This window comes from Eucalyptus grandis, chromosome 9 (assembly GCF_016545825.1).
Source record: "Eucalyptus grandis isolate ANBG69807.140 chromosome 9, ASM1654582v1, whole genome shotgun sequence".
NCBI lineage: Eukaryota > Viridiplantae > Streptophyta > Magnoliopsida > Myrtales > Myrtaceae > Eucalyptus > Eucalyptus grandis.
Window position 1 is genome coordinate 16,451,226 of NC_052620.1, and position 71,579 is coordinate 16,522,804.

The following is a 71,579-nucleotide window of genomic DNA, read 5'->3' on the forward strand; positions in this document are numbered from 1 at the left end:
TCCATTTTGCTCCGATTTTGGTACTTAAATATACATTTCGTAGGTTATGGCACTTAAGTATTCCTTTTTGCCAAGTTATGGCACTCCAGTGGGTCCATATGTCGGAGATTAGGTTTCAATCTTTCTTTTGGTTCTTTTGTTTAGCGTCTCCAACAAAGGGAAAGGACTTCATTGTATGTTTGCACTTTGCCATGAGTAAAGTGAAAGAAAAACTCAAAAAAAATTATATATATATATAGGTTGATATATATATATATATATCTTCATTGGTATTTCCCTGTGATTGGTATTTCCACTGTGATGTGACTGTGAGGATCTCTGTCTGTATTGTCTTGAGATTTGGAAGATCCACATTGCGATCCTTCCGCTTCGGAAAGCATTGTTATGAGGATGTTGCAATATTCATCCTTGCTCTGGACTGCAACTAGTGCTACACTTGTAATGAATTTTTCTTATAGAAAAAATGTATTTGATGGGACTGTGATTATTTGGTTTTTCTGACTATTTAGCCATGTCTAATCACAGCTTCGGATCTTTGGTCATAAAATTTGAATCTATTCCACCATTTTTTTTTGTATTTTAGGACAAGTACCGGTACATTCGGTTTATTGGATGTATTATATTCAAATTTCCATGCTGTTACCCAAGAAATTCTAAATATTATAAATAAATGCATAAGGTATGGAAACCTTATATCATGAGGTGTTGGTACGAAGTATTTACTAAAAACCTTGTATCCTTGTTTGACCGTGGGGTGTAGTATTAGACCAAAGAGATCCCACAAGGAATCTATATATATACACCAATTCGATTTGGACAGAAAAGTGAGTGAATGATTTCACATTTAAAATTAGAAATCGGATCGTTACTTATTAATTTTAATAAATCAGAACTGGAAGCCAGATTGATCTCTAATGAAACCGTCGGTTTTGGACTCTGGTTTCGAGCGATACAGGCAATTCCCGGTTGTTTTGCACACGTTAAGAGGACGATGGTAGTTGCCTGTGACCGAGTCTTGTTGTGTTTACGGTGGTGGTCGCACTGGGGTGGCGATAGTTGTTGGCTTGTCAAGTTTGATGGAGGCGGCTGAGTGTGATGGCAATGGTTAGCGAGTACGGATGGCAGGTGGAGGGTGCTACTTTTTCTAGAATTTTGTTTTTTTTTTTTTTGGGGGGCCGCGGGAGAGAAGGGGGTTGCGTGTAAATATTATAATTATTGATTACTTATTTCTTGACATGAAATAATCATTTCAAGTAAATTAAAAGTCAATACAGATAATAAATGGCGAGTTACCGTGTGAAGCGTCCGTGTCAGCTAACACCTTCAGCGATTTTAATGTAACGATATATATTAAACAGAATTCCAAAAGTTCAGGGTTTAAAAAAGAATAGTAATAAGAGACAGTGGAAAACTAGGTTCAAAGACCAATGGTCTCAACACCCCAAAATCAATTCCACATAATTTCCAGATCTACATCATCTCATGATAAACTCAATATGTACATATACCTAGTTTTTAATGCCAACTGGTACAATAAAAATCCTTTTACTTTCGCCCTTTCCTAACCACAACTGATCATCTATCTCGTCCCACGCAAGCTGAGGACGATTGGTCATTTCCAAAAGGTCTCCAGTCATTTAAAAAAAAAATTCAATAACTTGCTTTGAATTTTCTATGAAAAGCAACTGATTTCTACGCATTCACCTTAGTAGCATTCATATCTTTTTTATTTCCCAACCGTCTCGTTGAAAAAATAGTCAGCATTAATTCGAGAACTTAACGTTAGCCCCCACGATAATGCAATAAGTGAGGTGGATTGAGTGCTTGTGTCAAGATGAATGACAAACTGCTAAATGCTAAATCACAAGACACCACGAAGCCTTACGCTCGACAATGGGATCGAGTGCTTGCTTTAGAAAGGCTTGTAGTTGCAATGTGAATCCTCCTCAGTCAAGACTTAAAATTGTTAAAACCTTAAGCATTCAGCGTTTTGTTTCCGTTCAATCTTTTTTCTTTAAACAGGGCCAATCTTGTGAAACACCCTATAAAACCTATGAAGTGGTTAAGTTCATACATTTGATTTATGTGGATGATACCGACCAAGAGAAGCCTGCAAGCATTTAGTGAGATTTAAACAAGTGAACTATAATTCCAAAACTAGATATCTTCTAGTACCCTAACTAAATATGCCAGTCCTACGCCTTAATTCTTATTATTAAACTAGTAATAATCCAAATCATGATGTCATTTTCTTGTTTCTGAATGGGCCCTTTTACAATTCTTTTAGGCTTATGCTCTACTCTAAGTAAAAGAAATCTGATAAATTTTTATTTGCATATATAGGACAAATGACAATGAAGAACTCAAATCACGTATTGATCAAAGTTATGAACATGCCTAAAATATTCCGGCCGAAAGTGAGTGAAGAAAAATGAGAACTTGAAATAATAAAATAATAAAAAGCAGCAAAAAGTTAAAACATCTTAGCTTTAAGAGATGAAAAATGTATTAATTGTTTATCATGATTAAGTGAGAGTAATGCCACTTGCTATGAGTAGAGTAGTGCCTGGATCTGAATTCAGACTGAGACGTCCATCTCTCTCTGCCTTTTTATCTTTCGACAACGTCAGGTCAACCATTGTGAAACCAAGGTAGTGACTGACAGCGCAAACCGTTGAAATCTCAAGTGCCTCATGCAGATCCGGTCAACCTTGTTCAACACTGGTGTTTCCACATTTCACCATTGTGAATCCAAGGTAGTGCTTGACAGTACGAACTGGTGAAATCTCAAGGGCCTCATACAGACCCGGTCCAACCTGTTTCCACATTTCCAACTCCTTTTTTGTCTACTCTCTCTCTTTCTCTCTCTCTCTGAGAGTAGACTGAGCTACACAATCCGTCCAATATCTTTCTTCTTTTTGGGGTCAATTTGCCATAAAGTCTCATATAGAAATGCAGGCGTAGAGGAATGCTTCCCACAGAATCTGATGAAGAGATATGCTCATACTTGAAGTCATTTGACATTGGCAAAAATAAATATTTATCCATAGAATTAGAGATAGCAACAGTAGAGAAAAAAAAGTTTATAAGTTATTTGCTTGAATGACTTATAAATTAGTCATTGAACAGAGGACCGTATGGTGCGATTCACTCATATTCATCAGTGTCCGTGATAGACTCTCCACAGTGTTTATGTTATTCTTTCAATATGACATACAACTAATTACTTAGCGTGGTAAGTTCATATATATCAAAATAAAAAGTTGAAAGGACTAGCAGTTTCGCATTCTTATTAGTAAGTATGACACCAATTCTTTGGTGATCTTATTACTTATAGTCAGAAAACAATGGAATACCAAACCACAGCCACAGATATAAAATTTATTAGTGTATCCATCTTACTGATAACAAATTACACCCATCGTCTAGTCTCAAATGAAATTAAATTATTCTAGAGACATTTTTTTTTTTAAATTAAAGACAAGTTAGTTCACCTTAAATGAATAAGCTTCGGTCTTACAGATTATTTTAGTAGATGAGTGGCATACGAGTTGAAAGTTTAATAGGTGGCCCAAATGTGGCATGCCTATGTTGATAGTTCCCCAATATTTATCGCATTCATAAAGAAATATTTGGTTTGAGTAATAAACATTTTTATTGTTAAAGTCTTAAGTAATAAAAAAGTGTCAAGTTAAAACAAAAATTGATCGTGTATTGATAATAAAAAATATCCTGACTGGTTGCCATAACCTAAAAAAAAAAAAAAAAAAATCCTCGAGATCTTTATCATTCGTGTGTGTGTATATAGCTTGCCAATTGTTTGAGAAATATCCAACAAAGATTCCAATATATATATGGTCGTAGATAAAATAAAATAAAAACCCCTACATCTAGTATGCAACCCTAGTGGTACAGTGGTCACTTGAAACCATCACGACATATAGAAAGTAGGGGTGAGCATGGTTTGGGTGGGCAGTTCCCACCTTGGAATTGGGAATCGCCCACTAAAGACTGATTCCGAAAAATTGGAACTGAAACTCGCTTGTTGATTCCATGGATCCACCAAGGAACCGAATTTCCATTCCGGTTCGATTCCCAAGTGGGTCCACGGAATTTGTCACGCCCCGATCCCTAAGTGCATGTCCATCCCTTAGTGGTCGATTAAATTGTGACGTCCCAGGACACGTCGCCGACCCATTCATTTTAATGCGTATGTGGAAGTACATAAATAAATCCCCAAATAACACAAAGATGGGATAAAAAAGCAGGACCAAAATTTTGAAAACCACAACACACCTTTAGACAAAGCTGGCTAGTTTATTTACAGTACTAGTTTAGACACAAAAGATCTACAAAAGTTCGGTCCTCAAAACAAAGCTACCTGACGATCAGCTAGTTGGACTCATTTGCCGATCTATTAACCAAAATATCACACATATGAATTTACACACATCCAGTTAGAAATTTCTTACGCCTAAGCACTTTTATGACCTTATGCTTACTTGTACATCCACGAACATTTATAAAAGTTCATAAACTTTTGTTAAAAGAGATACCACTTCTTATGTTCGTATAGGTGAATTTCTTAACTTATTATCATAGCATTGCCCTGCTAAAGCCTGAACTTCATTAAGAATGCTTTCTTACACTTACCTCCTAACTCTCCTTGCATACTAACCTTGTGCCCCAATGCTTGATTACTGTCAAGATATAATAACTTCTTCTACCCACTAAACTTTGACAAAATTCATTAGAAATTGTAAAATTGGGTTTCCATTGTGCTTGACAATTATCAATTTGTCTAAGATCTTTTTGCAATATTGCTAGCTAAACCTCTCAAGAGCCCCATAATGAATGGATCAATCAACTTATTATTTGTCCAAACATTAATTACTAAAACAATTACATCAGTCCTTAATTGTCTAACATTCTCATGTTGCAAGTCAATGCCTGGATTTTTTACCGTATATTGTACTATATGCCTTAACATTGTTACCTCACATAGCAATGTAAAGATATGTTTGCTATTGGTTGAGGTCATAATTCTTTATCCAATAGCAAATTCCGTAGCTATTCAACCTCTTTACTAGCTGTTGATTATGCTATAAATTCATATTCCATCATTGAATGATACATGTTTGCTTCTTTGATGCCCAAAAGACTATACCACCTAAGCTGTCCATACCCATCCTTTGGAGTCGGCTCTTCCATAAAGAGCATAAGGCTATATTTGGTCTAGTTAATGTATAACATAAATCATACTTCCAATTGCACTAACATATTCTAATTGCACTAAATTTTGCCAAGTGTTTTCCATCAATTTAATTGATGCATTATGCAGTACGTTTGACTTTAATTCCCAAATGGATATTTTTAAATAAGTTTCTCCACAAATTGGCCTTAACAAAGCATGGATAATTCTTCCTTGACACCTCCTTTCATCATTAATCGCTTCTTTTCAAAATGATGTATCTCTAGATATCATTGCCTCACTGAACATTCTTGGATCTTCATCCACGAAAGTTACAAAATTAGAACCAAAATCTTCCGTTTTCTACGCTTTTTGACTTCTTGGCTCACTTGAAGAATCAAACAAATTTTTTTTACTTAATGAAGGATTACTTGTGTTAATTGTTGTTTGTGAATATGTCGAGATATCACTTGAATCTTTAAGAAATTCGAGTTCAAGATATTTAATATATTTTGATTCCACAACATTATTAGATTCAACATCTAATAATTGATAAGCTTTAGAATTTTCAAAACATCCAACAAAATATTTTTTACTAATTTAGTACACTTTAAAGTATTGGATATTTTGTACCCTTCCTTTCCATAATTTAATGGAGATATCTTAAACTTCTTTGAACAAAGTTGTTATGAACATGACATGCAGTAAGAAGTCTTTTCTTTACAAATTGATTGCAATTGTTTTTTGTAAGATCATGGAATTAACCACATCTACCTAAATTTGATCTTTCTTTTTATCAATCCATTTTGTTGTAGTATATACGGTGCATTTGCTTGATGCACAATACCATTTAATTCGTAAATATCAAAATGCACTAGTTTAAGTACCTTAGTAGATCTTTCCACATTTGAGAACGATTTCTTAGTCATATTTGCTTGTAAGTATATTCTTCAGTCTTTCTTATTCAGATTATCATATAATATCATACCGTTTTTATTCACAAATCTCAATTTATTATAGCCAACATGAGATAATATGTGATGTCATAAGGAAGATGACTTAAGCATAAAAATTGAAACAAAAGTTTCATTAATACTTATCTGTCAAGACCATGAGTACTTGATGCAACCATTGTCTCCATTTTCATGAAAATATTCCTTAACATTCTTGGGAATTTTTGTTGGTACATGAAGATAAGACGGCAGTTTATATTTTTTTTTGATATTTTGATGCATGATGAAGATAACTATTTATAAGGTATTATTTGCCCCCAAGTATTATTACTGTCGGATGTAAAACAAATATACCTCTACGACATACATTAAAGTCACAGAGAAATGAGTTCAAGAATTACTTAATTTCCCTTTTGGAATTTTACCTTGAATGAATTGCCAAACTTGTGTGTAAAAAGAGAGAATGTTATGAAGAGGAGAAAATTGTTTTTTGAAAAGTTGTGATGAACAATATATGATTTGGTCCTAGTTATAGACAATCAATTAATACATCTTTTGAGAGTAAGTACCTTATTCTCATTTTATATAATTAATCGTCACTTCTATTCATGTCAAAAATCACTTCTTTTCATATCAATGTATATTATGAAATGGCAAATGAGATAACATTTAGCTTAAGAGTCATTTTGACTGGATTCATGCGCTTCTAGATGTTCATGGGTATCAGCCAAGGGGGGGAGAAGATCAATGTGCTTATTTCTTCATAATGTCATTCTCGAAAAATATTGGTGTTGAATTTAGAGAACACATGAATAGTGGGCGACGACATGTTTTCTGTGTTTTTCCTCTCTCTCTTTTTTCCTCAATTAAGAGAGAATATTAAATATGAACGACCATTAGGTGAAATGAATGTTGGTTTGGGGCATTTATAAATGCGATAGACACTGGTATATAAAAAGTTCCTTTCTATCTGACGGCTTTAGCAAAATATGGACGCAGAAAAAGTAGCTTAGTGAGTGCATTTTTGTCATTGTATACCGATGACTGGTACTAATGAAATAAAAATAAAGAAAATAAGGCTCTTCATAATTTATTTATTTATTATTCGACCCAAAAAATACTTTTAGTTTTTTTATAATCAAAGATGGGTTGGGCAACCAACTTATCTATTCTTCTAAGCATTATGACAAAAGTTTCACACTCGCTCTAAAATGATCAGTTTGAATAATAGTTCCTCAATCCACTCATAGAAATCTCAAAGTTTCTCAACATGAACTTCGTACTTTGGATTAATAGCAAAATAAAATAAGTAAATAATCATCGGTTGCTGGTGCTCGTCTTTGTATCTTTTCCTTTTGTCCTCTTTCTCCTTTTTAGCCTCAGAGGGAAGGTGGATTCGCATTCCTCTTAGGAGAAATTACACGCAAGTGCAGTAAAGTAATGGTCATCAGGTGCCACGTTGATACACCAGAATTTCTCCATGAACGCAAGAGAAAGAACAAAGCAAAGAACTCAATTTCTGGGAAGGTTACTTTACATGATTCCATAAGGGAAAATTGCACCAAAATTCCTAAACCATTTTGTAGGTAGCACAGTCGAGTTCTATACGTTTTAAAAATATATATATAATTGAATCTGAAATGTTTTAAAAACACGGAGATTCAAGTTCTAATTTCGTTGTGGTAGCATCTGGTAGACACAATTTCGGACTATTTGGATTTCACACAAAGTTAAGCATTATTCTTTTATGACTGGGACATGGTCATGGAGATCGGCGGCCTTAATTTTTATAAAGCAACTTGCAGCCACATGAATTGGTTAAGTCCGAACACTTGGCTAGTGAAGTGGTTCTTTCCCTACGTAATTTGTACGTAGTTGACAGAATTTAAATAGGTTATGTCCAGATCTTGAGTTGGAAATCTCGCAATATCCCAATCAACTACACCAACCCGAGGGTTTCATTAAGCATTATTTTAACCCAATAATAAAACATGTGAGTTATGTCTATCCCAGACTGTAAATTGGCTATCAACTGAAATTAAAACTTAAATTTTATTCCTAGTCTAGCGCACATCCAATCTAAACTAATAGCGTAGAACTTGATCCTAGACCTCAATTCGACCCATAAAAATGTCAATTATTCATTTAAACTGAAATTCATTAGAATAATAGGACCCATGCGGCAAACTTCAAGCAGTAAAAGGTAGTTTTCAAAAGACTAGCTAAATTCTAATCCTCATCCGATCAACAAAAAAATGATGAAATGCGAAATCGAAAATTCAATAGCGTTCTTTCCATGGTCGTAGGCATCTAATGTTGATCGACCAAAACTTTGATTGAATCTAGAGGATTAGATTTGATTGTTGGTTATTTAGACTTGGCATTTAAGCCAGCCAATCCAGCAGAGGGGTTTACACCCACCCCTTTTTATCCCAAATGTGGGAAACTATTATACCTATCTACCAACGGTGGCTAAGGTCAAAACTTTGACATGGTGTCTATCTTCACCATCGAAATCCCCTAATTCTCAGGTTAATATTTGTCTTCCCAATAGGGAGGGAATATGGGGGTGACGTTGCGAGTTCTTTTATCCAAGAGCAGATCTCTTGCCTATTTCTTTTTCTTGGGTCTTTTAAGGACCTAGTCAGGTTTAGTAGGCATCTAATGTTGATTGACCAAAACTACCCGGTCAGGTCCAATAGGCATCTAATGTTGATTGACCAAAACTTTGATTGAATCTAGAGGATTAGATTTGAGATTTAACAATGAGATTCAGGGTTTTATTTTAAATCCCTTTTTGCTTGATTAGAGCCCTATGGTTTTGGTCTAAATTGTACTTATATGGCGCAAATAGGATAACACCCCCTCGAATTCATTACTTAATTGCACATATTCACATAAATCCTTCAAAAATTTTGATGTAATTTACTAAATCGATATGTATTCTCAAGTTCTTTTTTGGAAAAGAATATAAAAAAAAAATGACTAAAATACGATGCTTGTTTTCATGTCATATCAAAATTAAAAAAGAAAAAAAAAAGAAGGGAAGTTAAGGATACAAGGCTTTGTTTATTTCGTGAAAATGAATGATATAGAAAATATTTTTTTTTTATAAATAATTACTTGTATCAAATAATTAGTTCTCATTATCGACAATAATTCATATCTAAATATTTTTTTGGATGAGGACTAATACTTTTCTATCTATTTTATTTTTATCTATGATATAAGTGATAATTTTGAGGAAAATATTTTTCATATCATTAATTTTCTGTTAAACAAACGTAGTATATATTCATAGTAACAAAAACTTGGGGCCTAGAGTGCAACAAATTTAGGTCAACAAGATGGGAGGAATGTGCAATTTCTGCTTAATAGGGGACCGAAAAGACTAAAGTGAACACGACATCCACAAGCGGAGCAGAAACTAGAAAAGCTGATCTGACGTACTCCACAAAGAATCCCACTCCAAATAAATAATACTCAGCAGCCAGACAATTCATAGAACAACGCGACGCGAGCTAAGTGTTCTTCATTTCTCATATCCAATTGGCTCTTTATTTCTTCCTTCTTTTTTACATCATATTGAAATATTTTAGCCCTTTCGATCCGACATATGTTTTGCTCTCCTATATTATTCCTTAACCTTAAGTGACCTTTTTTATTGAATTTTTGGGTGGGTCTCTGATTGAAATTTTTTTAATTAGGGTTACTCGGAAAGTTTTGTTCTCGTAAAAATTTGACTACCAAAAAATATTTTCCCCCTTTTTTCAGAATTTGAATCATTTAAGAAAATGAGTCAATAAACCAAATGAAAATCTTTTTTAAGTGTTGATTTAGTCCGGACTTACGTTACCGTCACTTAGAGCCCGATCCCTAACGGTCGGACCCAGGTCTCTCTGAGGACGAGTTCTCAGAGAACCATGAAACCAACATCCGGACCCAGGTCTGAAAATGTTCAATTTGAGTGAAACAAACAGAACATGAGAACGAATTTCGGGAGGGTGGAGGGGGGCATACTTGCTCGGACTTCTCTGGTGCGGTTGCGGACAGTGAGATACCGGCCATTTTAGAGAGCCCCAAAGGGTATCGAGCCAAGCTAGTTGGGTCCAAAACGTCAAAGCACCATTCCAACTTTAATCTGCCTCTCTCTTTTAGCTCCAGTTTGTCAAAGAAGAGACATAACAATATCACCGGATGTTCTACACTATTTATGATCACCATGGCTTGCATCTGAGCATGTCTTTCTGCAGCTTCAAAACCAGCATATGTTTGACTTTTATCCTTATATAACTGAATCAATCGACAACAAAAATTAAATCGAAGCTCCCCCGCTCCCACATGTCTTGTATCTCGAACGCCTGAGTTTATCGCTCAGCTACGGAATGAGTAACATGTGAGAGATAATTTGATCATTTCGAGTGAGATTGATTCTTAAAGAATTCCCATATTCCATGAGCAATTATTCCGTTGCCAATTAGCTTATTCCGAAAAGGCGACACAGAAGAAAGAGGAAGTGAAAAACTGATATCAGTTCAAGAAAAGCTATGTGAGAGATGGACAGCATCATGATCAACAACAGGCAACTAGGTTTTGCTGTTAAACAGTGACAAAAAATTCTTTAGCTAGGTGAACTTTCTCAGGTCGCATCCGATTGATGTATGTGTTACTGCGGCCCAAAGTACATCAATTCCCTGAAAGGCTCGGAACAATCTTTCTGAATCTCTGGTCGGCAAGGCTCATACTTGGAGACCGTCGATGGATCAACTAAAGAGCTCATGTCATTCCAACTGTAGCTGCTCTCTGGAGTGCTGCTCGCTTGACTGCTACAGTTGCCGCAGAAAACTTCCAACAGCACATCTGAGCTCTGTTGGTTGCTATAGACCGCTTCATCTTCGCCAACGTCATTTGCGAAATATTGAAGCTCGTTCCATGCATTCGGAACAGCCTCTTGGGTGGTACTGATGAAGTTGGGATTTGATAACTGAGAGGTGTCGCAGCACATAGAGTTCACAGACTGGAAAGAACCAAGTCCGTTGCTCAAGGGTTCTGTGAGCATGTCAAACTTTAGTGAAGGAGAAGGAGGAATGTGAATAGGGTTTTGGAAATTGCCCAAAGTGCTAAAGACCGATCTCAGGTGGTCTTCAGAGAATCGTGCTCCAACACAAGTAAGCAGATCGCTTTGTGATCCGTGTTGAGGGATGTTGGGAATTTCATGGAGAGCCGATGGAGTAGCGAAGTCTGGTAGCTGGGGCCAGTACTGGTTGTAATTGATGGTCCCGTTTCCGGCACCATTCACCATTGAACTTTCCTTATGATCTCTCTTTGTAGCTTCTTCCTTCAAACCATTCGTGATCCGTCCAGTGCTGCGCTCCTTTGGCTGCCGGCCGAAGAGCTTCTTCTTGAGCCTCGTGTTCCAATAGTTCTTAATGTCGTTATCTGTCCTCCCTGGTAATTGCGCAGCAATGATGGACCACCTACATGAGCATCGAGCGAGAGAGAAAGTAAGCACTCGATTTGAATAGGCAAAATTTGATGGCTAGAGCGACAACGAGTCTGATTATCTCGGGATATTTTTGACAAAGAATTAGAGGAAGAAGCTAATTAAATCACCTGCTTCCAATGGCGATATAGAGACTACAAATTATGTTCTCTTCTTCCTCAGAGAAGGCGCCGTGCTTGAGGTTTGGCCGGAGATAATTGAGCCAACGAAGCCGACAGCTCTTACCACACCTCTTGAGGCCTATATTAACAAAACAAGCATCTTGAAGAATAAAAATCATTTTCTAAACTCAGCTAGGCGACCCTCGACTTGGTTCATCAAGAACAAAGTTGGAAAGGAAAAAAAAAGAGAAGAACCCGCTCTGCCTCGAAGCGTGGGACATACCGATCTTCTGTGGCAAGGCAATCCAGTTGCCGCCGGTGCCATGCTGCTCGATATAAGCCTTGAGTCTGGCATCTTCCTCGGGAGACCAAGGGCCTTTCTTGACATTGGCTTTGTCACAGCAAGGAGCTCTGCCCATGTTTTTCCTGCGTCTCGAAATTGTTATGGTGATTTCTTGAAGTGTGATTCGACCTCTCTCTTTTTTTCTTGAAGGGTAGATGTCAATCGGGGGGATAATGATAATGTTAATATATATGCACGCGAGAGAGAAGGGAGGGGAGAGACAATAATGGCTGGAGAAGGAAAGACATGGAGTTGGGCAACGAGATTTCAAAAAAGTAGGGATTAGAAAAGTAAAAAGAGGAAGCTTTATGAATATAATAATGGGGGGTATTTTGAAAATTGCCCCGAACAGGTCCCGGGGTCTTTCCTCTTGTCTTGTTATCCCAAGGATCGGGTTATACGCACTATCGCCATCCCGCATTGACTCTATCCCTCTCTCTCTCTCTCTCTCTCTCTCTCTCTCTATCTATCTAATTTAGGGTTCACTTGGATTTAGTATGAATAAATTTCACCAAACCATGCATGGTTAGCGGGATATTATTTGACAAAATCTAAAGTGACATATATAGACGTGAATTTAACGTACATAAATTTTACAACATAATTAACAAAATAACATAGCAATTTTTTCATGTTACTAGTTGGCATGATTATAAAACACCAATACAACACGTGAACACGAATTGTCACCATACAACATATAAACACGGATTGTCAGTTTCAGCTGATTGATAGAAATAAGTCGAATTTGTCTTATTTTTCTTTTATATATTTTGGTGACACAAGTGTAGAAACCCAGTTAATTAAAAGCTTACGAAACAACATATGAGTTATCACGAAACAAGTAAATCTAAACTTTAACATGTGTAAATGGCCTTAACTCAATAACAGTTTGAATGAGTTTGCGGGATTTGAACAGTGACCTCCAGCTCATAAAGCTAACAATCTTGTGTGGTCCAATCGATTGCATCAACATGGGGTTTAAATAACTCAAATTTGAGTGTGAGAAGCCACGGAGGAAAAAAAGAAAAAAAGAGTTCAAGGCGATGGCGCTTGATGATGTTGAACTAGAAGCCTATAAGGCATCTTCGCATCGGTCATCAGATGTTCATACAAATTGTGTGTCCAACATATTTGGGTAGTTTCTTCATAGTAAATTAGAGTTCAGCAATCAAACACTTACCCAAAATTTGGGCATCGTTTTGTGAGTCGTGTGACAATATGTGCTTGGGACCTAGGTCTGTCAAGATGACATTACGATGTCCTTCTCTTTTTCTTTTTTCATTCTTTTTTTTTCTTTTTGGTGTAGTTTCTTAGTAGATTTGTTGTCTGCTTTCGTGAATTAGGCTTGATCGGGCGAGTTAACATATATGCATCGCCTGTGCTCTTTGTGCTAGTAATCTGATTGCTCTTCGAAATATGGATTTTGCTTCAATGCAAATTGTGCAAATTCAATGCATAAGTGAATCCTAGTTTCTTTCGGGAAAAAAAAAATCCCAATCTCTCACTTGACCGGTATGAATAAAGTTAGGATAAGAATTAACTACTACTCGTTAAGCATAAGTTTTCTCATTTTCCCTGGTGTTATGATTATGCCTTCAACCCAACCCCCCTCCCTAGCGGTCCCGGTTTCCCTCTCTCCCTCTCAAACACACATGAGGATAGACCCGCATCTACAAGAAAAACAGTCTTTGGGAGCTCCACCACAAAGCGTCACAGCACCTACTCTCTTTCGTCGCCGTGCTGTCATTGCCCCCATCGTCATCGTCATCGTCGGCTAGCGTCAAAGACCACCACCCCGAGCCAGGGAGCCTCTCACCATCTCTCTCAATCGGTCGCAAGTCAAGGATCCGGGCTCGAACGTCCGGTCCGACCTCAGCCAAGATTCGGCATTGCCAAAATTAGCTGGCCAGATGTAGTGTCACATAAGTCCGGCGACGTCATTCGTGGTGGTCAATGTCAGGATATTTCCATTGAAACCCTAGCCCAAATAACTGACTAAAAGTTACATAGACCAGGTTCCCTTCCTAAAGAAATCGTCTTGCGTATTGGATGACGCTCTTCGTTTGGCGCACATAATGAATCAAGAAGAAGTTAAAAGAGTACTACCAAGCAAAGAATATAAGTTGGTTGAATGGTTCTTGGCTTACGCGCATAGTTGGAATGGCTCTTCATGTACCAACGCAAGCGGACTTCCCTCAAGATATCAAACGCAGCTTCCCCGGCACTTCCTTCCTTAATTTCGCAAATTGTACCGGCATGCTGTCATTAAGTAATAAAAGGCGCTTTCCACATCATCATTAGGGGTTGTTCTGAACTTCTCTAGTTTTTGCACTTGTTACATACGTGAATTTAGATGGTGAGAGGGAAATGTCCATCCTCAATTTAGGACCAGTCGCGTGTACTTATCTTGAGAAGCATATGCGACTTTAAATTTACATAAGAAAAGCTGTGGCGGAACTTTATTCGTTTTTCTTTATAGCGATCTTCCTTATCATATTTACTTATCTTGAGATCACAACATATTGCCTGACTGTATCTTAATCACATATATTTATATGCTCTTATAATTTTAGGGATTATATTGAGTTATAGCCTGGAAAATTACCAATTTAGTATTCAACCTATTATAGGGGTTCAATTTCGTCAATATAGTTCTAGACCTTTATTGCGAAATTTTATGTAGTGCCAACTTTAAGAGTTGATCGGGTTTGTTATATATGGAGCATGCAATGATATTCGTGCGGTACTTCAATTAAAAAGTTGTCATACAAACGATGCCTCCTCTTCAAGGATCTAACACTTGTCTTCTAGTTGATTTAATTAATTGCAAAGATGAATTTGCATCATGCATGTATCTGAACATATACCCCAAATTTGGGGGAAAACATAAATTCAAGATTCTACTTAATCTCGGTTTATTTTACAGATAACAACTTCCAAGAAAACATTTTCCGAATTTTTTGGTGTTTGTTTTATGGAAAATGAAACTAATTGTGAAAAACATTTTGCACCAAGGAGAAAAGGTCTTCTCAAATGGAGGAAAATGTTTTCCATTTTTCAAATTGGGGAAAACATTTTCTTTACTCACTCTCTCTTATCTCATACCCACTAGCCCCTCTTCTTTTCTTTTTTTTTTTTTTTTTGGTAAAGCCCCTCTTCTTCTTTTTCTTTTTTAAAAATTAAAATTTTTAATTATTTCTCTTTTTTTTTTTCTCTTTTTTTCCCCTTTTTCCACCTCCTTCTTTGGCCGGTCGTTAACCACCGCTATAGTCGGTAGCCGGCCACAAGCGAGCCTCTAACTCATTGACCTTGGGCAAGCTCGAGGTCCGTCAATGCTACCCTCATGCGCTCGCTGCTCAATAGAACAACAAACTAGCAATGAGCGCAAGCCTCAAGCTCGCCAATTTAGTTGATCTGGCAAGGCCTAAGGCTAGCAAGCTCGAGGCTTGCTCTCACACTCGCCGATCTTTGGTAAGTTTGAGCTTGCCTTTAATTAGTCGCCTTTTGTCATTATGGCCGGCGACCGGCCAAAGAATAAGAAGATAAAAAGAAATAAGAGAAAAAGAAAAAAGATTAAAAATCGATTTTTTGAAAATAAAAAATATTTAAAAAATATAATGATAAAATAATTATTGAAAAGAAAGTGCATAGAGAAAAATATTTTTCTTATCGAATAGCAAAAAATGTGTTCCACTTCATTTTTAGGTTTTAGCCAAACACTAGAAAATGATTACATTTTCCTAGAATGGCTTTTTGAAAACATTTTCTAGAAATGCTACATTTTCCGCGAAATGAATGGAGCCTTAATTTTGTTAATGAATAACTATAACACCGAGTCATTGATGAACACAACCTCAGAAGTTTTTTTTCTAATGGATAAAGGGATAGGAGGAGTCATATAAAAGATGTTTTATCATTCGTCACTAGTAACTATAAATTAAAAAAAAAATCAAAAAAATCACAAATCTATTATATAAATATGAATTCAATCTCTTTACCAAAAAAAAAAAAATATGAATTCAATCTACTTTAAAAAAAAAAAATTACAAATTTAGTCTTAAACATTTTTAACGTTTTGTGAATGTATTCATTCCAACCAATTTTAACCAATAATTACTAATGCGAACACCAGTCATCTTAGGTGGCATAATTAATGCTATTATGGATTTGCAAGTTTTTAAGCATTTTTTTTTTAATTTTTCTTCCTTTTTTTCTTTTTTATACTTTTTTCTTACGTCCCTCCACTGATCAACAACCTCCTCCATCAGCTATAAGAGAGGGTGTGGACAAGGGCCACAACGCCCTTGCTAAGCATGGCGAGGGCTCGTGGCCCCTCATCAGATTGCCACGCTTAGATCTAGCATGGGGGTTATAACCCTCATCCAAATCTGATAGAGGCATCTTGGCCCTCCTCTATGGCTGGTAACCTCCACCAGCCATCACCATGGCCGCAGACTTGTGATGGGAAATAAGAAAAATGAAAAATGAAAGAAAAGGAAAGGAAAACAATTCATAATTTTTTTTATTAATTGCAAAGTATTAGCATTGATCGTGCCATTTAGGACAGTTGCATCCTTCTTACGTCCCTCCACTGATCGACAACCTCCTCCATCGGCTACAAGAGAGGGCTTGGACAAGGGCCACAACACCCTTGCTAAGCATGGCGAGGGCTCGTGGCCCCTCATCAGATTGCCATGCCTAGATCTAGCATGGGGGTTATAACCCTCATCCAGATCTGACAAAGGCATCTTGGCCCTCATTTGTGGTTGGTAACCTCCACCAGCCATCACCATGGCCGCAGACTTGTGATGGGAAATAAGAAAAATGAAAAATGAAAGAAAATGAAAGGAAAAAAGTTCATAAATTTTTTTATTAATTGCAAAGTGTTAGCATTGATCGTGCCATTTGGGACAATTGCATCCATGTCTGCAAGTTCCTACCAAATTGACCGGAATAACTACATTGGCAAATTGTCAAAATATTTAAAACTAAAATAGTCAAATTGAAAAGTTTATGACTAAATTAATATCATTATAATATATTTGGGACCTTTTTGATAATTATCCCAAATAAGTGATGTAAAATACCATTCCTAAGTAGGATTGGCAATGTAACATATTTGTTATAATATTTAATGCTCGTGAGTTTAGGAAAATTCCAAATAAGGGCCTAAAGTATCTTCATTTTTTTTTTTTAAATAAAAGCCTGAAGCGGATCTTGTTTCAAACAAACTCTTGAAGTGACTATGTCTATTTTAGATAAGGATTTGACTTTCCGATTAGTCAAGGGCATTTTAGTCATTTATCTTCTTCTTCTTTTTTTTTCCTTTTTGGCTTCTTTTTTTCTTTTCTTTTTTTTTTTCCTTTTTTCTGGTTTTTCTTTCTTTATCGCCGCTGGCTGGCCATTAGCAATGCCAAAAAAGGCTAGGCAAGGGTTTCCCTCGCCCACCTAGCGAGGGCCACCTTCATTAACCGCTAGTAAGGTCAGCCAAGGCTGCCAACCCTCGCTAACCACAAGTAAGGCCACCCTCGCCAGATCTGGCGAGGTTTGCCTTGCCTAGGGCCTACAAGGGCTCGATAACCTCGTCATCCGCTGGCAAGGGATGGCCTCACCTAGGTGAGAATTGCCTCTCCCTGGGGGAGGCCACAAGAGAGGTCAGGCCTCATCAACCTAGGCGAGGGCTGGCAAGCCCTAGCTAGGCCAACCCTTACTAGCATCCACTAGCCCCTTGCTATATATATATAAAAGGTGAAAAAAAGGAAAGAATAAAAATTATAATTGGATGAAAATACCCTTGACTAGTCGGAATATTTAGCTAGTCGGCAACCAGCAACGTCAAACCTTTACTTGAAACAAGCATAGGCTCTTTAAGCTCTTATTTGAAGTAATCATGACCACTCCATGTCCTTATTTGATATAATATCCACTTTAGACTCTTATATGAGAAAATAATAGCATTTTGGGCCCTTATTTAAAAATTTTCCTGTGAGATTTATCCTTAGTTAAATGGTTGTAGTGTTGAATTCATTTTTGCAATTCAGTTCGTGATCGGTGCCCCCGTTAGGCAAAATAGACACATTTGTGATGGGAGGACTATCATGATTCGACAAGATTTGATCATTACTCTAAAAGGCAATACACCGAACGTCATCAAGAAAAATTGTCACAACATTTAAATATTTTGGGGGAGCTCTTTTAGTTGCTAAAGATCTATTTTCTTAGTGAGTAAATTGGCAAACAAAAGCAAGTCTCGTATTGACTTCGGGTAAAAAATATTTTTGTAACATTGAAGGAGCTGTGAAATCCGAATAGACATAGGAAGGATTCAATAAAGATTGTTAATTGGGACATTGGGTTCTAGAAAGATTAACAGACTTCAAACCCAATGTGTAATAGGAGTTGACCCCACCTTATACTTTGAAAAACTCAATTCCACCTGGAGATTGAGTGAAACCTGAGCACTTGGTCCAATGGGTGAAAAAGAAGAAGCTAAAATCAAGCTAAAAGTCTAGAAGAAAGGTAAGAAATAAACAATAAAAATCTAGTAGCTAGAAAGTGCTTTCTATCATTTGGGACGATGAATCCGTCTTCGATTTTTGTTAGGTCACCAAACAAGAGACCCTAATATGGTTTTGCAAAGAGACGTAAACTACTAATACAATTTTATTTTTTTGTCAAAACTACTTGAATTTAGTGTCACGTCAAATAGCTTAGGTTGACTTTGGCAATTCTACTGGACCCAATCCCTTTAGATGAGACAACCAGAGATCAATCTTTTATTAGGAGTGCCCTGAACTGTTGTGGTCTAGTAGATCTATTGTAAAGTCTACAAGATAGGGATGGTTAATAAGCTGGATGGTACCATGTAGCATTCAATGTTAGGGAAATTGCAAAGGATGTCTTGTCTTGAGTCACGAGGATGCAGTCTAATGATGGCTTATTGCGTGTCTAAAGGGCACTGGTTAATTAATTCATTCGGGAACTTTAGACTTCTAGATCTGGATGCTCTTGGACTTCTAGGCTTCAACATTTTTAGAAGGTTTTCCTAGTATAATAAATTCTGGACTACTGAGAGAGTAATAGCATGTTTTGAGTTATAAATTCTTAAAAGAATAGATTTCATAATAATTTTAAATTATTTGTTATTTATTGTTATAATCGAAAATAAATTATTACTATGAAAAACAATCATACAAGCATTTTTCTCTCATTAAAATTCAGCATTTTTGGAGTCTAAATTTTTGTGAATTAAATCATTGTGAGCTCCACAACTCACTCCTCTTTGACTCAGCTGTCTTCATGCGCCGGCCAACATTCAAGCCTACTAGAGTCGCTCCTCCTCTCACGCCCTCTCTGTTTCATCCCGCTTCTAGAGCTGTCTTCGCACGGCGCTGATCCTTCCACGAGGGTGAGAATTCTCAGATCCACGAGGGTGAGAATTCTCAGAACTAGACCCCGTCAACACCGACGTGTCTAACGGTCAATGCGACTCGTCTCGTCCACCAATTAGTAATGCTAAAAGTTGATCCCGGATTCTACCCTATGCGCAATACTTAAAAAGAGAAGGGTTGAAATCACATCCTCGCACTGTAGCGGAACGATTATTAAACAATTAATCGACAGGAGCCGGACGTAATTGATGGCTTTCTGGGGGGAGGTGAAGGAAGATGATCTAACACGACAATTATGGAACAAGGACATCCTATGGGGTCCCAAACCAAGATCAAGGACATGATAATGATTCGATATATAATTGTTTCAAGTTCCATCCTTGATTTTTCCTTTATTATATATCGCTGTTGTTGTAATTGTTATTATTATAATCGCAATGATTATTATTATTTTATTAGAGTTGGAATTCCGTGGACAAACGGTTGCCCACTATCACATCAATGGCGTCAACAATTTAGACCTTATTGCCTGTCCCTTGCGATTACTGCTCTCTTTACAGCTGCATCGTTTTCTCTCGGCAGCCTCGTTGGGAGCCCCGTCTACATGGCAAATCACTCGCGAAATAAAAACAACCTATATTATTAAAAAATTAATTTAGACCTCCCGATTAATTAATGATTTCCCTATAGCTTGTACCTCTAAAGTCAATTAAATATTATTAATGGATTAAAGTCGCATATGTTGCACTTCGCGCACTAAGAATAATGAGTTATTAAGGTTAATTTTATTTCACGAAAAAAATGAATGATTTGAAAAATATTTTTCTAAAAATGATTGTTTATATCGCTTAAAATAATTAGCTAATGAAAAATATTTTCATTATCGACAATAATTTATATCTAAATATTTTTGTGGATAATGAAAATATTATTCATTTATTCATTTCTATAAGTGATACTGCCAATTATTTTTAAGAAAATATTTTCTAAATTATATTTTACGCAAAATAAATGCACCTTAATTGACAAGTTTTGATAATTGCGTAATTCCTATAAAAGAAAATAAATATAATATATTTCAACTAAAATCGCCAAAATTAAATACAGGGAGACTTAAAAATGCCTCCCCAATGGTATAGGTGTGCATGTAGAATTTGAATAGTTGGATAAAAGATAAATAAATAAAATAAAATAAGCGTCCGAAAGGAACTTTGAAAGGGTAAATGAGGGGAAAAAGGAAGACTTGTGGAGGAAGAGATGGAAGTCAAAGCCGGCCGGAGCAATAAACTCGAATAAAAGAATAAATTAGGTTAAAACTTCTTTGATTTAGTCAAATGCGATCTGCCCAACGGGTCTTGCATACTACGTGTGAATGCGAATGCAATCACATACAGAACTAGATCTGGCGGATGCCCATGCACCCAGAACAACCAAGAACTTTTCTCATAAATACTCGTTCTTACCTGTGGCCGCCCTCTATAATCTATTTATTACATTAAGCTTCTGGATCGGACAATGTGATATAGTGCCAAAGTCAAATTCTGCCCGGTTCATTTTTCCTATGTGACCCCCTTGTACGTGTCGCTCGAGTCAGCATAATCTAATAAGATTTTTGGAATCCTTGGGTTTAAAATTTTATAATCCTCCAGGTTTCGTCACTCATTTATATATGACCTAATAAAATAAGCTCAAATAATCCCAATGTAGAAATTATGGACCCACCACCGTGTATGAAGGTTTAATCTATTTCCATATTTAAATCCTTTGTTAATGACGGCCTCAAGCCCAGGATATTAACTGAGCAAGTGGGATTCTTCACCAGAGTATTGTCACGGCAGGACAGCATCCCCATAATTGAACTAGATTAAGATAGCTTTTTGGAAAGTTATCTCACCTTGCTTTAAGGTTTTGGGGTTTGAAAGCTGCAAGTATTAATGCCTCCACCAGATAGCCAATAAATACTTTGTTGGCTATAGCAGAAATTACACAGCTTTAGCCAATAAATACTTTGTTCTACGCAGCACTTAATTTTCATACAACTCCGCCAAGCCCAAATTGGCCAAGCCTCGAACGGAGTACTCAAATATGACCGTTTTGAGAATGGATTTTACTTATGAATCAAGGCACAAGCTTTCTCCTGTCAAATCGGGAGACTTTAGTATTACACCTTCCAAGTTAAAAATAGGACCGTTGGAGTATCCACTCCAGAAATTTAGTATATTGAGAAACCAACCTGTGGCTTACATAGTTCTTAATTAAGGTTTTCTATCTCACTAATAAAAATGTGATTACCGTCAATAGGGAAAAACATAAAACATCAAATTAAAATCGACCCGAGGAACCCAAAAAAGTAGTCGAGTTGGTCAACACTCACTGCCAACTTGAGTTCTTGAGGAAAGGCCTTCTGTCCTTTAAATTATTTTATTGCTGTGAAATTTTTGTGGCTCAATTGATTCATATACTTTTTATATACATGTGATCTCCTTTTACCTATTAATTTAAGTTTACGGGTTTGTCATTCTAACATGGTTTCAAAACTAGAATTACTCTTTTTGCATTTGCGTCCATCCCCGTTATTCAAATCCCCGCGTCATTGTTAATGTAGTTTTTGAGTTAGGCATTCTAATAAAATAAAAATAAATCCGACATCTTGAGCTTATCCCTCAAGCTGTAGCCATCATAATTACGCAAAGTCCCCCTTGCAGTAATTTTTAAAAATCATGAGAAAACCCTAGCTGGAAAATATCATTTACTATGGAGGGCGGATCCACGGCAGATTATAATGAGTTCTTTTTCTCTTCTTCTTTCGGAGAAATTTTATCAGAAATCAAGGCGAAGTTGTCTTAATGGACTTCACATTAACGACAAAACTAGCCAGTAAAGTCAAAACTATAGAATAAAGTTGTGACGAAGAATTTGAAAACAAAGGTCAATTGTGAAGTTTCCATCTTAAATTTCTATTTGAAGCTATCACGTAACTTACACTTCGTTTATTTTGCAAAAATGAATTATTTGGAAAATATCTTCCTAAAAATGATTGTTTATTTTTTGTCCATTCATCATTCACGAATATTTATTGTTGTTGATAATAAAAAATAATTTTGATTAACTAATTATTCTAAACAATACAAATGATCATTTTTGGGAAAATGAATTTCAAAATTATTCATTTTTCACTGAACAAATAAAGTATATATATATATATATATATATATATATATATATATATATATATATATATATATATATATATATATAAGTTTTTGCAAATCTCCTAATTTTTAGTGAACCAACTTTACATAAGCAATATATGGACTTAATTCAATGCATAAAAGTTGATTCAGGTATCACTTAACCGCTAAAAATGTTTTCAGTGTCGTTTTCTTTTTTTCCCCTGTTTCATACTTTAAACTATTAGCTAGGGGATGTGCAAAAGAGTACTTGCAAAATCGGTATGACCAACCGACCAAAAAAAAAAAATAATCGGTATGACCATATAGATTTCGAGACGAGTATTAAAGGTCGCAAATTATGATCACGGGATCTAAAATTTCGGCATCGGTGAGTGCAAAGTGGGTTCCGTGTTTGTGTTCATACTCACTTTGTACTCTGTGCAGGATACCCACTAGAAAGAAATGTGACACCTCTATAAAGGAACATGATACCTTGCATATGATTCAAGAGTATAATAGTTCTTAAACATTTATAATTTTCTCTTTTTTTGATTACTTTTTCTATTTAAATGTGTGAAATGGAGGAAGCTGATTTAATTTTCTATTTACTTTTTATAATTTTTATTAAATCAACTTAAAAATCTTGATAAGCTGATTTAATTTTTTTTATTGAAGAAAAGTTTTTAAAGTACCTAGTATTATAGGGTTATCTAGAACTTGTCAACACGTTTTCGATATCTAAGGTGGTCCTAAGAATATGAAGGAGTATATTTCAAGTTCCAGAAACTAAGAACCAATATGACCAGATGAGTTTCGGGGCAAGACAAATACTCTACTTACCTGGAAAGACCTACGTAGCTGCCATCGGCAACCACTCTCTCCTTTTATATTTTTTGGAAAAAGGGATATGCCATGGGAAAGTGAAGTGTAAAAGTCTTCTAGGGGAAAAGATGTAAATGGTCTTTCATATGCGGGCCACCAGCATGTCCGATCATCTCTCTTCCTTTATCTCGTTTGTCTTATTTGGCTGTAGCTAGTGCGTAGCTTGACCTTTGCAAAGCAACCTTTTTTTGGTCTTGCTCAAGTACAATCTCTAGGTAGCTATCTTCCAGAGGCAATCTTCAAAAATCTTTCTCTCTCTCTCTCTCTCCCTCCCTCCGCATAATGATGTTTAAAAAAATCGTACTTATTCAAAGAAAAGGGGTTGAAAGGTGATTTACATATATATAGGTGTTCATATCAGTCCATATATAGCTTCTTACTCTCATTTCTTGTTACATACCTAATTATTAATAAGTGAAAGCTCTTTTCAGTAAAAATATATATGTTCAACAATTTTAGCATGTCCAGAAAATGGATCCAAGATGCTTATCAATCATATTTCCTAACACTCTTATATATCCATAATTTTGGTCACACATGTGATACAAACTACAAGAATAAAGACAAAGATGAATTGTTTGAAAAATATTTCCTAAAGTTATTTATTTGTATCTTTCAGTAAAATTAGCTGATAAAAAATAACAACAATTCACGCCTGAATATTTCTTTTGATGACAAAACTATTTTTTATTCATTCATTTTCGTTAGTAATACAAGTGATCGTTCTCAAATGAATATTTTTTAGGATCGTTTGATATGAACTTGTTCGTTCGCAACTCGTCAAAAAGATAGTGTAACTTGTTAATGGAATTAGCTTTTCTATTTGATTTGTAATGTATGAGAAAAGAGTGATTAGGGGCAATTCATTTAATGGGGAAAAGGGTTCGTCATGATGACCAAATGATGAAGTTGCAAAAAGATGAACATGATTGCGGAATGTGTTGCCCAAAGGTCAAAAAGACAAGAGGACAACTGGTGTGATCTTTTACAGGTGATTTTCAGCGCTCATACCCTTCATGTCAAACACGTCGCCTGGTTTCCAGAGTGATTGACTCTTCAGAGACTACAATTCCACTTTTGGTGCGATATTATTTCCTACTTTTTAAATGCTCCCGAAATTGACCGCTGCATAATTAAACATAATTAATTAAGAAAAGAAAGGTGGCAAAATCAAAATTAACTATTGCTAATCCTCCTTTGTGAAAAAGTAGTGAGAACGAGAAAGTTGAAAAGTTCATAAAGTTTTTATAAAGAAGGTTTCTAAAAGCTACGACTTTGTGGGAAGTGGAAACGAGAAAGCAATTATGAAAAGTCGTGGCTTCCAAAAAAATTATTATTAATTCCATCTCATAAAAAAAAAAAAAAAAACTTAAAATAGGTACATCGTGACATATTTACTCAAAATTATTTTGTGTCTCGCAAAAAATCTCAAATTTATGCCCTCACCTAAATTTATCCCATATTAAAATGCATATGTGTTAATTAATTTTTTCACGTTAGATCTATTTTATAGTCATCGCATATGTGTTTGCATGTACCAATTTCATGAGATGTTGGATGAAATAATTTAGGTTATGAATACTAGTTTTGGTTTTTTCATGTGAGATGAAAATTAATTTTGGGTAAACATGTTATGTAATACCGTTTGAGAATTTTTTATGAAATGAAAATTGGTTTGGGTTAAATGTATCATGTAGAATCAGTGTAAGATTTTTTTAATGGTATTAATATTAAAAATTATCCAATAACTTCAATTATTAGCTTTTACTTTGCTTTCCATTGATGAATTTTTTTTGGAAATTTATAATTCGGATAAAGTTCATTTTGTCTCGTAAAATTTACGCAGCTTAACACCTAAAGTTCATATGGTGTCTTACTGTCTCTCCATCATGTACTTTCACAACTTGAAGTTCACGCAAAGTTCGGGTCATCAGTAAATGGTGCGTTAGAGTTAAGTCAATCCAAACGCATATTTTATACAGTCTGTTGAATGATTTGATGCATTTACCCAGAATTTGATCTGCTTTTCTGCCATAAGACAATAAAACTTCAGCTGTAGTTTCACTGTCATTTTGTCTCATGTGTTTGCAGCATAGAAATGGTTCTGATTGTTAAGAACGCAAACTGAGAAAAAGCAAAATTGGAGGGGCCAATTGTAAAGCAATTGACTTTGGATTTTACCCGTGATCCTATGTTTGAATTTAGATATTTTTTGTTTCAATCTAGTTTCTTTATATAAGTTGTATTACTTTGGCAACATAGCGACGGTTCCCATATTAACATGAATATTTTTTTAAAAATTTGTTACCTTTTACTCATCTATTAATCGTGGGAATTTTCCAAGTTGAACTTTATGCTACCAGACCTTAGAATTCCAAATTCATATTATTCTTACCATAAATGATTCGCTCAACTTGCATTTCCTTTTTCCAGAGATTATTACATAAATTCAACATCATTTGCTGGAGAATTTGATTTAAAATTTTGTAACATCAAACTATTGTGGAGCAGAGTAAGTCAAGTGGGAAAATTCACATGCCTGCTAGTAAGAGTGAGCATGGTCTGGATTGGGTTAGTTCACCTCCTAACCTTAGGACTAATCCGCATAGTATTTATTGATCTTCAATTTCTGGGACCAAGAACCGATCATCTTGAGCCTAGGACCAAGAACCAAACTGACCCAATGGATTCGGTTCGATTCATGGGTTAACCCGGGATTAATCGATAATTTTTTTATTTCATTTTTTGTACTCTCTGCAAAAGCAAACCTATGATTGTAAATTACATATCCATCAATAATGCGACATTGTATTTAACAAATTTAAAATAAGGCACTAATAGAAATTTTACACATAATAAATGCAAGGAACCCTAAAAGGGATTAAGACTGCTCATAGAGATATATGACAAGATGGGAAGTTGAGTGGCGAGCAAGGAAGTTGAGCAGGATGAGTGTCAAGTAGCGAGCGGGCAAGTTTTTTCCTTTAATTTTGACAAATTGAAGACTAAGAGAACAAAGAAGACAGAAGAGGATGAGGAGGACATCTTGAGGATCCATTTAATGTTGTTTATGACATTTTAGATGCCGTGAGAAGCCATTTAATGCCATTGATGCCATTTGAATATATAAAAAAAAAAATTATAAATAATATATTAGATATATAATATACATAATACATTTTAGATATATTATATATAATATATACAGTCAACCCATGGTTGATCTAGATTGGACTGATCCTAAATTCTCAAGATCGAAAACTAACCTGCACATTGCTAGTCTAGGAATCCCAAGACCAAAGACTGACCGAGCCCCCCTGGGAAGCGAATCAAGACCAGCAGGTTTGGGCTGGTCTAGGGTTGGTCGAGGGTCCGCTAGAGCTAGAAATGGAGTACATAATGTCTCATGCGGGACATGGACCGGGGATGGGCCATTTCTAATGATAATGGGGCGGGGATGAGGAATGCAACTCTCGCACCCCACCCCGCCTCATTTCTTCATCACGGGGCCGGGCACCATATCCATGCAGGCCCCTTGCCCCGCACGCCGAGGTGGAAAAATTAGCCCCATCCCCACCTCAAAATCCATTAATTGCAAGTCCTATCCATCTTTAGATAGGTAATTTATAATTCATCCGATCGAGCGCAGGGTCGTCCGCCTAGTTCGAGTGGTGGGTATACACACTTTCAACTTATAATTAGAGTTGCGACCAGTAAATAAGATTAAGACGGTCATATTCCATATTCAACACGACCCCCTATCACTATGACCATTAGACATAACGCATTCTTGAGATAAGAAAACTAGGAACCACACGGCGCAGAACAGAAAACCGAATATAGCACCATGGAGTACACTACAAGGACAGAGCAGACATGAATACCTAACCGGTCCGCCCTACAAGCCAGTTGAAGCAAATTTCCAACAATAGACATCCTCACACCTTTATCGAGTTTTAACCATCCGCAACTAGAATAACTAATGTTTTTTTTTGCCATTATGAGACAGCCCCATAAGAGCTATGACTGGCTCTTCTGTGTATCTTATGGCCATTGCACTCAACACGGCTCATTCATAAACAGCATTGGACTCAACACTTGCCCAGATATGAAGGAGCTCACCAGGAAAGGGGTTTCAGATAGCCGGGTTCTTCACGTCGTCATTAGTTAGGGATAACAAACACCATTCCCATGAAATAGATCCGGTTAATAATTCTACAAATACAAACTATAGATCATTTAGTAAGACGGAAAGTAACAGACAACCTTAAACATTGATGCTATGCCTAATCTGAAGCACGAAAAGTCCAACATCTCTCTCTCATCTGAGGGACTGTTCACTTGTAGGGAAAGCTAGAAAGAGAAAACCAACAGCTCCAAGACTAGACATGGTCTCTCACAACACAACCGTCTCAGAACAATTGTGCCCATTCAATCAAAAACCTATCTACATCAATCACCCACCAGAGAAAATGAACTTCATAGCTTTACTGAAAAGGACTGAAAGTCACGGATACCAAAAGACTAGAAAAGATCAAACTAGTGATATAATTGCATCACTTAGCCTATCTCAGCTCAACAGTCCAATTCATCTTGTCATCAATGAGACCCATCTGCAGTCTGGTGAGTACAGAATAAAGCTGTTGTGCGATGACTCCGAAACCCCCCTCAACATAAGTCACCCTGCCAAAACGTTACATCTCAGAATTATATTCATACTTCTTATTATGAGAACACACCTATCAACAAGTCAATGTTTCAAAAAAAGGCATCTCTCGTTTAGCACAACGTTTGATGTCACTTTGATTCAAAACAAGTGTGTGTGTCCAAAATGCAAACTTAACAGCTTAGAGGGATGCAATGGCTGTTCTTTTCTATGCAATCAAGGTCCGATCATTTCAACCCTAGTTATTGCACTGTTCAGTGAATAGGCTCTGAGTGGGACCAAGTCATGTCATGTTAAGGATCAATGGTGGATTTACCTTTTACCACGGTAAGTGATACTTCCTACTGGTGATACAACCACAGCTGTCCCAGTGCAGAAAACTTCATCAGCATCAAGCAACTCCTCCACGGCTACAAGCCGCTCCTCAACCTGCATTTTAAAAAGCAAGCGTCAGAAAATAGTGACTTAATATACATCTCTGCAAAATGCCCTAACTGCAGAATGCAGAAACAGCATATCCACCTGTTAACACCCTCTTGACAATAGTTAAACTAAGGTGAAGCAGCTCCATTTTACATAAAAGCACCTGCTCTATTATTCATGTTGCTAAAGGCAACAAAAAGTATTCTAATTGATACCACATGAACTAACGAGCATTACAACAAGGAAAAGTAGCACATTGCAATTCTTGAGAAACAAGAACGCACAACACAACTACTGAGAATTCAAGAATGAGTTACTTTCGACCAACCTACAACTATATATAACCATCAAAAGAAAAAGTGTCAACATTTTAGCACACGGAACGGAAGGACTGCTCAAGTCATAAGCTTGACTACAAGTGTGTTTATTCTAAAGAGAAGGAAGCCTATAATGGGCAGTTTCATAGATTTTTTATGAATTGCCCACAGGCTATCAGGAACTATGCAGGAAAGGCACAAAAACCTGATGAAAATCAAGTGGAATTGAGTCAAGGACTTTGATTATGGAAGTTCATATATTTTTCTCAGCACAATGGCTCTTGAACCCCATCATATTCATTAAACAAATTAGCAATTGTAGTATGAGGCTACACCATAAATAAATGATAAGAAGAAATCTTTCTTAGGGGGGAAAAAGGCATCAACACTCTGAAATGAGTAAACTTTACTTCATGAGAGCTTTCATTTTTCCACTTTTGGCATCTACATTAACCCAGTATGACTAGCCCCCTCATTTTTATCATCCATAAATCTATACCATTTCTAGCCCCTTGTTTTCTATTCTCAATCATTCTATCAGATAAGAAAAGACATAAAATGTGGATCACAAGGGGGGAAAACTAGCACTGGTTGGTCATATACTACATGTGCACAAGCATAGTATCATGCAATGACTGAAGCGATGATACCTAACAATATGCATCGACTGCTTGCTATCAAAGATGGAAAAATGTACCTGGAAACCTTCACTGCGAGCAACATCAATTATGCTCTTCCTCGTAATACCTGGTAGGATTGTCCCTTTTATTGCCGGCGTACTTATAACATTACCCTACAATTGCATCCCAATCACATTATTAGCCAAAATTATCCTTTATGCACAGAATGATGGGATGCAGGTGAAGATAGTTGCAGAACAATTACCACTCATCAGGATAACATACTGTAACAATAAAAGCCACAAATTCAAAAGCATTTAATTTAGATTTCTGAAGACATTGGTTTATGAATACCAATACAACACAACAGTAAAAAAAAAAAACATAAGAATATAATGACTGGCAGTACTCTCAAATTTCACTTTTGCCATCAGAAAGTGAAAACACTCTGTTTACAGCCAAGATTGCTGCAAAGAGGGACACTAAGGTCTAAATAGCTCCAGTCTAACCAAAATAGCAATTACTTTATTTACATAATTTAAAAGAATTGAGGCTTCTTCACACTCTCATATGATGCAGAAAAATTGGTCCCCATCTATCGAGTCAAATCACAACTGGAAACTTCTTTCCCTGAAAAAATTTGGTGCAATCGCACACTTATACTTTTGAAGATGACTTTATCCTCTCACTAAATCTGCATCAACTCTAAAAATTCCAAACAATTTGATCACACAACACTTCCAATAAATCAAAGTTGCTACAAAAGTCCACTGAAATGTAACAGAAGAACTGACAATAACCACCCCCAACTTTCAACACTAATTGCACTACTTTTCATATTAAAGGTAATTGCATCATCAGGTTCAACCAGTCCAACCAGGCCAGAAATTTATATCCAAGTCAACATTTGAATAATAAAGAGAACAGATTGATTGCAGTCCCATGAAAAAAGTGCCTTCACTGCTCTGCTTCATAATACAGAAATAAGGGTTTATCAGCAAGACTCTCAAGTAACACCATGAATAAGAAACGATTCTCAATAAAAAAGGCTTAAGGACATTAAACATCCAAACCAAGATTGCCACATGCTAGTCAAAAGAACAGAAAACATAGGACTTCTCCAAAAAGGTGAGTCTTGGTTGCCACCAAGTGACAAAAGTCAATGGCAAACTAAGTGTCATTTTAAGTGCAACACAAAGATTAGATATCCATAAAAAAAAGTCAATGGCAAACTAATTTGTGTCATGTCATACCATAGCATATTTTTCAAAGCCCTATTCAGAATCAAAACTTGGCCATTCCATAGGATGCGTTGATTTCAAAGCCCTATTCAGAAAAAGCCATTTTATGATATCCCAAAAAACTTTATGATAAAGAAAAATGCTTCCAGGAAAATTATTAGTTTTTATTTGTTTGGTGGTATGCTGAAAAGCACATAAAACTCTATTTTGAAATAGAAACTGAAGAAGGTACTGAGAAATTGTGGTGAGAGACTAGTTATGCTTGGAAAAAAGGTTTCCTCTATTCACTGGGAATCCGTCTTCCTAACTTTAGGTATGGATGTTTTTTATAACCGTAAATGTTTTTCCATTAAATAACCAATTTCAATGAACCAAACATGTGAAATTCAGAAAACTAATTCAAGGAAAGCTCTTTCAGTGAAACAAACACACCTTAGTTTGTTTACCCAGTATTCCATGTAAAAAAACAAGATACTTCTAGGTCAACAAGCACCCACCTGTTATGGTGGCAAAATCATGGAGCTAAAGCAGTCAAAAAGTCTTTAGAGTTTGTTTCATGGAGAACCAATGAGAATTATATAGATTTTTAACTGGCAAATGTTCCATCAATACAAATACCTTCACAACAAAAATGTTGCAAGAAGAAACCTCCTCTAAATACTTTTTGTGCACACAATCAAGGTAGAGAACATCTGAAAAGCCTTTGGCTTTGGCAGCAGATTGTGCCTTCAGAACCTACAAGACAATCAGAAAGAAGACATCATCATTCAAGTTCACATACTAATACATAAATCTACCGACAAACACTCATGCCTCGCTATACTGACAAGAAAGGCCCAAGAGACATTTAAGAATGGCTGCCCCTAAATGATAACAGACAACAAGGAAAATAAAAAGGAAAATGAGAGAGCATTCTCAATTATACTACGGAGAGACAAAATGGATGTAAGAGACAATGAAGTAGATCTCAACAGATACGAACACAGAAGAAGATGAAACTGAAGTAAGAATTGACCACAATAGGGTTAAGAATATTGTTTCAATATTTAGTTTGTTACTTATTTTCTGCTCTCTAATTAAACTATAGAGATACAAAATGGATATGAGAGACAATGAAGTAGATCTCAACAGATGCGAACACAGAAGAAGATGAAAATGATGTAAGAGTTGACCCCAACGGGGTTAAGAATATTGTCTCAATATTCAGTTCGTATTTAATTTTCTTAAAACATGTATCATAGATACAAACAGATATTCTCTCTAGGAAACATAGTTTGTGCAATAAAATTATAAGAGATGTTTTTCATTTGGTATTCCCAATTTACTTGTTTTCATTTGGAAGCTGTTTTGAAAGTGCTGGCAAACATATTTTGTAGGCTGTTTTCGCTCTCAAGTGGAAATTGAAAATAGAAGATTCATGAACCAAAGAAGGCCTTAGACTCTCACTGTCCAAGAAGGATAAATAAGCCATCAATCACATATTTCACATTGGTTTTGTTTAAGCTTCAAGTTTAGAAAATTTAGTGAGAGAGAAGAAATAACTTTCACAAGTGGAAGCTCCCCTCTAGATGCTCTCAAAATTGAAACTATTAGAAGGACAACAAGACAGCATCTTAATTTTATTGTTTAATTAAGTGAAAAATAAGTGAGAATTTTTTACTTCCATGCAATCATTTACTGTAGCAAGTAATCACCATGAAGAAGTAAACACTATAGAATGAAGAAAACTTGAAGACGAGATATAAGTGCAGATACACACATCTACTACCTATCTAGAGGCTATTAACAAAAACAAGCAATCTGAAATCAAGGAAAAAGACTTGCTTGCTTACCGCAGCATAGTTTCCAATAGTCTTGACACCTCCAGTACCACCAGGGGTAGCTCGATGCAGTTCATGCTCCACCACCAAATGTATTGGTGCTACACCTTCCTGTCATTCATATTGGAAGGCATTGGTTCAAACTAAACATAAGGGAAAGATAGAAAAAGCTGCCAAATCAAAAGATAAAATACTATCTGGCAAAAGAAACTCCTAATAGATTCAATTATAATACTACCAAATGATGAGAAAAATAGAAGCCCTTTGAGACCTCTTCATGTCAGAGATTCAAGTCTACCATGATTGATCTCCTAGTTATGTTCAAGTTTATCATGACAACAAGTACAGTACAAGCAACTTGTTCCAAATATAGAGACAGTTTACAATAGTACAAGAAAGAGACAAAACATAACGATTGACTTGTTTAAACGACTGAAGTGAAAGCTAATAAACTTGATTTTAGACAAAAGAATATGACAGACCTTGAAGTAGTTTCCCACAGGTGAAACATAGATTAGAAAGGTGTATTCAGGAGAAGGGGCAAGACCAAGAACAGCTCCACTCCCCATGAGCAATGGCCTTATGTATAAGGAACCTTTACCGTTTGGCGGTATCTGAAAGAAAAAAATTTACGGGCTTAAAGCAAATAGCAGAGAGAGAGAGAGAGAGAGAGAGAAGATGCATATGCAAAGTGGATTTCTTACCCAACGTTTATTTGCTAATACAGTGGCCTTTACAGCCTCAACAAATTGTTCAACAGTGGGTGCCGGCATGCACATACGCTCTGCTCCCATTCTCATACGCAGTGCATTTTCTTCTGGGCGAAACAAAAGGATATTACCATCATGTTTCCGGTAAGCTTTCAGACCTTCGAATAAACCCTGTGTTGGAAGAAAACACATAGGCCCACCAAATTAAAGGTACAAACACAAAGATATAATAGACACTAAAGAATAAAACAGCCTTAAGAGCATGAATATGGCATCTTCTTCATTTCCACAATCGAAAAACAAAAGGGTAGCAAACCATACATAAATCCTGAAATTTTAACTTATTATGTCACCAAGCAAAATCTAGCCAGTAAGTGCAATGCATTTATGGATAAAAGAAAATTAAATTTTGGCAGAGTCTGGACCAAACTTAATATCTGACCTGGCCATAATTTAAAACTCCTGCGGAAGGGCTCAATTCAATGTTCCCAAAACGCCGTAATTCACCTTTAGAGAAGTTTCCATCTCGACCACATTTCATGGTGTACATGTAATCAGTGGAGAGCAATCCAAATCCAAGGTTCTCCCAGTCTATGTCTGCTAATTCGTTTACCTCACTGCTGTGTTCAAAGAAACATGTCAGCAACATATGCAGGTTTCCCCCTCTAATTGGGCAACTCAATCAAGCTGTTCCTTAGGTATCTAACCACTGCCTCAAGATTTCCACCATTTTTACAAGTCCAAATTCGGTTTACTGATCCTGTAATAAACATTGGAAGCATATTTTGCAACCAACATAGAGCACTGGGGCCAACCACAGGTGACAAATCACGCTTTAATGAAACAATGAGCAAGCCCTTTGGTGCCATTATCATTGCCACCTATCTATTACCCCTTCCCAAAATTCCATGACTTCACTACCCTTGCCCTGAAAACCTTATAAACAGCTAAGTAGATTCTCCCAGAATTTCACGCTCAAAACACCACAATGATGAAAGCCATTTTCTAAAGACTCTCACAAGGAGAGAGAAAGAAACCCAACATCAACTGCGACAAACAGGCGAGAGAGAGCCACCTGTAAGTGTCAGATAATGTGGCACTGCACGTCAATGGAGAGGCCGGTTGTTGCAGAACACCGCGAAAGGTGAGTGGGTTCTTCTGCAGCTGCAGAAAGAAACCCATAAAAAGACCCATCATTTCCAATTGGACACATAATGAGAGGGATCAAGGCATTCTTTTTCCCCTCAGCTATTGTACCAGTAACAATGAAAACAGAACTGACCCTGAGAGATGCGGCAGAGGGGTGTCTCTTCTCAGGGAAAAACGAAGAGGGCTTGAGAGCATGGCCATGGCGGGAGGGGGCAATCAGGTAATTCGGCTGGGGAGCTGCCAGCGCTGGAGTACTCTCCATTTGAGCTTCTGCGCGACTTCTGGTTCAGAGAGACAAAGAGCAGAAGGGGGAATATAGAGTTGAGGTCTTTGTGGCTGCTCGGTTTCCAGATCCTATTTAACCTAGACGATGGCAGCGTAGGACTTGACATAAATTCTAGACCCGCCTAATTTAATTGGAAAAAAAAAAAAAAAAGGATTCTCCGGAAAAGTCCAAGTCAAAATATAGCACCTAATATAGTAAATACGATTTTTCTTAAGAAGTGTTTGACGAGATTTAATTACCAAATTAAATTAGAAAAAGGATTTTGTTAATGACTGGCTAATTAATATTTGAAAAAAAAGTTCTTTCTTAATATTGTACTTAACACATTACACAAATTTAACTTGATAAACCCACCAAAAATTTTCGTGTTTAAGTGGAGGACTCACTTTGCCGGACCCACCAGACAAATCCCACATAAAGTTTTTTGTCTTTTTGTGGCTTTTGAAACCAACAAAATAATATTAAAAAAATTAGAGTGGAGTGGACATGCAATTTGCTCGTGCAAATCAAGTAAGAGAAGCTGTGAGGACTGTCGACGAACGCAAAGACATTTCCAAGGGTATCTCTAGATTCTCTCTTTACTTAAATTAGACGTGGAAAGCTCGTTATTTGCTTTTCAAATAAAAAGAACCTTTTTATTTTAAAAAGGGAAATTAAGAAAGTATTTGCGTATCGGAACAACCAAAATCAACCTAGAGGATTTGAAAAAGAAATTTACTTTTCTTTTTCCGTTTTGCTATTAAGAGGTGTTCGGATCGATTTTCATGCATCTTGATTAGTCTAACTCCCTAGGCAATCTTAGTAGGGTACTCTTCCCACATCGATTTAGTGCTTTCGAATTTTTGATCACGAAGTGTTTTGAACAAAATTTGAATTCAAAATTATAAGGAGAAGAGTAAATGACAATTATCTAAAATAGGTCATTTTAATAATTACCTAGATTGATCTTTCCATAAGCTATATAATAAAATAGACTTCTTATTGCTACGTTTGGAGATTACCCATATGTCACGATTTGAGTCGATTGGCCTCAGTCATGGGCCCATGTGGCGCTAGGCCAGCCAATGCACCAGGCCAACTTTCATCTTCAACAATCGTTCACGCGGCTTGTATCGTAAAGTGCCTCATTGTGACTAACCATTCCAAAACTCTGAACAAATTGGACATCTCATTATCCCAAGTAGGATATGCATCTGAATCCAACGTAATAACTAGTTTTGGCCTAAAATGGCCACCATCAGATAAGAGACATCAATTCTCAACTAGTTTGTGCACACTGACCAATCTTATCAGCAAAACTCCCTAAATATTGAAGTAGACTTCAATTGTACTAAAGTTACCAATAAAGAAATACAAACAAGCATCTTTTCTTTTGACAATAAATATTATCAACAATCTAATTTCAAGGACACCTATTTATAAAATTAACTGAGCCATTTCAAGTGACATACAAAGCAATAAAAATAAAACGAGATAAAAGTAGGTTTGGATTTGTTACGGAACATATCAAAGATAACTTAGGGCATGTTTGGCAAATTTTATTTATGTTCCTCGGAACAATTATTTTTGTTCTTTTGTTTAGGGGAACGAAAAAAGAATATAAACTTGTTTGGTAAAATTTTTGTTCCCGAGAATAAAAAATCTATTTTTTTGTTCTTGGGAATAGATTTGGAACAAAAAAAGAAAGACTAGAAAAAGTAGTTTCTTGTTTTTGGGAACAATTTCTATAATCTATTTTTTTTCTCCTCTCTTTTTCTCTTTTCTTCTTCTCTTTCATTTCTTCTTCTTCTTTCCTTTGGCTTGTCGGCGGCCATCCTCGTGAACGGCAACCGGCAAAAAAAAAAAGAAAAAAAGAAAAAATAATTAAAAGAATTAACAAATTAAAAGAAATAAAAAAACTAAGAATCCTACCAAACATATTTTTATCCTAGGAATATAAATTTTGGAAAGTTATCAAACGTGTTCTTTTGCTCAGAAATTATTCCCGATAATAAAATAAAAAAATCATTTCTCATCAAAAATTATTTTCCGAACAAAATCGTTACCAAATACACCATTAATCTCTTACAAGACCATTCAATCTATGAAAAGGAAATCAATGTCCTAATAAGAGACATAGAAAAACAAATCGGGTACTTGAAAGAAGATATATTATATTAGGCTACGTTTAGTAGTCAAGATAAACCATGTATTTGATACTTACTTGAAATAAGATAAAGATGAATATGATTGATAATAAGATGTGTTTTTTTCACTCATTTTTTGACTTAGACGTTGACCATACGACTCCTTTTGTCACCCACCACTTCAATTATAATTCTATAGAAGTGGTCCACATTTTTGTTTCGTCAAATGTGATGAAACTCTTTTTATTTTATGTCTTCTTTTTTCTTTCCTTGCGGTCCCCTTCTTTCTATTCTCTCTTCTCTTGCAAAATCCACATTCAACATAATTCTTTCGCAATTCAAGCAATTTTCGCGACCCACGATGTTATATTGCTTCCTAAGTCTTTCTTGCAGGCAAGTCTCTTTTTTCCTTGCCTATGAGGTGTATGTCTCTCGTCTCTTGCAATGACATTGTCATCTCTTTAATTTCTTTCTTTAAAGTGATCCTCTTCTTTCCACTCATAGTCGCGCGGCATTGAAAAGGTCAATATTTAGGCCATCCCAGCCGTCCTACCCACCTTTGCTCGCATAGGTATCAGGTTAACAACTTAACTGTCGGCCTCCCTAACAAGCCCTATTTCATTACCGCATGCAACCCCTCCTTGTACTGTGAAAGGTAATATTGAAAAGCACCGTCTCTTTCTCCTCTCATTTCTAGATTTTTCTCCGTATAACTATTCAAAAAGTCCAACGTTGATCGATTTAATCATAAAACTTTTAGTTATACCAATTTAATTTTAAATCTTTTAAAAACTTCTCAATTTAATTTGTTTGCCAATTTTGACCGAAAAATGTTGACATGGACTCGATTGGCTATTGAGCATTTTACGTGGCATGATTAGTGTTGACGTGAATAGTTTTTACGTATTTTCATAATTTTTTATGAATTCTTTTTTTTTTCCTGATTACTGGCCACAAGCGAAGGCCGGCAAAAAAAACAAAGGAAAAAAGGGAAAATTTAGAAAAGCATTATAAAAAAGGCAAGAATTATTCGCATTAGTGCCGACCACACCGTGTAAGATAGCCGATGGCTAGCTGGAATCCATGTAAATTATTTCTAATCAAAATTCACAAAAATTACTAAATTGACAAATCATCAAAAGATTTAGGACTAAATTAATATAATTGAAACTGAGACAATAAGTTTGGACTTCTTGGCTGATTTTTCTCTCATCTTTCCTGATTTGGCCTTTTGCCAGATTATTTCAATCCATTTTTTGTTTGGATTTTTAATAGCAAGTTGCAATGCAGTGATTAATATAGGAGATATTTGTAGTGGTATAATGTGGAATGCTTTAAAGTCAACTGAAGCATTGACATTATCTCCCTACATATAGGAGCAAGCGATCCATATGTGAGTGTAGATAAATAAAAGGCGTCTCCTCCATGTGTAGTGTAGGCATAAAAGTCAAGTAATAAAACATTTCTAGAACATCAGACGACTCGTGTGCTTTTAGATAATACGAAGATGAATTTGAATGAGTAGATTAGTTTGATTATGGTTTTCAATGCGGTGTCTGAGTGTTGGAATGAGAATTTGGCCTTTAACAAATTAATTTCTCGGAGCACCGCTGCTATAATGCTGCATTTGTTCTTTCATATGGGCCGTACCTTTAGGCCATAAACTGCAGTTGTGTGTAGAGTTGAACTTAATGTTAGTTTTTTAACAATCATCTCGCAATCACATATATTATGTTATTCTGAGTAGGCGTGGAGAGTTTGCTCTTATAGTACTAATCAAAGAGTACTTATTTCACTTGGGCATCCGCTTGATTCTCAACGGGTAATATTCAAGAGGACTCAAATTGCTAAAATGTATTTATTGAGGATGAAAATGCAAATAGATGGGGCAATCCATCGGGCTAACAAGTTCATTTGAAACTTTACCCAATAATTTTCTAACTCGTGATCTTTTAAGTAGTGTCCAAAGTCATCTTCTTGCTCAAGGTTATAACATTTCCATTAAAATGTCAAAAGAGAGACAAATAAGTTCTTCTTTATCACACTAGGAGCACGTCAAAAAAGAAAAACATACAGTTATATCATCCCATTTTAAGTCGACCTAGCATGTTGAAATTAATTTAGACTTTAATGTCAAACACATTATACACATAAGAGTACGCTCTCAAACATATTTTCTCGTGTCAAATAACTCATTTATATATAAATGGCATTTGGATTCCCAAACTATGACACCATTAATACTATCTCGTTTGTCAATTAATTTGACTCTATCATGACAATATAATAGTTTTATTACATTATAACATACAATGAACTTCCCGATTCAGAAAAAAATGACAAGATATTTTGGATACTTCACCTCTAATTTTAGTATCAAAGCGAATTAAATAGTAACTACTCCGTTCACTAAATCACATAATAAATACCTATTCTCATATGTTGTAGTTCTACTAGAGCCTTCACGACAAATACATCATAACTTTCATGGCATCATTGCCACTAAACGTGACATTAGTTTCGGCTGGGGAGCTGCCAGCTATTATACCAGTAACAATGAAAACAGAACTGACCGTGAGAGATGCGGCAGAGGGGTGTCTCTTCTCAGGGGAAAACGAAGAGGGCTTGAAAGCATGGCCATGGCGAGAGGGGCCAATCAGGTAATTCGGCTGGGGAGCTGCCAGCGCTGGAGTACTCTCCATTTGAGCTTCTGCGCGACTTCTGGTTCAGAGAGACAGAGAGCAGAAGGGAGAATATAGAGTTGAGGTCTTTGTGGCTACTCTGTTTCCGGGTCCTATTTAACCTAGACGATGGCAGCGTATGACTTGACATAAATTCTAGACCTGCCTAATTTAATGGAGAAAAAGGAAAAAAGATTCGCCGGAAAAGTCCAAGTCAAAATCTAGCACCTAATATAATAAATACGACTTTTTTATAAGAAGTGTTTGCTGAGATTTAATTACCAAATTAAATTAGAAAAATGATTTTGTTAATGACTGGCTAATTAATATTTGAAAAAACCATTTTCTTTCTTAATATTGTACCTAACACATTATACAAATTTAACTTGTTAAACAAACCAATAATTTTGGTGCTTGCGTGGCGGACTCAGTTTGCCGGACCCACTAGACAAATCCCACGTGGAGCTTTTTGTCTTTTTGTGGCTTTTGAAACCAACAAAATAATATTAAAAAAATTAAAGTGGAGTAGACATGCAATTTGCTTGTGCATATCAAGTAAGAGAAGCTGTGAGGACTTACGACGAACGCAAAGACATTTCCAAGGGTATCTCTAGATTCTCTCTTTACTTAAATTAGACGTGGATTGCTCGTTATTTTCTTTTCAATTAGAAAGAACCTTTTTATTTGAAAAAGGGAAATTAAGAAAGTATTCGCATCGGAACAACCAAAATCAACCTAGAGGATTTGAAAAAGAAATTTACTTTTCTCTTTTTGTTTTGCTATTAAGAGGTGTTCGGATCGGTATTCACGCATCTTGATTAGTCTAACTCCCTAGGCAATCTTGGTAGGGTACTCTTCCCACTTCAATCTAGTGCTTTCAAATTTCTGATCACGAAGTGTTTTGAACAAAATTTGAATTCAAAACTATAAGGAGAAGAGTAAAGTGACATTCATGTGGCCTATATCGTAAAGTGCCTCATTGTGATTGATCATTCCAAAACTTTGAACAAATTGGACATCTCATTATCCCAAGTAGATTATACATCTGAATCCACCGTAATAACTTGTTTTGGCCTAATATGGCTATCATCAAATAAGAGGCATCAATTCTCGATTAGTTTGTGCACATTGACCAATCTTATCAACAACAACAACAACAAAAAAAACCAATAAAGAAATACAAACAAGCATCTTTTCTTTTGACAATAAATATTATCAACAATCTAATTTCAGGTACAACTATTTATAAAATTAACTAAACCATTTATAAAGGGACATACAAAGCAATAAAAACAAAACAAGATAAAAGTGGGTTTTTGGATTTGCTACAAAACATATAAAAGATAACTTAATCTCTTACGAGACTAGGGGTGTGCATGGTCTGGGCGGGCAGTTCCCGACCTAGAACCGGGAACCACCTGCTAAGGACCGGTTTCGAAAAATTGGAACCGGGATCCACCCGTTTGTTGCATGGATCCACCCGACAACCGGACCGCCGGTCCGGTCCGGTTCCTGGGTGGATCCATGAAACCGATCTTGACACGAAACAATTTTGATTTTCAACATAAAACGACTACGTGACATCAAAGCAAGCCAAAAAAAGAAAAACCAAATTTAAGTACGTGGAACAAAAATTCATTTGTTGCAACTATAAATGCAACCAATGAAGGAATGGATGTACATAAGTTGATATAGAGGCAGAGAGAGTAGTAAGTGTTTAGGAAAAATGGGTCTCTCTTAAAGCTATGAACTGGACATATCCCTCATTAGGTTCGGCAAATTATCACAAGTCGCACAAACAAATCAAAGGAGGTGAAATGAGGCACCATCCAAACACAGGAAAACAAAGGAAGTGCAACTAAACAAGACTTTATTGAATACATCACCTTCATCATTATATTAATAAATAAACTAAACAACGAAAAAGCATAAGAATTCCCAAATATTTAGCTTTGTATTCATCTTGCAGCAAAAACAATTGCCACAAAACAATTGCTTTGTATTCAATTTTAGTATTTTTTTAATATTAAAGGGAACCGGTCCGGTCAGGGTGGGCGGATCCGCCCATGGAACCGGGAACCGGATTGGTTCCCACTGGTTCCCAAAAATTGGAACCGGGAACCGGACCGGTTCCCTCGAGAACCGCCGGTTCCGGGCGGTTCCGGTCCGGTTCCGGGCGGTCCGGGCGGTTCCCGGGTATTTTGCACACCCCTATACGAGACCATTCAATCTATTTATAAAGTAGGTTTGGATTTGTTACAAGACCATTTAATCTATGAAAAGGAAATCAATATCCTAATAAGAGACATAGAAAAACAAATCAAGTACTTGAAAGAAGATATATTATATTAGTCTACGTTCAGTAGCCAGGATAAATCATGTATTTGATACTTACCTGAAATAAGATAAAGATGAATATAATTTATAATAAGATGTGTTTTTTTCACTCATTTTTTAACTTAGACATTGACCATACGATTCCTTTTGTCACCCACCACTTCAATTATGATTCTATAGAAGTGGTCCCCATTTTTGTTTCGTCAAATGTGATGAAACTCTTTTTATTTTATGTCTTCTTTTTTTTCTTTCCTTGCGGTCCCCTTCTTTCTATTCTCTCCTCTTGCAAAATCCACATTCAACATAATTCTTTCGCAATTCAAGCAATTTTCACGACCCACGATGTTATATTGCTTCCTAAGTCTTTCTTGCAGGCAAGTCTCTTTTTTCCTTGCCTATGATTCTCTTCCTTCCACTCATAGTCATACGGCATTTAAAAGGTCAATATTTATGAGGCCAACCCAGCCGTCCTACCCACCTTTGCTCGCATAGGTATCAGGTTAACTGTCGGCCTCCCTAACGAGCCCCATTTCATTACCGCATGCAACCCCTTCTTGTACTATGAAAGGTAATATTGAAAAGCACCGTCTCTTTCTCCTCTCATTTCTAGATTTTTCTCCGGATAACTGTTCAAAAAATCCATCAATTTAATCATAAACTTTTTAGTTATACCAATTTAATTTTAAATCTTTTAAAAACTTCTCAATTTAATTTGTTTATCAATTTTGGCTGAAAAATGTTAACGTGGACTCTGATTGGCTATCAAGCGTTTTACGTGACATGACATGATTGGCGTTGACGTAAATAGTTTTTACATATTTTCATATTTTTTTTATGAATTCTTTTTTTTTCCTGATTACTGGCCACAAGCCAAGGCCGGCAAAAAAGCGAAGGAAAAAAGGGAAATATTTAGTAAAACATTATAAAAAATGCAAGAATTATTTGCATTAGTGCCGACCATGCCGTGTAAGATAGCCGATGGCTAGCTGGAATCCATGTAAATTATTTCTAATCAAAATTCACAAAAATTACTAAATTGGTAAATCGTCAAAAAATTAAGATTAAATTGATATAATTGATATAATTAAAACTGAGACAATAAGTTTGAACTTGTTGGCTGATTTTTCTCTCATCTTTCCGGAATTGGCCTTTTGCCAGATTATTTAAATCCTTTCTTTGTTTGGATTTTTAATAGCAAGTTGCAGTGTAGTGATTAATATAGGAGATATTTGTAGTGGTATAATGTGGAATGCTTCAAAGTCAAATGGAGCATTGACATTATCTCCCTACATATAGGAGCAAGCGATCCATATGTGAGTGTAGATAAATAAAAGGTGTCTCCTCCATGTGTAGTGTAGGCATAAAAGTCAAGTAAAAAAACATTTCTAGAACATCAGACGACTCGTGTGCTTTTAGATAAAACGAAGAGGAATTTGAATTAGTGGAATAGTTTGATTATGGTTTTCAATGTGGTGTCCGAGTGTTGGAATGAGAATTTGGCCTTTAAAAAATTAATTTCTCGGAGCACCGCTGCTATAATGCTGCATTTGTTCTTTCATATGGGCTGTACCTTTAGGCCATAAACTGCAGTTGTGTGTAGAGTTGAACTTAATGTTAGTTTTTGAACAATCATCTAGCAATCACATATATTATGTGTTGAAAATCAGAATCGGATTTTCTGGTTATTTTGTTTCCAGATTTTCCAGATTTTCAATATCTTCAAGATTTTTCTAGTTTTTCTAGATTTTCCAGATTTTTTTTCCAGATTTGTTTGTTAGCTTTTAGGAATTTGTTTATTACGTTTTAGGTGGTGTAGCAGCTATAAAAAGGTTAGATGCCTCATGTAAATATTTATTCTCTGGAGAATAAAAAAAACTCAGAGCAATTTCTCCTGAATTTCTTCATGGTATCAGAGCATGATCAGGACTATTCTCTTCTACCTTATTTCTGAGAGTTTCCACCATGACAAAATACCCTAGATCTGCCATGGCAAGCGAGGTTGAGAGTGAAACCTCATATCCTAGAGCTCAGAACTCTCCTCACATTACCCAACCTATCAATATATCTGAAGGTGGAACTCTTCTCATCACCGGTCATAAACTTACCGGTCACAACTTCAATCAATGGTCCCATTCTATCATGATTTTCGTTTGAGGAAAAGGTAAAGAAGATTACCTAACTGGAGCTGCCGTACAACTTGAGGAGACAAGCCCAAATTATCAAACATGGAAGGCGGAAAATAAGATGGTGATGTGCTGGCTGCTGAATTCAATGACAAATGAAACAGGGGAGAATTTCATGTACTACAAGACATCAAAAGAGATTTGGGATGTTGTTCATGAAACCTATTCAAACAAAGACAACACCTCAGCCATGTTCAAGATCAAGGGCATTCTCCATGATCTAAGGCAAGGGGAATCTTCTATCACTGATTATTTTAACCAACTCATACGTCATTGGTAGCAACTTGACATGCTGGAAGATATGATGTGGAGTTGTCCTGAAGATAGCAAGCGGTACAAGTAGATTCAAGATCGAGAACGCATCTACAAATTTTTGTTAGGCCTGAATCAAGAGCTTGATGAGGTACATGGACGAATTCTGAGCATAAAACCCTTACCTAGTGTACGAGAAGTTTTTGCTGAGGTTAGGAGAGAAGAGACTTGGCGAAAGGTGATGCTTGGTTCTTCAAACAACCAGACCAATCCAGCAAATTCTGTTCTAATAGCTCGAGGATCTCAACCATCTTGTAGTCAAGGCAGTCAATCAAACAACAACAACCAGCGAAGGGGTGGTCATCCATGGTGTGATTATTGCAAACGAATGGGTCACACGAAAGACACATGTTGGAAAATTCATGGTCGGCTAGATGATTGGAAGCCATCAGCCTCACATCCTACTCAAAATCGAGAGAGCAGAAGCAACGTAGTTCAAACCGAAACAATCGCTTGGTAGATTCAAGTTCCTTCAACAAAGAGCAAGCGGAGATGCTAAAAAAGTTGCTACAAGAATCAGTTCAGAAGGCAACCCATCCAGAAGGGATTAGTACAACAACGATAGCGCAACGAGGTAATTCTCTAAATGACTTTAGTGCTAAATAGGAGAAGATCACCTCTTGGGTTGTAGACTCAGGAGCATCCGACCACATGACAAGAGATATCACGGTGTTCAACGAGTACAATCCATGTCAAAATGGCACTAGTGTTCAAATTGCTGATGGTTCTTGCTCAAAGGTGGTTGGTGTTGGATCGGTGGTTATTTCAATAGATATAACACTGAATTCAGTATTATTTATTCCCAAGCTCACCTATAATCTTATCTCCATCAGCAAGTTAACCAAAGATTTAGGCTGCATTACTAAATTTTTCCCACACTCATGTGAATTTCAGGTTTTGAATTCGGGGATGACGATTGGCGGTCTTTGAGATGGATGCGGGTCTCTATCTTCTGCGAGTTAATGCCTCAGAATGGAAAAACAAGAAGCTGTCATGTGTAGCATCTCGTGCTAAAGAAGAGAGTGACGTAAGATTGTGGCACTATAGGTTAGATCATTCAAACTTCTCATACTTAAAAAGGTTGCTACCTTCGTTGTTCAATAAAGATTCAATAAAACTTCAATGTGAGGTGTGTCAATTATCCAAACATACTCGTAGTTCATATCCTTTGCAACCTTATAAGTCTTCTCATCCATTTCACATGATTCATAGCAATATTTGGGGGCCTTCTCGTGTCAATAACATTTCTGGTTCTAGGTGATTTGTTACTTTCATTGATGATCATACAAGACTCACTTGGCTCTTCCTAATGAAAGAAAAACCAGATATTGACCAAAATTTTCAAACCTTCAACCTAATGATCCAAACCCACTTCAACACAAAAATCCAAGTATTCAAGATAGATAACGGGAGAGAATACTTTCACTCACAGCTCGGGTCATATCTAAACAGCCATGGTATCATACATATTAGCTCTTGTGTAGACACTCCACAACAAAATGGAGTAGCGGGGAGGAAAAATAGGCATCTTTTGGAAGTCGCTCGTTCTCTTATGTTAACCACCCATGTTCCTAAATATTTTTGGGGAGAAGCAGTGTTGACAGCCACATATCTCATCAATCGTATGCCTTCCCGTGTCCTAGATTTCCAAACACCATTTCAAAGTCTACTTTGTAGCTACCCACATATTCATTTTGCCTCACATATCCCACTCAAAGTATTCGGTTGCATAGCATTTGTTCATATAAATTAGTAGCATCATAGCAAGCTAGATCCTAAGTCCCTCAAATGTGTGTTTCTAGGATACGCTCCAAATCAAAGTGGATATAAGTGTTATAGCCCACAAACAAAGCGTTTTTATACCACCATGGATGTTACCTTCTTTGAGCACCAGCCATTTCACTCCAAAAATACAATTCAGGGGGAGAGTTGTGAGGAATATTATTTTTGAGACACTTTTCATTCACTCGGGTCACAACAAACAAATACAAATTCTGCTTGTCTTTAGTGTCTACCCATTCCAACATCTAAGAGTCATCCAACATCCAAAAGTCTTTTGTGTCTACCAATTCAAGATACTACAAAAGACAAAAATAAAGAGGTAATTGTCTACTCTAGGCGGAAAACTCAAAAGGAGTTGGAGGACCGTATTACATCGAAGCCAGCTCAAGAGACAGACCTGAGTTCAAGATCCACAATAGATGAAGGTAATGCTCCTATAAGCTCAGAAAATTTTGCTATACCAGATGATCTTGATCAGCCCATTGCTCTTAGGAAAGGGAAGAGACAGTGCACTCAACATCCCATTAACAATTTTGTGTCTTATGAAAAGTTGTCTCCTAAATACAAGGCATTTGTTTCAACGTTGAGCAACATTCAAATTCCCAAGAATATTCAGGAGGCACTTGCTCAATCCGAGTGGAAAAAAGCGGTTCTTGAGGAAATTCATGCACTTGAGAAGAATAATACTTGGGAATATACAAAATTGCCAGCTGGGAAGAAATTGGTGGGATGTAAGTGGGTCTTTATAGTTAAGCACAATGCTGATGGTAGTGTTGATCGTTTCAAGGCAAGGCTGGTTGCTAAGGGATTCACACAATCATACGGTATAGACTATGAAGAAACCTTCGCTCCGGTGGCCAAATTAAACTCCATTTGGGTGTTGCTCTCCCTTGCAGCTAACTTGGACTGGCCCCTACATCAATTAGACATAAAGAATGCCTTCTTGAATGGGGAATTGGAGGAAGAAGTCTTTATGGAGGTTCCACCGGGAATTGACACTAAAGAGAGCTTCAACAAGGTATGCAAACTCAAGAAATCCTTATACGGCCTAAAGCAATCACCCCGTGCTTGGTTTGAGAGGTTAACAAGGGTCGTTAAGAAGCTAAATTTCATTCAATGTCAAACAGACCATACAATGTTTGTCAAGAAGTCAGCTGAAAGTAAAAGAGCAGTAATGATTGTATATGTCGATGACATAATCCTAACTGGTGATAATTTGGAGGAGATTGGAAAACTGAAGAATATCTTGGCAGAAGAATTTGAGGTTAAAAACCTAGGTCAACTCAAATACTTCCTAGGTATGGAGGTAGCTCGGTCACGGAAAGGAATTGCAATTTCCCAACGCAAATATACTCTTGATCTTTTGAAGGAAACTGGTATGCTTGGTTGTAAACCAGCTGACACGTCGATGGATTCTACAAATAAAACTGAGATGGAAAAAGAAGGACCATTAACAGACAAAGGGAGGTATCAAAGATTAGTTGGCAAACTAATCTATCTCTCGCACACTCGGCCATACATTGGTTTCGCAGTAAGTATGGTTAGTAGATACATGAACCGACCAACAGAGAAACACATGCAGACAGTTTTTCGAATCTTACAGTACTTGAAGAAAAGTCCTAGAAGATGGCTCTACTTTAAGAAAACGGATGAAAGAAACGTGGAGATATTCGCGGATGCAGATTGGGTTGGATCTCTCATGGACCGAAGGTCAACAACAGTGTATTATACCTTCATGTAGGGCAACATGGTTACTTGGAGAAGCAAGAAGCAACCTGTTGTTGCTAGGAGCAACGTTGAAGCGGAGTTTAGAGCAATGTGTCAAGAAATATGTGAAGGCATATGGCTGAGAAGAATCTTAAATGAACTAGGATTCACTAATACCAATCCTATGTCATTATTATGTGACAACAAAGTTGCTATTGAGATTGCCAAGAACCCGGTTCATCATGATAGAACAAAGCATGTGGAGATCGATCGACATTTCATCAAAGAAAAACTCGAGGAAGGAATCTTGAAGCTCTCGTATGTTCTAACCAATCATCAAACAAGGACATACTAACCAAGGTTTTATCCAGAAATAGTTTCGAGACTCTAAGGTGCAAGCTGGGTATGATAGACATTCATAATCCAGCTTGAGGGGGAGTGTTGAAAATCAGAATCGGATTTTCTGGTTATTTTGTTTCCAGATTTTCCAGATTTTCCATATCTTCAAGATTTTCTAGATTTTCCAGATATTTTTTTTCCAGATTTGTTTGTTAGCTTTTAGGAATTTGTTTATTATGTTTTAGGTGGTGTAGCAGCTATAAAAAGGTTAGATGCCTCATGTAAATATTTATTCTCTGGAGAATAAAAAAAAACTCAGAGCAATTTCTCCTGAATTTTTTCATTATGTTATTCTGAGTAGGCGTGGTGGAGAGTTTGCTCTTATAGTACTAATCAAAGAGTACTTATTTCACTTTGGCATCCGCTTGATTCTCAACGGGTAATATTCAAGAGGACTCATATTGCTAAAATGTATTTATTGAGGATGAAATGCAAATAGATGGGGTAATCCATCAAGCTAACAAGTTCATTTGAAACTTTACCCAGTAATTTTCTAACTTGCGATCTTTTAAGTAGTGTCCAAAGTCATCTTCTTGCTCAAGGTTATAACATTTCCATTAAAATGTCAAGGAGAGACAAATAAGTTCTTCTTTATCACGCTAGGAGCACGTCAAAAAAGAAAAACATACAGTTAATATCATCCCATTTTAAGTCGACCTAGCATGTTTAAATTAATTCAGACTTTAATGTCAAACAGATTATACACATAAGAGTACGCTCTCAAACATATTTTCTCGTGTCAAATAACTCATTTATATATGTATGGCATTTGGATTCCCAAACTATGACACCATTAATACTATCTCATTTGTCAATTAATTTGACTCTATCGTGACAGTATAATAGTTTTATTACATTATAACATACAATGAACTTCCCGATTCAGAAAAAAATGACAAGATATTTTGAATACCTTACCTCTAATTTTAGTGTCAAAGCGAATTAAATAGTAACTACTCTGTTCACTAAATCACATAATACATACCTATTCTCATATGTTGTAGTTCTACTAGAGCCTTCACGACAAATACATCATAACTTTCATGGCATCATTGCCACTAAACGTGCCATTAGTTTCGAAAACCTACAACTCAATAGCTAGTACTATATATGAGATGTGGCATGATTCCGACCTTCGGTTAAGACGGAAATGTTACATAACCTGTTACGGAGATTGGAACACTAGGAAAACACAGAAAAGAACACAAAACTTAAATGGCACCATGTAGCACACTTGTCATAGTTACATCGATCATTCGAGTGTTTAGTCAAAGTAATTATGTCAAAGCTGTTGCTAACTCAAATTGACCTGAAGTACAAGGACACAGTTAACACGAATAGCCAACCAGCCCAACCTTACAAGCCACTTGAAGCAATCTCTCACCATAGACATCCACACACCTCTATCGAGTGTTAACCATTCGACATGGATTAACTGATGTTTTGGATAATATAAGACACAGCCCATACGGACTGCGACTGGCTCTTCAGTGTCTCTCATGGCCATTGCACTCAACACGGCCGAGTAATAAACAGCATTCACTCTTCGAACAACTTGCCTCGAAATGAAGGGCAGCATAGCCAGGCTCTTCATATTGTGATTAGTGACCTGTAACAAACAAGCACCATTCCCATGAAATAGTTCCGGAGACTAATTTTACAAGTATATACTAGATCACTTTTTGATCAAGCAAGAAAAATTTAGTTAGACATGAACTGTCACTACGACTCAAAAGCAGTTAAATTTGGTGAAAAGAACAAGCAACCTTAAACATTGATGCTATGCCTAAGCTAAAGCACGAAAAAGTCCAATGTTTCTCTTTCATCTGAGGGAAAGTTACACTTGAGGGAAATATACAAAGAGAAGACCAACAGTTTCAAGACTAAACATGGTCTTTCACACCGCAACGGTCTTAGAGCATTTTTTCACAATCAGTCAAAACCTATCTACATCAATCACCAGCCAGAGAGAAGGAGCTGCACAGCTTTACTGGAAAAGGACTGAAAGTCACTGATACAAAAGACTTGAAATAAATCAAATCAGTGATATAATTGCTTCGCCTAGCCTATCACAGCTCAACGGTCCAATTCATCTTGTTATCAATGAGACCCATCTGCAGTCTGGTGAGTACAGAACATACCTGTTGAAGTCACCCTGCCAAAAAGTTACACAGCAGACTTACTGCTCTCGCATTTTTTCTTATGGACACACATATAAACAAGTTGATTTTTCACAAAACAAGGGATCTCTTGTTTAGCACAAAAGTTAGTGTCAGTTTGTTTCAAAACAAGTGCTTTTCAGAGTTCCAAACTCAACAGCTTAGAGGGATGAATGGCTGTTCTTTTCTATGTAATCAAGGCACAATCATTTCAATGCTACTATTGCACTGTACAGTAAGGAGGCTTGAGTGAGACCAAGTCTATGCCACGTTAAGGATTAATGGTGGCAGTTGCTCATATGATAAATGAACTAATTTGACACTTTTTGAACTTTGAATCAGCTTTCTAATGATGATCGTTGACACAGTCATGAGTCATTAGAAGCAATCATAGCCAATCAAATATGAGTCCCAACTAATAGTGGCTTTACCTTCTACTGCAGTAAGTGATGCTTCCTACTGGTGATCCAACCACAGCTGTCCCAGGACAGAAACTTCATCAGCATCTAGCAACACATCCACCACTACAACTGCAAGCCAAGCCCTCAACCTGCATTTTATAAGGCAAGCATCAGAAACAAGTGACCCAATATACATCTCTGCAAAATGCTCTAACTGCAGAATGCAGCAACAGAACATCCACCTGTTAACACCCTCATGACAGTGGCTAAACTAAGGTGGTGCAGCCACATTGTATGCAAAAACGCCTACCATATTATTTAGGTCACCAAAAGAAATAAAAAGTTTTCTAATCGACACCATATGAACAAACAAGCATTAGGACAAGGGAAAAAGTAGCACATTGCAATTCTTGAGAAATAAGGATGCATCACACAGCTACTGACAGTAGAGAGAGTTCAAGAGTGGTTACTTTAGACCAACCAACAGCTGTATATAACCATCAAAAGAAAAATAAGTGTCCAGATTTTAGCACATGGAGCGGGAGGACTTCTTAAGTTGTAAGCTTGACTATAAGTGCATTTATTCTGAAGAGCAGGAAGCCTATGATGGGCAGTCTTATAGAAAATTTTTCATTTGTGCACAAGCTTAACAGAACTATGCAGGAAATGTACAAAAACCCAATGCAAAATCCAGTGCATTTGATGCAAGGCCTTTGATCATGGAAATAAGCATAAATTTCTCAGCACGCATATCCTTGAAATGCATTAAAAATCATGAGCTAAATTAACACTTGCAGTATGAGTTTACACCATTCATAAATGACAAAAGGACCTCTCTTAGGGAGGGAAAAAATGCATCCACACTCCCCTAGTGTGTGAACTTCACCGTACTTCCTAAGAGCTTTAATTTTTCCTCTCATTCCATCTACATTCTTCTAGCATGACTAGCCCCTTGGTTTCCATACTCCATCAATCTATAGCATGTGCCCTTCCTTTCTATTCACAATAATTCCATCAAATATGAAAAGACATTAGGTGGATAACAATGGGGAAAAACTAGAACTAGTTGGTCATAACTACATGTGCCTGAGCATAGTATTCATGCAACAACAGAAGCATTGATACCTAAAAATATGCACTGACTGCTTGCGATCAAAGAGAATATTTTCTTTAACCCATCAGAGTTTGTGTTTCTTAACCCTTAACTTATTCTACAATTGATTGTCATAACAATTAACAAGTTATCCAGGTTAATGAACATGTATATGGCAGTATTTGCCAGAGAAAATAATCCATTATAAAAAGCTTCTTATAGTGCACCAAAATCTAGAACACTCATTCGATGAATCCACTGGCAATCTTAGTTACAAAGTATGCCACCTACTCTGTTCATGCCACCCTCACTGAATCATGCAAATACCTATCCATGAAGAAGAGAATTACGATCTACAGCCACAGAACCAGACCTTGCCTTGGGATAACTCAGATGGTGACATTCTTCACTAACACTTCATCTCCCGAATGAATAGCTAGTAAGGTCTTCACCTGCAAGTCGAATATGGAGCCAATTAGGGAATAGTTTGCAGATAGGTCAGTATCATTTAACTGATCTGACTATTGATTTCCCCGCTCCTTTTAATAGTGCAGGTAAACTGAAGCAGAACTCATACAATGATGCTAGCTGCAAGGCTGTCCTTTTGAAATAAACAATGCAATTGGAGGAAGTAAATCATCAAGAACAAAAAAGGCTCTCTGGGAGTCCAATGGGCAAGTTCATCAGCTGTGCGGTTGAAGCAGTGGCTTGGATGAGTAGCCGACCAAGTGACTGTGTAAATTGATTAGTTTAACGTGACACAAGAGAAATCCAGGGTTCAGTTACATATCCATTTTAAAAGGACATGTCTAAGTGGTGCTGTACACATCATATTTATCACAAGATTAACGGGAAATTACCAATATAAAACCAGTTTATTTCCTGGTTACTCATATTTTAATGGATTTCTTCTGTGACCGTTTTTCCGAAATCAACTCAAGCAAATCCCTGACCATTGCAACTAACACCAAGTAATGCCTCCCCTAAATAGGTGAGACAAATGCCATGTTATATTGTATAATTGAAAAAAGTTCATGCTACCTGTGAAGTTTGGCACTAATATCTATGCAAAAAATTCAGATATAGGAATAATCGCAACTCTTGCAGTCTCCTCAGTGAGTTCAAGTGCTCCTGCGATTATAGTTCTCTCATTGCGTGTATCTTCGCCACTTTTTCCTGCCTGATGCATCAAAGCCCACTCAGTTAGCCTAAAAACTGCATTAGTGGATTTAGCTAATTCTTGTGATATAAAATCTCACCTTGCTTATGGGATATGCAACATGAAAACAGATGAAGACAAGAACATGGAGTACTAATGCCACTCTGCACCAATTGCCAGACCATACCTAGAATACAGTGCTTGGGTAAAATCTGTGACGGAGTGACAGGTACATTCAAATTTGAACGTACACCGAATAAGATTAAAGGAAGCCCAATCCCAGCTGCCCAATGCAACAGTACTAACAACACAGAGTATATTAAGTTGAACCGAGTATTTCTGCTCCACTATCCTTCGCTACCTTCTCTATTAAAGCCGAATAATTTTAATCACTTTATTTACTACACTGGAATCTATACCTAAAGAAAACCCACCATGATCAGTAACATAATAGGAATTTTCCAAGTGTGACAAGTGACAAGTAAGTGATACATACTTTTGAGGAATAAACTCTAGTAATTCCCTATCAAGGTGCACCGTACCAAAGTTTCACTATAATGAGCAGTAAAGATCACATTCCTAGATGAGGCTCATGCTCATTAATGCAAACATAAAATAAGCTACCAAGAATGAGAACATACCTTGCCAAACAAAAGTATCAAGGTCATTGAAATAAGAATAGCTCCCCAAGCTGTTACAGAACTATCAAGAAAGACAGGCAGTGCTGGCAACTGCAAGTGCAACAAACAAAACAGAGACATGAATCACTTGCTCATCAAAATGAGAAGGAGACAATTCACCTCATTTACCTCCATAGCAGCAGCGTTGCAAATTAGTAGGGTGCACAGCAGCGAATGTTGTCGTCTAATAACCGGAAATATCTTCTGTAGTGGAAAAGAATTGATCTTCAGTCAATAGTGTAACAACCAGATGATATGTATCTGAAAGGCTGCAGCTCTAGCAACAGATCATCTGTCTTCCAGGATATAATAGTGGGACTACTTCAGTTCAGAGGAAGTCAGTAAGCAACTTAGCAGCACAGTATATCTTTATAAATAAACGATAAATGATAGAAGAAGATGGAGTATCTGCTCAGAGAATATATTGCAAATGTGCAAGCTTGTGAATCATTCGTGATGACACAACCACTCAAACAATTGGGATTCAAAAGCTCACTGGAGAAGAAACAAGCTTCAACTTGGACTGCTTGAAGGAGCCAAGACAAGACAAGAATAAATTGTCATTGAAAATAATCTCCATCAACCAAACTCACCATTGGAATGCATCAGACATACATATGAGAAAGATGGCTTCAGATACTGGACATGAAAAGGTACATCAAATGCCAAACAAATTTAGACAGTAAGTACAGCACACAGGGAAATTGTGGAGATTTAGGAGCATTTATTTGATGTAAAATCACTCTCATAAGTCCTCATGATCTTTCACATAGTAAAATATCTCATGAGGTCTTAGCCCACGATGTGAAAACAAATTCAGACATAATCCATCCTCCAGTTTGGCTAAATCAAAGAACGTACAGGACATGGACCAATTCATAGCAAAGATCATATTATCTGGAACCTACTATAAGTAACATCGGATTAAAAATTTGGAGAACACTTGTGATAAAAGAGGAACCTTATAAGATAAATTTTGGGGTAAAACCATGCATATTAGCAAGATCTCAACAGTATCCATGTAAATTCAAAAGTACACACTCATGGGCTAGTATGTATAACTTTTACTTCACTTGACAGAGGAGCACCTACTCTAAGTATAGGAAGTTCCAGAAAGCCTTGACCATATAATTGCAGAAAATTCCTACCAGACTTTATCACGGCTCACCTCTCACTTAACGTCCCGTTTCTCAAGTCTTTAATGTTTCCAATATCAGAATAATGTATATCTACTGTTCAAAGGGATTAACATCTGATCCAGCTGCAACCACGTTGCTTTGTAACCCCATAGCTCTTCAACATCTTCCTCACATTTGCTGCCTCATCCCATTGACCTGCAGTTGCATATATATTTGACAAAAGCACGTAAACCGACGGATTGTCTGGCTCGTTTTTTAGAATCAACTCAGCAACAACTCTTCCAAGCCTTAAATTGTTATGAGATGCACAAGCACTGAACAATGTCCATAATGAGCCAGAATTTGCTTGAAAGTGCTGACTATTTATTACTGTTTCAGCCTCATCGAGATATCCAGCTCGACCAAGAAGGTCAAGCATACATGAGAACTGGTCCTCTTGAGGTTTAAGGCCAAACGTATTTAACATTAAGTCAAATATGCGAGCACCATCATTAACCAGACCAGAATGACTGCAAGCAGATAATAATGCTGTAAAAGTGGCTAGATCTGGTTTACACTTGGACTCATTTCGCATTGCCTCAAAATAATTCACTGCTTCCTTCCCTTTCCCATGCTGAGCAAAAGCAGAGATAAGGGCATTCCATGATATCGTGTCTCTCTCAGGCATCTTATTAAACACTCTCAAGCAAGAGTCCAGAACTCCGCATTTTGAATACACTGTAATCAGTCCATTACTCAAAGAAGCCTCTGAGAGAAATGCATTTCTGATGATGTAGCAATGAATCTGTTTTGCATGTCCCAAGGAACAGAGGGTAGCGCACATGGCCAGAGCAATACTGAGAGTATATGCATTTGGCTTAAGATCATAAATAAACATCTCAGGTAAGCATCGTAAGCCTTGTACTGGAAAACCATTTGACAGCAAACCAGAAAACAGGGTATTCCATGAGATCAGATTTTTCAAAGATATGTCTCGAAACACTTGGTAGGCATGCATCATCTTTCCATGTTTAGAATATGCCAATGTTAATGCATTGGAAGCCTGAATATTCAAGAGGAGCCCCTTTTGGTATAAAAGGGCATGAATCATCTCCACTATTTTTGTTGACTCGGAGTTAGTTAACAAACTTCCAAAGGTAAATTCATCAGGTTCAAAACCAAGCCTTTGCATTTGTAGGAAGGTCAAAATCACTGATGTACCCAAATTTAATTGAGCATAGCTGGAGATCATGGCATTCCAAGACACAAGATCCTTCTTATCAAATCTATTAAAAACCGTCTTGGCTGCCTCCAATATGCCACAGCGAGAATACATGGTAATTGCAGCATTAATAACTGCAGTACAAGATTCAAGACCTCTTTTGATAGCTTGAACATGTAGTTGAGCAGCACCTCTCTCGAATGAACATGAACTCATGAGACTTACATAGGTGAGCTCAGTAGGACTAAGCCCAGACCTTTGCATTTCCCTGAACATCAAAAGAGCCTCCTCATCTCTACTTATTCCCACAAGACCATCTATCATTGCATTAATGGTGATTTCATCACGCACTTCAGCATCATCAAAGACTTTGTAAGCATCACCAACACATTCACTGTTGAAGTACATTGTAAGCAGGGAATTTATGACTGAGGGCTTGATCAGAAATCCTGTCTTAGTAACTAAACAATGCACCTGCCTCCCGAACTCAAGCAGCTCCAAAGAACACAAACTCAGCACACAAGCGAAACTATAATTATCATGCTTGACACCCAGCTCATGCATTTCCCTGAACTTGGCAAAGGCAATCTCTTCATGCCCACTATCTGCACACCCAGTAATAACGGCATTCCAAACTGCCACATTCCTGTCAGGCATTTCATCAAACGCCTCACAGGCATAGTCAACTTCCCCTAGCTTCATACAAGCCGACATCACTGTCGTCCATGAGTACACATCTGGGTTCTCAATTTCCCCAAACACCTTTTTCACCGAACCCACATCTTCCACTTTCGCATAGAGCAAAAGAAGGGTGTTGGCGACGTGTGGGTAAGCTTTGAAGCCGGCCCGAATAGCGTGAGCGTGAAGCTGCTCGCCAAACACGGCGTTGCGAGAATTGGCACAAGCAGTGATGGTGCTGGAGAGAGTGTAGTGGTCCGGCTTCAAGTAACAACTCTCACGGATTTGGACAAACAGTTGGAGACATTCTGTGTAGAGGTTGGAGCGAGTTAGCTTCGCGAGCGAAGTGTTGAGCCTATAGAGTTGTTTGGCTGTGCTTTCTACTGTATTTGCACAGACGAATGGAACTTTCATCAGCTGGTGCGAAACCAATAACCCTCCGTGCTTCTCAACGTCAATCTCCAAGGGCCCTTACAAGAGAGAGAAAGAAACCCAACATCAACCGCAACAAACAGGTGTGAGAGAGGTACCTGTAAGTATCACATAATGTAGCGTTAGCGTTGCACGTTAATAGAGAAGCCGGTTGTTGAGGGGGGCATTGCTTCTGCAGCTGCAAGCAGAACTGACCCTGAGAGATTTTGGAGGGAGGGGTCTCTTCTCAGGGAAGAACGATGAGGACTCGAGAGCATGGCCATGGCGGTATGGAGCAAACCGGGCAATTCGGTCGTTGAGCTGCCAACGTTGCAAGGCTCTCCATTTTAGCCCTGCGCGCGATGGTTCGAAGAGAGGGGAATATAAAGTCATAGTCGAAACCGAACGCCTAAAAAATAATTAAGATGAGTTTCATAAGATAGGTGTTTGAGGAAACTAATTACCAAATCAAACAAGAAAACGTGTGTTAATGAATTATTTTCAATTGTTTGTTATGTGTATTTCATGTGGAAACATTTTAATTTGCAAACATTGGGATTAAAATAACATAAGTGACATAACATTCAAATAGCGATCACTTAAGTACTATAATTTTTTCTTTCGATCACTTAAATGCTATAACTTCTGAAAAACGTTCACTTACTTGAGAACCCCTGTCTACCCCGATACTGAGTTGCAACTCTTCCTATAGAAAGCTTCTTCGCCTAATTACATTATAACTTTTAATCGATTGTTTAAGTGTAGTTTTTTTTTTTCTTTTTTAAAAAGTCCATCCAAGTGTTGGAAATCCAATGTGGCATAACATTTGTATTGATCGTTTTTAAAGATTTATGGCATTCAAGTGAGTATCGTACATAAATTATGAATTCAAGTGATAAAAAAGATACTATGGTACTCAAGTGAGCGTTGTACAAAAGTTATGATACTTGTAGTGTCTTTTTCCCAACGAACATCAATGATATATACTTGACAAGCATAGTAAACTTATTTAATGTAATTTTAAGAGCTGAGCCATAAGCATATATTATATCCCATTGATATTTTTGTATCTTGTCGTGCTTAATTAATCTCTAGAAAATTTGTTTTTCAGAAAATTTCAAATAAGAGCATGAAGTACAAACTTTTTTCTCAAAAAAGGAGCTCAAGATATTGTCTCAAATAAGAGTCTCATGTGGCCAATTTAATCTCAAATAGCCCGATTTCACCAATTAACCAAATTTTGTCCATATCCAGCGGCACTCTTGCCTGATTACATTTTTCTTTTTTTCTTTTTTCTTTCCCTCTTTGTTTCACTTTCACCAACGCATCGATCAAGTTCGAAACTTAGTCCATACACGCTCGCGGAATTATACTCTCCTCTTGCAAATCCAACTTTAAGAGTTTTCTCTTCTCATTGACGGCCAAGCTGTTTGGTCCTCTCGATGACCTCCTCTTGACCGATGCAAACTTTGTGCAAACTTCGGGCAAAATCTATGATTTCACATGACTCATACATTTGATTTTTGCACTTATGGAAAGCTATGTCGTATCGTACTGTTTGCTAGGCACTAGATCAGTCAAATGGGTGGGTTGGGTCGAAAATGGGTCGACCCATATTTGACCCATTTAACCCGTTTTGACCCATATTCTTGTAGTGTAAATCTAGCGACCCATACTCGACCCGACCCATATTGCTAAAATCCATTTATATTCTAGAAAAACTTATGTTCACTTTAAGCTATATGCTAATTGGATAAAAACCTCAAATTAAATTAAAAATAAAATAAAAATAAAATGTTAAAAAACCTATATATTAGACTATGTACATGCTTCTCTTATTTAAAGTGAGCATACTATTGAGACTAAGTATTTAGCTATTTGAACACTATCTAATGAAACATCCGCGAAGGCAAGAATGAAAATGGTCTTTTGCAAGTCGGATTTACGCAAGCTTCATCAAATCTAGAACTGGATGTTACTTTGAGCAATGAAAGTAAATGCATCAAGAGACTTTAAAAAATTTGGCAGCAAGAACTCAACTCATTTTCGGGGGGACAACCAAGTACAGAACATGACCAAGTCCCAAATATGACGATATCTTCAATTCTGGAGGTAGAAAATTCTAAACCTGATACCAATTACAGTTCATCTTTTAACAAAGAGATGAAACTCTTCTTCTAATTAACGCATAACTTTTCATGGGAAGAAAATACTTGCATATGCCTCCCCAACCTGCAAATCCCCACATGAAACAATGTAAAAATGTTCGCATGGACTAATTAAGCATAGTACAACTTGTTTATGGTTGGCCACCCCTAATCAGCTTCCTAAACTATGAAAGCTTCTACAGATATCTGTAATTTACCAAGAAGTCAACTGCCATATCAGAGGAAAAATATGGGTACAAGTACAAAGAAGGTATCTTGTAACCAAAAGCCTCACAACATGCCTGTTGAAACACTGAAATTAGGTCTGCAAAAATAGTCTTGTACCTATTCCATATTGTATCATCCATGAGACAATGAATGTGGAATATTGAGAACAAACGTATCATGTAACACAAACCTTTCTTCACGCTTCTCAAGTGTTACAATTTGTTCTTTCAGCTGAGTTATCTTTTCAAATATTTGGTAGATTTCCAACTTGCACCTTAGACGAATCGTTGAGAAAACTCTCTATGAGTTTTATGGTAGATTTCTGTACTTTTGGATGCAAATGCTTTATGTTTAAGAACACTAATGGAATTATTGGTAAATTTGATCCTAGATCAAAAGAGGCAATATTTTTGGGTTATTCACGATCTAGCAAAAGCCTATTGTGTCTTTAATAAAACACAATTTTTTGAAGAGTCAATCCATGTCAAGTTTGACAATACTTTGAAAAGAGAGCCTATGGAGGGTGAAGAGAGAATTCTATATACTAACGCATTAGCCTTTACAGAGTCAACTCCCACTACAAATAAAATTCCTCTCACAAATACGAAGGAAAAACCATGCAGGCATTTAATATTTGACCTCAAACTTGACTAAGATTGACTGAAAATATTAGAAATCCAAACCCCTAGAGTAGTAAAACTTGGCAATGGAGATACTTAAGTGCAAAAAGTTAGGAAAGTGACACTTAACTGCCAAAATCAAAGCAAAATGAATTAGTTAAGTGTCAATGGGGAGAAAATCTAACCAAAATGCTTATAAGGTGATTTTCCAATGAAGCAAGTACAAAACGACATTGTTTTGCACGCTATTGTAGCTATATAAGTGCAAAAATAACGTCATTTTGCTGCTGACGTGCCTCCTTGCTACTTGCAATCTCTATCTTTTAAAATAAATAAATAAATAAATTTAGGTTAATAGATATTTATATTAAAATTCAAATATTTATATTTATTATTAAAAAAGAGAAGGACGAAGTAGAAGGCGAGGGCTTAGCCCTCACTGCTGCCCCCCACCGTCGCTAAGAAGGGCGACAACAAAGTGGAAGAAGAGTTGGCCGAGGTTATCGGGCCCTGTTGGGTGACGACTCATCTGGCCAAGTAAGGGCTGGCGACCATTGCCAAATCCGGGGGAGGGCCACAATCCACGCCCCGAAACTAGGCAAGGGCTCTCAGGCCTTGCTGTCGATCGATCAGGGTCATCGGCCCCAGGACAGGGCCCAACGACCTCAGCCGCCCTTCTCCCACCATCACCAGCCCTTCCAGATGATGACGAGGAGGTGGCGAAAAGGGCTGCAACTGTTTTTTTAATTTGATTTTAAATTTATATTAAAATTCAAATTTACACCAAAATAACGTCATTTTGGTTTCTCTTTGTTGAGTCAGCTCTCCAGCAAGCTACATATGTGAGCAATATTAATAAAAAATTATCACGTAAGATTTTCCACAAGATTCATCGGACTTGGACTCAAATATCTCATTTTTTTAAAATGTCATTTAAGTGTCACTTTTCTAAATTTTATTACTTAAGTACCATCCTGTGCCAAGTTTTGGCATTTGGACTAGTTTTTTGCCGAAAATATTACTTTAAGAGATTTCCAACAATATCTGATTTCTTGAAATTGAGTAATGGGATCTTAAGACGTCGGATCTTTAAACCACGACCATCCCATCATGAGGTGTCAAGAATTTTATGATTTGTCTTTATCTATTAATTTCACCTTAGAAATCAAGTCATAAGCCTTTTGACACTTTAAGAATCACGGCAATCAAATTTTTAATGGAGAAAATATAGTTACTTTTCACCGCGATCGTATGTTTAGCCCGATTCCCTGAAAATCATGATCCCAACATTTTTTTCAGAGATTGAATAGCACCTGTGGAAATTTCCAGTCGCGGGCATTTTGGGACAGTTACTTTTCTAAAACGCGGCCGCAATGAATTGCTGCGTCGGGACGGACATTAGCAAAATGTGAGTCGCAAAATGATAGTGAGGAGATTCTTCGGCCGAAGGCAACTCCTCTAGAACCATATAATTTATGAAAAAGGAAATAGATGTGAAAGAAGTTATTTATTGCTTCTTGAAACGAACTTCTTCAAAATGCTGCAAAAGACTTAGGGCCCGTTTGGTTTGGCTTTTGGGAATGCATTCGCCAAAATACAAATACATTTGGGTAAATTGAGTTTTCAAAATGCAAATATCGTTTGGTAAAATTTGCATCCGTAAATGACTTTTATTAAATTTAAAATATATATATTTGTACTTTTTTTTTTGAAATCCGGCCACCAGACCGCCGGATCTAGCGACTGGATGGCTAGATTTGGCGGCGCAACCCCGGCGACGGTCGCCTGGGTCGGGCGACCCAGGTGTCGCCTGAGGTCCGGCGACGGTCACAGGGGTCGAGCGACCCTCAGGCAGCGGTTGCCGGCGCCTCGCCAATGCGCGCGACCCCTTGGCCGATGACCGCCGACCTCCGGTCAGCTTCTTCTGGTGGTTGCGGTAGTTTTGGAGAAGATGAACAGTATCGGGATCTGCATTATGAAAATGCAACTTCCCATAATACCTCTGGAGCTACATTGGGCTAAATGCCCTTAGAGCCACTTGTAGATGCAATTGCATCTCACTAAAGTCATCCAAAAATACAAACCAAACACCTTTGCATTTGGCTAAGGGACTTTAGAGCCCCAAAAGGCTTTCCAAATGCCCAACCAAACAGAGCCTTAGGGCCCGTTTGGTTCAGCTTTGGGGAAATGCCCTTAAGAGAATGCAAATACCTTTGAGGTAAATGGGTTTTCAGAAATCTTTAGACCGTTTGGTAAAACCAGAATCGAAAAGCCCTTTAGGGAAATGCAAGATTTGTTTTGGTAAACATGTATTTGAAAAGCCCTTTGGTGAGACTAAATTAAGTTTTTTAGTTTTAGTATTTTTAAAATTGTAAAAAAGAAACAATGACTATATAACATTTACATTTTCATGTTGAGAATAATATAAAAGATACATATTAATAAATTCATTTAAAAATTATATTAAAAGAATTTGATTATAGATTAGATGCAAAGCTCAACTTTTGGCTAAGGATTTTTTTAAGTTTGTTTTCAACTTTGAATAATTTTTGTAATTATTAAAATATTAATCATTTTCGTTAATTAATGATCATTCTAATATATTAATAAAAAGTTGGGCTATTGATTGTCAAAAAATAAAAATGATATAGCCAAAAAAAGTGAACTTATCGGTGAATAATAAAGCGACGATTGTGGATGTTATTTTTTTAGTAAGCATCGCATATAAAAATGGAAAGATTTTGTTCCATAAGTGATGTTTCGTTGAATATTCACATATATTTTAAGATATTTTGTTGGCAATTATTGCAATTGGTAGATAGTATAAAAAATTAAGTGATATGTTATGTCAGCTCCGTGTTCATTAGTTAGTTTCGTGTTAACATTGTTGATTTGGCATCATATACATGTGTTGTATCGTGTCGTGTCGGTTCAATAATTTTCAAATCGTGTTTATGTCGAGTAAGTTGACACGATCAATTAATCATGTACGTACGACACTGACATGAATCGACACTCATAACTGTGAGCTCTATTTCTTGCTTACAAAGAAGAGCAAAGGAAGCATAACATCGATTGCTCCAAATTTTACCATGGGTAATCGGCAGGCCAAGATTATTAGCCGTGACATGAGACTTCTAAATTTTGGCAGTATATAAATAAATAAATTAATTAAAAACGAGAAAGACTTGAATTATTAAAAAGAAGAAGCAAATCCATAGTTATGATTAGGGAAGAAGCAAGGGGGGAATAAAATAAAACAAAAAGAAAATAAAGAAAAAGAAGGGGAAAAAAATCCCAGAAAAATAGGCTCGAATTCCCCCTCGAGTCGATTCGGCTGTTCTGAGTCTTCTAACCACCCAAACCCTCACCAATGAACTATATCCTGCAATGATTATCAAAATATTAACTGAGAACCATCTTATGTTATATTGCCATAGGATTGATGCGCGCATGGCCTGGTGGGAACCGGCCTGGCAATAGAATTTGCATTGACAGGAATAGTTCTATCAGTAGTCGAAACAATTTCACCGGGTCTTGCTGTTCCGGAAGCTTCCACTATATCACTAGTGCTTCCAGATGATGGCGGCTTAAATGGCGCAGGACCTGATGAACCCCCGGCTCTTTCCCACGGCTTAGGAGGTGGACCATTTGTTGCGGAAACAGGGAATGAATGTCACAAACTAATGCAAACAAACAACGAGGACGGATGGTTGGGGTCGATTTTACATCGTGGCCTGACTTTGCACCAGCTGCCTCAAGACTAATCACTCTAAGGGCAACACCCAACATGAGAATCCCTGTTCAATTATCACTACAAAACACGGATCATTCAAGCAGATAACGAGTTAAGAGACACCAACCGACGATTGCCCTTAAAGATACACAAACGACGGGACCCAATAGACGGAAAAAGCAGCTAAGCTCGTAAAGAAAAAAACCCAGAATGCAGAGTCCACCCACAACGGAATTAAACCAAAAAAGATAGAAACTTCAATTACAGACTCCCACCAAATTCGGCTACGAGAATAAAGCCCCTCCTTTTTCAGCACGCGACCACAAAACTTAAAGCGAATGGGAACCCAAATCAGAGAAGACAGAGCACTCGATTCAGCCGGACGTAACCCATAATTGCATCAAGAACGGAAACGAACGAGCAAGAACGAAAGACAAGAAAGGAGCGAACCCAATGTGCCGTTACCGGAGTCCATGGCAGGATAGGAGAGAGCTCCGAACCCAGATGAAGCACCCCGTTATGCCTAATTCACGCGCGAAGCCTCCTTTGGACCTTGGGCGGAGAGCCGAAGCCGTCGCCGTCGCCGTCACAGGAAGCGGAGCCGTCGCCGTCGCAGGAAGCGGAGCCGTCGCCGATCCGCGAGAGGAGGACCTCCGAGTGGTGCTCGGATTGCTCGGATCTCGGATCTCGCTCGCTCGTGCAACGAACTTCGGCCTTGATGGAGTGGTGCTCGGATTCAAATCGGGATGGAGTGGTGCGAGTTGCAGGGAGAGGAACGCTGCAGAGAGAGCCGCGTCGATGGAGAACGCTGCAGAGAGAGACGAGAAGAGAGCCGGTCGATGGAGAAAGAGAGGAAAACGTGGAAAGAGCTGGGGTTTTGTTTAGAATGGGTAAAAGTGGACTTCCAATAAAATTTTAAGGGTAAAATAGGCAATCGGGAAAAACTCATTAATTCCCTACCTCAGCATGCCGAAAATGCTGAAATGCCCAAAGCAGTCCCCACCTGCTTTGGGCTTTCAAGCATTCCAAAGGCAAAGATTTCAAGAAAGCGCTTCAAATCGCCGAACCAAACACCCTTATATTTTTCCCTGCTTTGGGGCTCAAAGCCCCAGGAAAAGCTGAACCAAACACCCCGTTGAATAAGGGTTTGCGACCTCAAATAAGGGGTCACAACCTCCGCGTCGACATTGCGACCTCCATTGGTGGTCAACACACACACTGTGCAAAAGCGAGAGAGAGAGAGAGAGTCGTGGAAATCAAAGAGAGGGTTGGAGGTCGCAACCCCCATCGATGTCGGTGTTTTAGAGGCGCAAATGGTGGTTGGTAAGGAAGCGGGGTCAGACTCAAGCTAGGTGTGTAGCAATGGACACCAAGGCGATACAAGAAGGAAAGGAAAAGAAGAAACCAAAGTATTTATGTGAACCTGTTTTTGAAATATGATTTTCGATGAGATGGCAGGTCAAATTAGCAAAGGAAAAAAAAAAAAAAAGGCGGTCTAGGTAACGGGAGAACTGCATTAAACCTACTTTGAAACAAACGGACAATTTTGTACGAAAGAGTTCAAATCAGATTTTGAATAATAGAATAGTTCATTAGCCCTTGATTTTTCTACGACTAGTCGTCATAACAATTGACAAAGTAATCCCGGGAAATGAAACTTGAATGGCAATGCTCATCCGATATTGTACACAAATTCAATCTTAAACCTTTTAATTATGTCAATTTAGTCATAAATTTTTTTATAATTTACCAATTTAGTTATAAATCTTTCAATTATTCTAATTTAGTTCTAAATTTCTTAACGATTTGCCAATTTATTTCGATTTATCAATATGGTCCTTCCAGCTAATTATCTAAAAAATAAGTTTATGACTAGATTAACATAATTGAAATATTTATAACTAAATTGGCATAATCAAAAGGTTTATGACATAATTGGTAGTTGTATTATAAATTTAAGACTTTTTGGACAATAGTCCCGAAAGTTTACATACCACGATAGCGTGTGGAGTTACAGTATTTTCAATTAGCTTTTGTGCACTAAACCGAGTCATAAGCTAGGTTGCACCGACACGGACACATGATACGCGACACGACACAATACAACACGACACGCCGAAACGTCATTTATAAAAAATAGAGAATTTCGACATGTTCCGACACGTTATATATTAAATAAATATTTTAATATATAAATGCATAAATAACTAAATAATAATGAAAAGAGCCTAGAATTAATCTATACTAAAAACATTAATCCTACATTTGTTAATATCATTCATTATTTTAATTTGACAAAATCAATTACATTTCATTATAATAATCCATAAAACTTGGAGGAAAAAACAAGTAATCCACGTTCCATCATTAAATTTAAAATTTAACAATAAGGAAAAAAAAAACGATCAACGTTCTATCATCAAATAAAACAAAAAGTCATTCATCCACATTATCCACTTCTTAAAAAAAAAAAAAAAAAGACTCATCTCCAGCTCATCAAGTGAAAAATTTGCAACTTCAAGCACCCCAACATCTTCAAACAAGTATTGGAAATTTGTTTTAGCTTCTTTTTTTTTTCATATATTTATATTTAGACCCCAAAAGTTTTGGAAATTTGTAAAAATAACCCTGTGCGTGTCGAAGTCACATGTTGGAATTTCCGACTCGCGTGTCGAAGTGTGTCGAAGGCAGTTGACCGCATGTCGAAGCGTGTCGAAACGTGTTGGAGCATGTCGAAGTGTTGGACACGACACGAAGAGTCTCGGAGAGTGTCCGTGCAACCTAGGTCATAAGCTCTATGATCTAATTAAAGGTAAGCCATTCTTAGCACTGGGAAATTTAACTTTTCACAAACTGTGTTAAAAATTATCTATGCTTAATTGAATAAACATGGATAACTCTGATATTTTCAGAGTATCTATGAATAAGCATTCTTATAAATATAAATCTCCTATCAAATCCATAGACTTTAATTGAACAATTTATATACCCTTCTTTTGTAGATCAATGCAGCTTCTACCAACATTCATCTGTGTGTGTCTGCTCCGCAACAGTACCACTACGAAGCAATAGGATCGTGATTTCTCGTGACGTAATCTGTCTCATCATAAATCTCCTCCTGCAGAAATGAAGTCAGCGGATCGCATCAAAACATTCTAATACGGTTGGAAAAGCAGTAATCCCGGAAAGTAGAGAAATGAGGGTGGGTGGCTTACCTGTAATATCTCCTCGATTACATCTTCCAATGTTATAATGCCGATAGCTTCTCCTTCTTCGGCGAGCTTCAGGAGTGAATCCTCGCTGAAATGGAGGACTTCAGAGTGGAAGTCCTTGGCCCATTTTCTGCTCTTGCTGGCAGCTTTGTGTAGTTCTTTAGCATCTCCTCCTTTCAAAACCTTCAGCTTCTTGATCGGTCTCTTTTCCTTTAGGCACTTCCCATGGTGATCTTGCTCGCCGAAAATGTCCACCTTCACCTCTCTCGCTGTACAGGTGATTCATTTAAACGTAGTCAAGCGGAAGTCCAGAAAGGAAGCCTTCCTACCTGTTGTCATTAACTTGAATATTGAGGTTGTCAAATTAAGTTAGCTCTTACCCTCATTTTGTTGATCCGCTGCCGAATGCTCCTTATCATTGCACTCTCTCACAACAACTGCCATATGACTATGTCCTTTCTGAAACTCGTTCAGTATATCATAGAGAGGCATTGACCCGGGAACCCTGAGAAGAGAGGCCATTCATGCACGTAAGTAAGCTAAAAGCTTCTTGTAGTGCACCAAAATCTAGCATGCTTATCAGATGAATCCATTGGTGATCTTAATTTCAAAGTACAATACCTACTCTGTCCATACTGTCCTCACAGAACCATGCAAATACATATCCATGAAAAACACAACTGAGATCTATAGCCACAGAACTGGACCAATACCTTGGGATCTTTCGGATGGTGACATTTTTCACTAACACATCATCTCCTGGATGAATAGCTAGTATATTCTTCACCTGCAAGTTGAATAGGGAATTTATAGATGGAAATGGAAAGCAAGTAAAAGAGGGAATAGTTTACAGAAGCCTAAGTAACATTTGACTGATCTATACTCTTTTCTTTTATGAGTTCCTCCTAATAAAGTGCAAGTAAACTGAAGCAGAACTCATACAAAATGCCAGTAAGTTAGCAGAAGAAAAATTGGGCTATTCTTTAAGATAGACAATGCAACGAGAGGAAGGAAAACATCAAGAACAAAAAACGCTCTCTCAGTCCAATAGGCAAGTTCATCAACTTTGCTATCGAAGCAGTGGCTTGGATGAGTAGCTGACCAACTAATGGGCCAATTAATTAGCTTGATGTGTGAAAACATGAAGGGATTTAAACACAAAGAAATCCAGTGTTCAATTACACATCAATTGAAAAGGGACATGTCTGAGCGGTGCTGAACACGTTATATTACTCATAAGATTAACAGGAAAATTACCAATATAAGACCAATTATATTTCTTGGTTGCTCATAATATACTGGAATTCTGCTGTGTCCTTTCTCCAAAATCAACTTGCGCAGATCTCTGCACCATTGAAACAAACACCAAGTAATGCCTCTCCTAAATAGGTGAGACAAATGCCCTGTTATATTGTATAATTAAAACAGGTTCATGCTACCTATCAAGTTTGGCATTAATATCTATGGCAAAAGTTTCAGATATGGGAGTCATCGCATCTCTTGCAGTTTTATCAGTGAGTTCAAGTGCTCCTGTGATTATAGTTGTCTCGTCCCGTGTAAGTTCGCCACCTTTTCCTGCCTGATGGTTCAAAGACCACTCAGTTGCCACCATGAATTTTATCACAGAATCATAACTAGCCATTATTGGATTCATCAGGCAGGATAAAATTTGATCATTTATCAAGGGGGGAAATTTGCATGTCTGTTCTTACCTCATTACCATGTAAATCAACTAGTGCTTTCAACTCAGCACGGCGAAACAGAGCTTCATGTCCTTCTCCCAGAACGAAATCTAAAAGCTGCCAATATACATTTTGCAGGCTATCGTCAGAATCTTATGATGATATTAGCTTGTGGTAGTGGATTAAGCTAATTCCCAAGGTACAAAATCTCACCTTGCTTATGGGATATGCAACAGGAAAACATATAAAGACAAGAACTCGGACTACTGGAGCCACTGCTGCACCAATTTCCAGACCATACCTAGAACACACTGCTTGGGGTAAAATCTGCAATGGAGTGATGGGTACGTTCGAATGTGAACATACGCAGACCAAGATTAAATGAAGCCCAATCCCTGTTGCCCAATGCAACAGTAAGTGATTGAAGCTAACCAAGAGTGTCTACTCCACTATCCTTCACTACTGAAGTTGAACATTTGGAATGACATTAATTTACTATACTGGAATCTGTAGCTAAAGGAAACCCAACATCATTGGTACAGATTATGAATTTTCTGTATGTGACAAAAGATAAGTACATTATATGTAATTTTTGACAAATAAACTCCAGTAATTCCCTATCGAGTTGCACCGCACCAAAAGTTTCACTAGAACACATAGTAAATATCGTATTCCTAGATGAAGCACATGCTGATGAATGCAACATAAAATAAGCTACTAGGAATGAAAACGTACCTCACCAAACAGAAGTATCAACGTTACTGAAATAAGAACAGCTCCCCAAGCTGTTACCAAACTATCAAGAAAGATAGGCAGTGCCTGCAAGCGCAACAAACAAAACCGAGACATGAATCACTTGTTCATCAAAACGCAAAGGAGAAAAATCACCTCGTTTACCTCCATAGCAGCAGCGTTGCAAATTAGTAGGGTGCACAGCAGCAAATGTTGTCTTCTAACAACCGGCAATATCTTTTCTATAACGAAAAAGAACTGATCTTTGGTCAATAGGGTAACAGCTAGATGATGGATATCTCAAAAGCTGCAAGTCTGGCTACAGATAATCCGTCTTTCTGGATATTAATAGTCAGACTACCGGTCCTTTGCACAACTCTCCACTTTCCAGGGTATAATTTTCTAAGGGAAAGTGAATTGTGTCCATACAAACGACATGCAGAGGCAACAGGTTGTATCTTCGCATAGCATCTCCACAAAGGTTTAGCAACACTAAGAATAGTTGTGAAACATTATTTTATCAGACAGAGATCAGACAGAGCCGATCACAGTACCTTCATTTTTCCTATGTTACCTAGACTCGGTTTTAGGGATTGGATATGGACACAGATCCGTATGTTGGACTTGCCAAAACAAAAATCTAGGACTCAGCTCAAAAGGGTCCAGAATTTGGACACTTTGCTGGGACAATTTGTTTTTCATGTCGATGTCGCCACCTGTGAGAGGCTTTTTAACACTTCAATTTCGACTTTTTTTCTATATTAACGAACTATAGTCACCAGGTCGAAGTCATAATAAAAAGGAGGTCCAGCCCTCAAAGAAGTGATACCAATAAATTTTTCTTCACATGATGGTGAAAATTGATAGGCATGTTTCGCTTAGAATTAGCTAAAAACATGCCTAACATGAACCAGCGCATTTGATGTTCGATCCATTCAACTTCATATTGGGCTCACATGAACCGGTGCATTCTACAACCTTGGGGTGAGATACTAGTAAAACACAGCTAAATCAATTCGGAGAACTGAGTACCGGCGTATTTACGATCGGTTGGTGTGCCAGACTTAACAAGGACTTCGAGATCGACGAGGCTCATTGACATGAGACCCAGCGTCAGCCCGGACATGAGACCCGCGAAGACCACTAGGAAAGTGATGATCCCTATGTGGATGAAGAACCCTGTTTCGCAGCATCTGTACTCTATGGCCATTCCCTTTTCACTCTTCTTCTTCTTCTCCTTCGCCGTTTCCTTCCCTCTGTCAGGGCCTGACCGAGATGTTCCGAGAGCTACAACACCACCAACGAATTGAGAAATGTAAACGCTAAAGACGGTCGTCATGTGTAACTTTATTCAGTGGAAAGAGGCAGAAACTTTATTCAGTGGACAAAGGCACATCGAAATCTGATTCTGCGCCAACTTTACGAAAGAGACTTGGAACTGAAATTACTCGAAGTGACCCTTTTGGCGTTTCGCAGAGCTGGCGTGTGCTCGAAGGTGCGGGCACAGCCCATACCACGCGGTGACCTTCGGGACGGTGTCGGTCGCGTTCGGTGGAAAAGAAGAATAAAAGCTGACGAGGAGTCGAATTACAAATGGCAAAAGATGGATTCCTTTTTTCCGTTTTCCCACACTGAAAGAAGTACAAGATTAGAATTTTAAAAAATAAATAAATAAAGGCATGGTATGCTTGGTGAATGATTTACAATGCGGCAAGATCAGGTCTATCAAGATTATCTCTAAAGTTGACAAACATTCTTCCTCATGCATACACTGAAAAGTATAATTTTTGAACACAAGACCTTCTCCTCTAGTAAGATTTGTGGGTTCACTTCCAACTATTATAAAAGCTTATGTTAAGAATATTCAAATATTAAGAAAAGTGTCAATCGAATGTCGTTGAATAAGACTTTGTCTGTCTACTTATAAAAAAAAGGTTAATATCATGAAAAACCTCAAATTGATATACTTATGACAAATTTATCTCAAACTAGTTTTATGATC

The 71,579-nt window shown here is 37.2% G+C and overlaps 4 protein-coding genes and 1 long non-coding RNA gene across 17 annotated transcripts; all 5 read right to left on the reverse strand.

The window, feature by feature from the left end:
• Nucleotides 1-10,650: 10,650 nt before the first annotated feature.
• On the reverse strand, nt 10,651-12,289 carry LOC104418415 (transcription factor RAX3). Its single transcript, XM_010029751.3, has 3 exons — nt 12,032-12,289; nt 11,758-11,887; nt 10,651-11,621 (listed from the first exon to the last, which is right to left on the reverse strand). Exons 1-3 carry the CDS (start codon nt 12,165-12,167, stop codon nt 10,811-10,813), a joined length of 1,077 nt encoding a protein of 358 aa, XP_010028053.2. The 5' UTR covers nt 12,168-12,289; the 3' UTR covers nt 10,651-10,810.
• Nucleotides 12,290-27,703: 15,414 nt separating this feature from the next.
• On the reverse strand, nt 27,704-39,657 carry LOC104418416 (branched-chain amino acid aminotransferase 2, chloroplastic). Of its 3 annotated transcripts, XM_039302076.1 has the most exons (11): nt 39,641-39,657; nt 34,620-34,778; nt 34,413-34,501; nt 33,780-33,957; nt 33,332-33,508; nt 33,110-33,241; nt 32,640-32,738; nt 31,426-31,542; nt 29,644-29,739; nt 28,523-28,635; nt 27,704-28,223 (listed from the first exon to the last, which is right to left on the reverse strand). In XM_039302076.1, the coding sequence occupies exons 2-11, from the start codon at nt 34,746-34,748 to the stop codon at nt 28,106-28,108; spliced, it is 1,248 nt and encodes a 415-aa protein (XP_039158010.1). In that variant the 5' UTR covers nt 34,749-34,778; nt 39,641-39,657; the 3' UTR covers nt 27,704-28,105. The 3 variants fall into 3 exon arrangements, with proteins under 3 accessions (XP_039158010.1, XP_010028055.2, XP_010028054.2); XM_010029753.3 differs by lacking the exon at nt 39,641-39,657 and having other exon boundaries at nt 33,780-33,954; nt 34,620-34,821; XM_010029752.3 differs by lacking the exon at nt 39,641-39,657 and having other exon boundaries at nt 34,620-34,821.
• A 9,721-nt stretch (nt 39,658-49,378) lies between these two features.
• Nucleotides 49,379-57,583, reverse strand: LOC104418417 (pentatricopeptide repeat-containing protein At3g49740). Of its 9 annotated transcripts, XM_039302685.1 has the most exons (7): nt 54,960-57,583; nt 53,921-53,995; nt 53,753-53,842; nt 53,212-53,298; nt 52,326-53,132; nt 50,890-51,008; nt 49,379-49,908 (listed from the first exon to the last, which is right to left on the reverse strand). In XM_039302685.1, exon 1 carries the CDS (start codon nt 57,221-57,223, stop codon nt 55,037-55,039), a length of 2,187 nt encoding a protein of 728 aa, XP_039158619.1. In that variant the 5' UTR covers nt 57,224-57,583; the 3' UTR covers nt 49,379-49,908; nt 50,890-51,008; nt 52,326-53,132; nt 53,212-53,298; nt 53,753-53,842; nt 53,921-53,995; nt 54,960-55,036. The 9 variants fall into 9 exon arrangements, with proteins under 9 accessions (XP_039158619.1, XP_039158613.1, XP_039158617.1 ...); XM_039302679.1 differs by having other exon boundaries at nt 52,326-53,842; nt 54,960-57,339; nt 57,437-57,583; XM_039302683.1 differs by having other exon boundaries at nt 52,326-53,298.
• Nucleotides 57,584-63,382: 5,799 nt separating this feature from the next.
• LOC120288299 lies at nt 63,383-64,834 on the reverse strand. 2 transcript variants are annotated; one of them, XR_005546635.1, is made up of 2 exons: nt 64,417-64,834; nt 63,383-64,029 (listed from the first exon to the last, which is right to left on the reverse strand). It is a non-coding gene; the product is annotated as an uncharacterized LOC120288299 (long non-coding RNA). The 2 variants fall into 2 exon arrangements; XR_005546636.1 differs by having other exon boundaries at nt 64,402-64,834.
• A 1,949-nt stretch (nt 64,835-66,783) lies between these two features.
• On the reverse strand, nt 66,784-70,982 carry LOC104418418 (DUF21 domain-containing protein At2g14520). Of its 2 annotated transcripts, none has more exons than XM_010029763.3 (11): nt 70,610-70,982; nt 69,743-69,819; nt 69,581-69,664; nt 69,059-69,172; nt 68,876-68,962; nt 68,603-68,742; nt 68,421-68,508; nt 67,877-67,950; nt 67,544-67,668; nt 67,167-67,432; nt 66,784-67,069 (listed from the first exon to the last, which is right to left on the reverse strand). In XM_010029763.3, the coding sequence occupies exons 1-11, from the start codon at nt 70,914-70,916 to the stop codon at nt 67,010-67,012; spliced, it is 1,422 nt and encodes a 473-aa protein (XP_010028065.2). In that variant the 5' UTR covers nt 70,917-70,982; the 3' UTR covers nt 66,784-67,009. The 2 variants fall into 2 exon arrangements, with proteins under 2 accessions (XP_010028065.2, XP_039158080.1); XM_039302146.1 differs by having other exon boundaries at nt 69,743-69,835; nt 70,610-70,739.
• Nucleotides 70,983-71,579: the final 597 nt, after the last annotated feature.

Excerpts from the sequence above, each read along its gene's own strand:
- LOC104418415 (XM_010029751.3), bottom strand. The coding sequence starts at position 12,167 with ATGGGCAGAGCTCCTTGCTGTGACAAAGCCAATGTCAAGAAAGGCCCT. Across the intron at positions 11,888-12,031 it reads TGCCTTGCCACAGAAGATCG|GCCTCAAGAGGTGTGGTAAG; the intron begins GTATGTCCCACG and ends TTGTTAATATAG. Across the intron at positions 11,622-11,757 it reads TATATCGCCATTGGAAGCAG|GTGGTCCATCATTGCTGCGC; the intron begins GTGATTTAATTA and ends ATGCTCATGTAG.
- LOC104418416 (XM_039302076.1), bottom strand. The coding sequence starts at position 34,748 with ATGGAGAGTACTCCAGCGCTGGCAGCTCCCCAGCCGAATTACCTGATT. Across the intron at positions 34,502-34,619 it reads CCTCTGCCGCATCTCTCAGG|CTGCAGAAGAACCCACTCAC; the intron begins GTCAGTTCTGTT and ends TTCTTTCTGCAG. Across the intron at positions 32,739-33,109 it reads CTGTGGGAAACTACTTCAAG|GAAGGTGTAGCACCAATACA; the intron begins GTCTGTCATATT and ends TATGAATGACAG.
- LOC104418417 (XM_039302679.1), bottom strand. The coding sequence starts at position 57,223 with ATGAAAGTTCCATTCGTCTGTGCAAATACAGTAGAAAGCACAGCCAAA.
- LOC104418418 (XM_010029763.3), bottom strand. The coding sequence starts at position 70,916 with ATGACGACCGTCTTTAGCGTTTACATTTCTCAATTCGTTGGTGGTGTT. Across the intron at positions 68,509-68,602 it reads ATTAATGCCAAACTTGATAG|AGATCTGCGCAAGTTGATTT; the intron begins GTAGCATGAACC and ends TCAATGGTGCAG. Across the intron at positions 67,070-67,166 it reads TAATCGAGGAGATATTACAG|GAGGAGATTTATGATGAGAC; the intron begins GTAAGCCACCCA and ends TCATTTCTGCAG.